The following is a 66,478-nucleotide window of genomic DNA, read 5'->3' as shown; positions in this document are numbered from 1 at the left end:
AGTCTCTCGGAAGACTTGCACGCCGGACAAAGGGGCAGTCCCCTTTTTATAGGGATTGGGGGGCAGAAGCAAGGTACAGAAGCAGAAGCATAGCAACAGGGTTCTAATTTGTTAGTTTAAATATGGCCAGGGTGAACTGGGGACAAGCCCCAAGTTTTCGGAAAGGGCGGCCTTGGCCCCTCCTTTGGGACAGGGTGTTGTTTTTGTCCTTGCCTCAGCATGTATGGCAAACTATTGTGTCTTTACCCCGGTCCAGGTGGTCAACCACAGATATCCTGTTTGGCAAGGACTGTGCTATTTCTTGGCTGACTCTTAGTTTAGTATTTTTCCATCCCTGTCTAATTTAAGCCTTGCACAAAATGGCGTTACTGCAGCTAAGGCGGACGAGGGGTCTTTCACTATCATATGGAACTTAGGGTTTTATTATAGCAAGTCAATTGTGATAATTACCTTGGTTTAAAAGAAATAACAGGACAGGTTAGGCTGGCAAGATGGTTCAGTGGGTAAAGGTTCTTGCTGTCAAATATAACCATCTAAATTCAATCTCTAGAATCTACATAGTGGAAGAAGAGAACTAACGCGTGCAAGTTGCCATCTGACCTCTAAATGTGTATGGTGGAATATACAACCCCTCACCTATAAATAAAATGTGGGAGTTGGGGGAGAGACTGCTAACTTCCCATGGCTGATTTTCATTATGTGTTCTAGGAACAAACTGACATATGTAGGAAGGCTTTTACTAAGATAATTTAGCATTGTTATGACACCACGGGCTTGGCAGAAACTCAGCATGCTAGGTCAGAGTGACCTAAATGACTGCTGTCTCATACCACATATTTTCACTTAATTTTCTGGATTCGTTCTTGAACATGTTGAATTCATTGACAAGAAGATACAATAAACAAGGAATCTCTGATGTCTACTATGCTGTAGCTAAACTTTCTAATGTTTATCCTGATTTTTTTAAAATTGAAAGTGTAAATAAAACTTTGTCATAATTTGAGTCCTTAGAGTAGTGAGTCTGTTTAGAACAAGGGTCCATATCTGTTAAATAATTAAAATCATGTACAAGAGAAGCCAGTAAAGGATCTGTTAGCCTCCATTCACCTTGTAAAAGAGGAATGACTAGTGAGAAGGAGATGAATGTCAGATGCTCAATATTTTTACTAGCTTATCCAAAGAGCTTAATGTAAGCAATTATACAGTTTTTCTTTGGAGGACTCTTTATGTCCACTAAACAATGCTGACCATTAGCTAGAGTGGTAGCCTATAATCCCAATATGATGCAGATGGGTCACTACTAGTTCAAGTCCAAGGTCTGTTTAGACTAACTAGTGAATTATAGAACAGCTTGGGATACAGAATAAAACTGTTTCAGAACAACACACACACACACACATGCTTATTGAATTTACATGTACAGAGTCATGTGACTGAATTATTTTTTCATATTTCAGGTTTTTCAGAATGGCTGCAGTTATTCTAGAAGTGTCCATGGTAAGACTCTACTAGGCTGGGGCTACAATTTAACTTAGTGGCAGAGTGTTGTCTGGCATGTACTACAGTTCTGGGTTATTTCTCATGTATTACCTCCAAATAAAACAGAACAAAAAAGCTTACCTTACTTACTGCCAGATATGGTGGAACATGCCTATAATCCACATCATTCAGGAGGCTTCAGAGGAAGGAGGGTGTCTAGAAATCTGAGGTCAGTCTAATCTATATAGTGAGTTATAGGACAGCCAGGGCTACAGGGTAAAACTGTGTCTTAAAAAAAAAAAAAAAAAAAAAAAAATCAAACCAAACCCAAACTGAAATGACAGCAAAAAGAGAATATGGGTTTCCATAGTACTTCAACATGTGATCAAAGCAAGGCTCATTCTATGACTAGTCATTGTGACTTGAGAGGACATCAAAGAGTCCTGGTCTGGCATGGCAGCAGAGGGAACAGCATGACATGATTCCTGACCCAGGAACAGAACCAGCAGGATGTGGGTTTCCTCAAGAATTGATGGCTGCTGTAGAGGTAAGGTTTGTTGTATAACCCTATCAGGATAAGCAAGAGGCATAGAGCCTAAGAGTTCCTGCTGAGATAGTACAAAGGGTATTTACTTAATCCTTTGCTGTTTTAGGATGAGGTGCTAAGTGCCAGAGACTTGCTGTTTCTGGCCTCAGAAGATCCCAGAAGGCAGGTCAGCTACTATGCTACTGTATAGATTTAGACTTAGATAGTAAACTTTTATTATATAGTAACCCTAAATATGTCTTAAGACTAAGTCTTACCCTCTGGGGACGCTCTCTCCCCTCTGATCCCTCAAGAAGAACCAACAAGGGGGGGCTGGCCCCCAGCAGTCTTCCCAATGGGAAATTGCTTTAGACATTTGGAGATTAACAAAGAAAATGCTCTTTAATAGTGCTTGTCTGGCCTAGTCTAGTGCTCAAAGAAGAGTTGATTCTGAATAGATGATTTTACATATCTGTATATATCATACACTTATGAATTTTACATATTTTGTCATCTTTAAATCTTTTTAGTTTCCAGCCCCAGGTTACATTTTAAACAATTTAAACACAGACAGGAGTCTTGCCACTTAGGTAAATGGGAAATTTATACATCAAATATATTGCCAGTATTGTTACCTGGGGCTATCTTGTTCATCTGGCAGAATTATTCCTTTCTTAAAAAGAGAACTGTGGGCTGGAGAGATGGCTAAGTGGTTAAGAGCACTGACTGTTCTTCCAGAGGTCCTGAGTTCAAATCCCAGCACTTGAAAGGAAATTAAATTCAAGGTCTAAAAAACTCATGTAAGTTGGGGCAAAAAAGGGTAGTCTGTAAGCTTAAAGGCCTAGGACTAAGAACATTGTAAAACAAGTCCAGGCATACCCAGCTAAACCCATTGTTAAAACATCCCTGAGGCTAGGTTAACTGACCTTAAAGATAAGATAGGAATGCAGAAGCTGGTCCAAGCTGTCTTTTACAACTGAGTCATCAATCAGATGAGCCCCCCCCCCCCAGTCTATTCAAAAGTAAATTAGATGTTAACCACTCCACCAGTCTCCTGAGTTCCTAACTGCCTGTAAACTATGGGTGTTGGGTGAACTTAGTACTTGAACTAATTCTTCCCAGCCCCCAACCCTCTCTCCCAACCCCCTCCCTATAAAAACCCCCAGCTTTCAAGTCTCCTGGTCATTACCTCTGTCTCCTGTTTGAGATACATATCGGCCTGGAGCTCAACCATTAAACTACCTCATGCTTTTGCAGCGAGAAGGTCTCTAGTGTTTCATTGGGTAACCCCATGTCCTGAGACTCTAGTGGGGGTCTCCGAAAGGGGGTCATACACAATCACATGGTGGCTCACAACCATCTATAATGGGAATCTGATGTCCTCTTCTGGTATGTCTAAAGACAGCGACAGTGTACCCACATACATAAAATGAGAGAGAGAGAGAGAGAGAGAGAGAGAGAGAGAGAGAGAGAGAGAGAAGAAAATGTGGGCTGTATGACAGTCCAGGTTGTGAGCCCATGATGCCCCTTGTTCTTCCAGTTAGTCATATTTTCTTTGAAAATGGACTTAATGTCTCATCAGTCCTGGTGGATATTTATATCCTAGCACTGAAATTTTGCTTATCTCTAACAGACCTGGTTCTCATACTACTTATTTTGGGGGTGTTTTGGAGGCAGTACTTCCTTAGCTCAATTCTATTTCTGTGATTTAATGTCTTCTAAGAAATTCTACTAATAAATCCTTTATAACATTAATTCTGTTACTTTGAGTTTCTTTTACATCCCTAATACTGTACTCCAGATTTAGTAAGTCTTGAAATCATGGTGTAAAACTCCTTCAACTTTATTTTCAGAATTATATTCATTATTCATAGTGTTTTGTACTTCTAGGCTTATGTTTTCCAATTTCCTTTTATGACTTTAACAGAAGTGAATAATATTTGCTCATGTAAACTATTGGTTTTCCCTGCCTTTAATGGTGTCATTTTTCTACCTCCCTGGTTGTTCTGGTATCTTCAAGCCTTCTCCCTTGCCATCTTCCCTGGTTGTATTATGTCCAGACTAAGAGGTCCCCTCACAACATCAGGGACTACCAGGAATCTGACTTGTATGCAAAAGCAAAGCATCTTTATTCAAGCCTAAGCTTGGACCCTCCAACCCCTCTAACACAGTGGATGGGTGTGGAAGGTCCTGAGATGGTGAATCCTTGCCTTTTTATCACAGTTACAGCAGGCTGGAGAACTTTCCAACATAGCAGTTTCATGATTGGTTAATATTTGAAAATTGTAGCTTGGCACATTCCTATTGGCTAGTAGTGATTTCAGCTTGTTATGAGCAATTGTGGTTAACTTGAGTAATCTATTTCAAAACATCTGGAACATTAAATACTTTCCTCATAGGAGCTGATTGGCTGTTACTAAGGGTGGAGTGACTATTGTTAGGAAAGTTGTGGCTATTGCTAGCATGTCTTGCTTCCTGGAACAAGTTGTGGTTTTCCATGGCTTTGTCATGTACTCAGCCCCAGACATAAAAAGAAAGCTTCAAAAATTAAAAGAGGTTTGAGGGTAGAAATAGGTTTCAGCTTTTAGAAATTGCTCAGAAAGATTATGACAAAAAAAAATTCAGCTGAAAACAGACAGGGAAACCCAAAAACAGATAAGAGAGAAAATAGGGAAAATGGGAGAAGAAAGGAAAGAAAGTGGAAAAGGAGCAATGGAGAAGGGCCACAGGAAGAAGGAATGCACCAGCTGAAAGAAAAAGGAGAGCTGTCACATTTTTCAGCTAATGGGAAATTGAAATTGAAATTGAAAAAGGAGCAGGGGAGTTATATGTACATAGTAATAACAGCAATACAACTTAGTCCCTGGGAACCCAGGATGACCATAAGAATGGGGAAAACCTGTTTACTTCCTGATAGACACTGGGTCAGCTCACTCTGTTTTGAAAGAACCCTTTAGACTCCCCACTTTCAAGAAAATAGTGGTCCAAAGAGCTCTAGGCCAAACACTCTATTTTCCATGGTAGACCTTCCAGACTATAGGAGACCGTAACTCACTCTCTTCTGATTATACCAGGTCGCCTATACCCATTGATTGGGAGGGATTTGTTACAAAACCTCAGAGCCACCATCTCTTTTGAGGAAAACTCAGCTAATCTAACTCTAGACTCAGGCCAAACCCCTGTGAGCATTTTGGTCACCTGTCCTCTATTCAAGGAATCTTTCTTATATGAGGACTCTGCCACAAGGAAGGAAGGGCTACCTACATAAGTCAAAGTACCTGCTGTTTGGGCAGAAGAAAACCCACTAGGCTTGATATCACACTGGTTCCAATTATAGTTCAGTTATTAAGTTCTGCAATGCTGGTATGGGTTAAACAACACTCCATAGGCCAGGAATTAAGAGATACATCAACTGACTGAGGTGGTCAGGAATTCTCATTTCCTGTCACTCTCTGTGGAACACTCCCTTGCTCCCCATACTGAAACATAATACTCAAGACTTTGAGGGAAGTAAATAAATGAATAGAAACCATCCATTCCATAGTACACTTATAACCCTGCCCCAGCCTGTTTCTTTCAGAAAGATCTATGTGATGATAGATATAAAGGATGCCTCCTTCTGCCTCCCAGTGGATCTAGCCAGCCAAACCATATTTGCTTTTTAACAGACAGATCCAGAGAGTACATATACCAGTCAACTAATATGGATTTGGTTGCTACCAGAGTTTAAAAACTCACTAACATTGTCTGAGGGAGCCTTGAGTACAGATCTGTTCCTATTTAGACAAAGTATGTAAAAAGTAGCCTGCTATAGTATGCAGATGGTCTCTTCATAGCTGTGACCACTAAGAAATGTAAACAGGCAACAGAAGGCCTATTAGAGACCCTCCAAATCCTGGATGTAGAGTCAGCTATGTGTCCTCAGCTGTGTGTCCCTCAGGTCATATACCTAACCTATAACCTATAGATAAAGGGAAACAGACACTTTCTCAACCTGTGTGTCAACAATCCTGCAAATTCTCACTTCCACGATGAAAAGACAAGCACTGGAAATTTCTGGAGGCAATTTGATACTGCTAGTTATAGATCACAGAACTTTCTGAGATAGTCAAGCAAATCTATGCTTGGGTTTGAAGTCCTTAGAATGGGTTGAGACTGACCAGAAGGCTTTCAAAGCCTTAAAAAGGGCTCTGGTGTCTTCCCTGGTTCTGGCCTCTAAGACATTACTAAGCCAGTCAGATGGGGCCAGGGGCATTGTCAAGGAGGTCCTAGGATCCTGGAAAAGGCCATTGACAAATCTATTGAAGAGATTTTACTGAGTCACAGCTGGATAGCCTAAATAGATAAGGGCCCTAGCTGCCACTGCCCTGGGAGTAAAGGAAGTTGACAAATTGGCTTTAGAGTAAGAAGTGTTCCTAACATCCCCCTACTCTATGGAAGCTGTCTTGATGAAGTACATATGAGAGGTGAATGTCTAATGCTTGGGTGATCCAATACCATGCCCTGCATCTGAATCAGCCTTGCATTCAGTTCTGTAAGACATCAGCCTTTAACCGTGACAGTCTCCTGCTAGAAGATGACCCTGGAGGACTCTTGTACAACTGCCTTCAGCTGACTGACCTGATCTGGTCCATTAGGCTTAATCTGACAGATGTCCCATTGGCAATACCAGAAAAGGTATTCTTCACAGACAAGAGTAGTTTTGTCCAAGACAGGATAAGGTATGCAGGCACAGCAGGCACAGCAGGCACAGCAGGCACGGACTATTTGGGCACAAGCCCTAAACAGAAGAATCTCAGCTCAGTCAGGTGAACTTTTTGCATTGACTCAAGCATTCTTCTAGGGAAAAGACAAGGTTATCACTACTGATAGCCAATATGCTTTTACCATGGCTCATGTCTATGAGGCTCTAGGGAGAAAGGTTTACCTAAGTAGGAAAAGAAATAAAAACCAGAAGAAATCTTAGCTTTATTGAAAGTTCTCTGGCTACCTAAAAGGGTCTGTTGCAAAGGTCATCAAAAAGGGCATTCTTCAGAAGCCAGAGGCAAAGAGAGCTGGCCTCCTGGAAAGTGGTCTTAGAACCAGTGGGGCCTCTCTAATTCTTGGTAGTCCTGGTTGAGCGCAGTTACTGCCCAGAATATGCTCCTGATTAGATTGACTGGACAAAACAGGAGCTGGCTACACAAGATGAACAAAGATGGTGGATGCTGCTAACAGCAGAGCCATCCTTTCTGCAAGTCCAGGAAAGTGAGTGGTTACAGCTTTCTGCCAGACTGCTTACTAAGAAACACAAAAACCATGGAGCATATCAGACAAAGGTATTGGGTTCCACTTTTTGGGGAGCCTGATTAAAGACACCACTCTATGTGTGGCACCTATGTTTAGGTAAATCCTAAAGAAGAAAAAAATTTGCACAAGGGATTTAGGCTTGAGAAAATGGTTCTGGGGAACACTGTGAATTGGACTTCACTGAATTCAGGCCTTCTGTTTCTAAGAACCTACTGGTATTTGTGGACATCACAGGATGGGACTACTCTTCCTTCTTGGAGACTGCCCCAGTAGTTACAAAGAAACTTTTTTAGGAGTTAATCCCAAGGTTTGGACTTGCCCTAGGTTTAGAGTCTGACAGTGGTAGGGGCCTGCAGCAGCAGTTGACAGGTTCCAGAGAGGAGGTAAAGAGAAAGTGAGGAAGAATTGAGTCAGGCACAGTGATGAGGAGAATCTTACAGCCTTGACTGACTAGCAGTCTGGGTGCTTCTTTATTTTTACAGAATTCATGTCCATATAGACTTATGTTTTTCTAAGAAATACAGATATCATTTCTGTCCCCATACACATTTACTTTTAATTTTCTCTTGTGTGTCTGGGATCATAAGGTTAGTCATTATTAATAAACCATGATAGAATAAAACTAGCTTTTACACTCATTTTCTCTCATCAACCCCAGTAAGAGTTTTAAGAATCCAGAGGCATATTTTGCCAAAGCAAGGTTGTATGCTAAATAACAGACCATTCTCAGGCTGGCAGCTCTTGCAGTTTCAAAGGTACTAGACAGAAAAAACAAAACAGAACAAAACAAACAAACAAAAAACAAACCAAAACAACAACAAAACCAACTCTGGGCTGAAGAGATGGCTCAGGGGTTAAGATCACTGACTGTTGTTCCAGAGGTCCTGAGTTTAATTCTGAGCAACCACATGGTGGCTCACAACCATCTGCAATAAGATCTGATGCCCTGTTCTGGTTTCTCTGAAGACAGTGTCCTCATATAAACAAAATAAATAAACTGATCTGAAAAAAAAAACCTCTAAGCTAGCCCAAGCAGATCACCATGTTCTGAGCAGTGTTAGTGATCAGAGTATCAGTTGTCAATAGGCCCAAGAAAAATCTTCAGGCTAAAGCTCCTGTAGTTCTTATTCAATTTCTGGCATAAAAATATTTATATTTTATATCTTATAGAATTTATATGTTTGATCTGGTATTTTTTCCCTTGGTTATATGACACCACAGTGGTCCTGTACAAGCTAACTTTTCTAGGGAAGAGAGGCCCTGATACCTCTTTTTTTTTTTTTTTACTTTTTTTTCATACCATTTTTGCCTATCAATATAATTCCCTGTGTATGGCAGAGGTAACTCCAGCCTATCTAAGTTTCTTACTGTGTTCTTCCCTCAAGGATTTACTAAATGTGATCCTTAACCTTACATGCCATGTAACTGCTAAGCATATAGTAGGAAGAGGCTTGTAACTTGATCTACTAGCAACTTTTTTAGCTCACCAAATCCTAATGTCCCTTTTAAGTTTATTTTTATCTGATTATCTTGTTCCTATATATGTACAGGAGCAGGTGTTTCAAGAATATCTTGGAACTAGAGTCCCATAAAGAGGTCCCTGGCATCTTAATGTGCATTACAACCTACAGGGCACAAGAAAGACTTCTGAGTAGGGTCAAATAAGGTCGTTCCCCTAAAAGTTGGAGAGTCAGTATGTAGCTATATATTTTGACTTTACTATTTTGAGCTCTAGGGTGGCTACATTTTTTCAGCCATCCACCCAGGCTTTCTTTGGATCAGTGGATAAAACACACACACACAAACACACACACACACACACACACACACACACACACACACTAGCTTATTTTTAACCTGTCTCACTGGCTCAGTGGCTGGGCTCCTCTAAGCCCTTCCCCTTACTCCTAGCTCAAAACCTCTAAATTTGTCCTCAGTTTAGTTGCCCAGCTACCTTTTGGAAAGCCCATTGTTCTTGTTGCCCAAGATGCTTTGGGGCTGCCATTTTCTGCCTACATTTCTGAAGATATCTCCCCTGCAGTTCTGAGTCTATTCAGTCTCTCCCAAGTACGTTGATAATTGGTTCTAATGCTTTGAATCTGTGTGTCTAGACTCTGAAGGTCCTTGTTCCCAACTGGTTTGGATTGATTTGAAGATGTCAGTAGCCAATGACTGAGCATGGGGAGGGACACTGAGAGTTGCACCATAGGATGCAGAGAAAATCAAGAGGAGTGGGAAAGAGGAAGAAGACAAAATAGTGACAGGAGATAAATCCAACCAGCCATGTGAGTTTTCAGGTAAGTGGCTACTGGCCACTTCCCCGATAGGGTCTGGGGTAGAAGGGGAAGGTTGAGGAGTGCCGAGCCTTTAAAGTAGTCAAGGCATTTTAAAATTAATTGACGAGTGTGTGTGTGTGTGTGTGTGTGTGTGTGTGTGTGTGTGTGTTTTCTATTTGTAGATCCAAGATTGCTCCTGGGTGGGCCACACTAACCTAAATTTTCTAGCTAACAACTGACAAGATACTCCCCTCTGTCTGTTCACTCCCGTTTTCCATCCCCTTGTATGAGAGATAGCCTAGACAAATCATATTCAGACAATAGGAAACATTATTTCTCTTAAAAGAGCAAATTCAGCATTACAGAGACTGCCAGATTGTGGAAGGTCTTAATTATTAAGGACTAAAGTATACTATGAAGAGAATACCAAAAACCAGCAATAAGATTATCAGGCCTTGAGATTATCAGACCTTGAATTTAATTTCCTTTCATATGCAAAACCAAAAGTGAAAGACAGCACAATAGCAATTGCAATTTGCAACTCAGCTGTGCTGGATCTTTGTCAAACAGTTGTGACTTTTGGTTTCAGGACTTTCACTGTACCCATCATATATGGCTGCACCAGACAGACAGACGCCTAGCTCTTACAGCCACAATATCTCAAGATCTGGCAAAGATATTAAATATTAATTGGAAGTTACATTATGCATATAGTCCCTACAGCCTGGTCAGGGAGAAAGGATGACTGGAATTTTAAAAGACACTCTGACTAAATTGGTCTTGGAAGTGAGAAAAATTTGGGCCAACCTCCTCTCCTTTGCCCTGCTCATGGCTTAATATATTCCTTACTAGAAGGAGGTTACTCCTTTTTAAATGATGTTTGGGATACCACATTCCCTCTTCCCCAAATTCCAAGATATTCATCCCCCCAGGCAGAAATGTCTAACTATTCCCTTTTCAAGTCTTTGCAGGAAGCCCGCCAGGACATAAACGAGACCACAAAGGAAAGTCTGCCATTTATTACCTCTAAACCTGCCAACGAGTTAGTTCCTACCAAAAAAGCTTGTTTGGATAAAAAGTATTCCTTCCCAGACCTTGGAACCTGTCTGGAAGAAACTCTACGTACTTATAGAGACCAACCCAACCTCTGTTAAATGATCTGGTTATCTTGGATTCACTACTCCCAACTGAAAGAGACCATGTTGAACAATGACTAATGGATGCACCACTACCAGAATCTCCAACTACCTAAAGATAATGTTGAATTTAACCCCTTAAATGTGGGTATCATATTTGTTTTTTTCTTCACCTTATAACCCCCATAGTTCAGACATTTGATTTTGAGAACTTAGAAAAACAAAAATTGGAAAGATTCTCTTTAATCTTCAATCTGACTTTAGATGATCAACCACTTTTCTGGTGGATCTTTGTGCCCTTATGACCCTGCCTCTTGTGGGGCTAGGACAAAAAGGGGATCTAAGAGGATGGGTTGGGATGATATTGCTATGGATAGGGACTTTAAGAACCTTAATACTATGCATGTCCTTCAAATAGCTCATCTTCCTGTCAAGAAAATGGTAATTATCACTGTGCTGCCCAGGGTGTAAAACAGAATATTCTTGGGACATAAAGGCACCTATATCCAGATAGGAAGGGGAAACTACTTCAGCCTGGACTAGGATAGGCACCACGATTAGGTTATAAGGAGAATGTGGGAAATCTGGCTTTATGCCAATAGAAATTACCCAGGGGATTCATTTACTATCTTTAAAAAACAGCTACCCAAGAGGGTGACTCTGATTGGGTCCAATTCTGGTATGTTCCTTCTAATCCCAATCCCCAAAGTGAACCAAAGCCCTAGAGATCCTACCCCACTTTCTATGCTTGACTTGACTACCAAAGAGCTTAGACTCACAATTCAGTCAGAGCCCATTCTTCCATGCTAGACATGTTATTAGAAGTCTATTACCATGTATTCATAATTTAATCTTACTTTCTTACCTTATAGTAAGATTTGTTCAAATGTTGAACAAATGAATGATGGACTAAAGGAATACATATACTTCAATAACCCTGAGTCTATCTGGCTTTCTTATACTATTGGTTTGGCTAAGTTTGCTTCCTCTAATTCATTGGAAAATCATATCTCACTCTCTCTATACTGGTCTGCTGGGCCCCAGATATGTTACCTTCCATTATAGACATTTTTCATCCATTTTGGACATATAGACATATAAGGGGAAAGAAAGAAGATTTTATATGGGCCTTGACTCAATTTTAATGAGGGTTAAAAAAGCCTCAATTCTGGTCCTTATCCTAGTAATGACAGGAATAGTCAATTCAACTACCCTAGGCACCTCAGCCTTGATTATTGGAAACTAAAACTTTAGGAAATTCAGTTCCAAAATGGATTTAGATCTAGGCCACTTGGAGAATTATATTTCCAAGTTAGATAGCCAACTCAACTCCCTCTCAGAGATAGACCATAAAAGGGGATAGACCTTTTTATAAAACAGGGAGACAATATAATCCTCCTTCCCAGAATGAGCCCATAATTTGTATGCCCATAGAAACAGTGGGGAATGTGACAAGGGCTGTAAATTGACTATGGTAATTCCATTTTGGTACCAAAGATGAGCTTTGTCTTACCCAATAAAGTCCCAGTAACTGAAATAGAAAACTTGAGAAAAACAATTTCAGGAAAAAAAAAAAAAAAAAAAACAGTGAAGGATATAGACTCTTTGCAAAAGTCATATTGACCTCACTATTTTTGCATATTTTTGGCAATTGTAATTATTTGCTTAACTTGTCATTGTAAGAAGAATACTGTAATAACTTTTCTTGGTTGTCAACTTGACTACATCTGGAATTAACCAAAACCCAAAAATGGAGGGCACTTCTGTGAAGTATTTCTGCTTAATTTAAAATGGAAAGATTCCCTTCTAAACTAGATCTTTGAGGTAGGGAGACAAGGCTTTAATATGAATCAACCTAGCTAGAAAAAGAAATGCTTTTAATCTGAATGTTGAGGTAGGAAGACACATCTTTAATTTAAATCACTTGAGCTAGGAATACCCATCTCTAACTGCTGGAGCCTGCCAGTCAGTCAACACAAAAACCATGACTGAGAGAGACACATCTTTAATTTAAATCACTTGAGCTAGGAATACCCATCTCTAACTGCTGGAGCCTGCCAGTCAGTCAACACAAAAACCATGACTGAGAGAGTGAGGATGATTATAATAAAGGCACAAAGAAGATGCAAGAGACAGATTTGGGAGGGCTCCTGATAAATACCATGCCAGCAGTGAGTGTATTTTCTCAATGACTTTTAAAGGCAAGCAACACAAAGCATGACTAATTCCAGGAAGTTAAACAATGACCACAAATGCTTACATGGCAAGTTTATGGAACACATTTTTATGTTTGACTGAGGCCATTTTATTCAGGCTTGGACAGTCTCTCAAGGACATATGTGTAAGCAGAAGAATTTGGCAGGATATAACACATACTTTAACTAAAAACAAAGAGAGACATCAGCAGACTCACTCATGATTAATCACAAGCAAAACGTTAGCCAAACTGACTTCAGATGTGCTTGCCTCTTCTAACCTGTGCTATACCTTCCACTGGAAGCCTAGTATATGGACATGGAACAAGGAAGCTTTTGCTCTTTGTCCAATTGTTCTTACTTTGCTAGAAAGTTCATTCCTTTACTTGCATTAGAAACTATTTCTTTAGGATCCTAGCATATAATGAAGACCACCTGAGCTATCCAGTTTCATGGACTAAACAATACTGGATTCTTGAACTTTCTGTTCACAGCCAACCACCATTAGTTTAGTTGAACTTCAGTCTGTAAGTCATTCAAATAAATCCACATTCTATATATTTATGTCGGTGTTCAGGAGTCATGAAGGATGCTGAGTTCCACTTTGAGCTTGAGAAAGGATCCTGAAGAAGGGGTGAATGCAAGCAGCAGAGGAAAGACTCAGTCTCAGTGATGCGTGCAAGCTGACAGCTCTATGATCTACTTGAGATAGCTTTCTCTTGCAGACCAAAGCCCAATCTTTTATTTGTATAAGATACTTCCTTAGAAATTACATATCAGTTTAATTATTTGCTCAAGGCTCCATTTTGATAATTTATGAATCAGCATTTTATGACCATAGCCCCTTGATTCTTAAAAAATAGAAACTGAAATACAGAATACATTCAAGGCAAATGAACCAGTCAGTGGGTACATTTTGTTTTTTTTAAACATAGCAAATCCTATGTGGTTCACTGGGCACACAGCTTGTGGTTGTCAGGTCTAGACATAGAGGCTATTTTTATATGCGAAAATTAGCTTGAAGTATAATATTTTTGCAATTTAGCCAGCTTTTGTTTGTGCCAATGTAAACAGTATTGAAGCTCATTTTTATAAATTTTAGCTACCTCAATATATTCTTTTAATCTTTGTAATTTTTTCTTTTTTTTTAATCTCAGTAGCTCCAAGGCTTATTTATTCAAAAGTATTAAGTGGAGTTGGGAAGATGGCTCAGCAGTTAAGACCAATGACTATTCTTCCAGAGGTCCTGAATTCAACTCCCAGAAACCACATGGTGTCTCACAACCATCTGTAATAGGATATGATGTCCTCTTCTGGTGTGGTTGAAGACGACAGTGTACTCATATAAAAATGAATAAGATAAATAAATCTTTTTTTTTAAGTATTAAGGGATCCCATTTTTTTTCTTGATAACAGACTTTTTGTCTGTCCCCAACCTCTTTTTGTATTGCACATATAACTACCTCCTTTAGGAAGTAGAATATCTGAATCAAATTTGTCGCTGGTGGCTTCCATGGATATCACCACCATTTCACCTCTAATATTATATAACCATCTATCTGAGCCTTGTTTTCTTAAACCATTTCTTCCTTTTTTATGATCCAGGTTTTTTCCTCTATTGACCAAATCATGTCTCCTTCTTTAATATCTTTCTGACTTACCTGACTCATTAGTGCAGATTTCTCTGTTTTTTTCAGCTCTGTGAAGCCCCTTATATAATTCATATTGCATCCTTATATTTGCATTGAGAAAACCTGTAAAGAACAGCTCTTACACTGTTTCTGTATTTTTGAACTCATGTTCTCAGAGTTCTTTCCCACAGACTTAAGGAATGTGCTAAAGGCCATTGTGTCGCATGCCCGACGTCTCGCCAGCAAGAACAACTCGCGGCAACAGGATTCTTCTGCGAGCCATGTTTATTGTACAGTTCTCTTGAGCAGGGGACCCCGAGGAAGAAAAGTGCACTGCTTATATATGCTCAGGAGACTCGTGTCGCTACCTGATTGGTGCGCCCTCCAGTACCTCATTAGCATGCCCCAAGATCGGGCTGTGACATGCGTGGTACATGCGCACTACGTCCCTCAGGTTGGACAACAGCTCTGTTTGCTGAATCATCGGCAGGAAGCCGGCGCTATCTTTGGGTGCGGCACAAACAGCTACTAACACCATTGCATCACCATTTTGCTGAGGATCACCAGAAAAATTCTTGTTTCCTGAAATATTTCTGATTATCATGAAGTCATTAACCTTGGCAGGAAGAACATTCCCCCATAATCTTGATAAAGAGAAGATTCACCAAAAGAGGAACATGAAGGAAAATATGTGTACCATTATACAAAGAAGCCTTACCATCAGCACTGTAGGAGACCCACATTTGGCTGGCTCTGCTCTAAGGGTAGAAACCATGTTACACTGTTTCTTCTGTCGCCATTCCAGAACCAGCAGCCAGACATTTGTCTTAGAATTTTCATTGCTGGGAAAAGACAACATGACCCTGGCAACTCTTATTAAAAAGCAAACAAACATTTAATTGCAGCTGGCTTAGAGTTCAGAGATTTATTTAATTATCATCATGGTGGGGCTAAATGGTGCCATGCAGGCAGACATAATGCTGTATGAACCGAGAGTCCTACATCTTGATCCAAAAGCAAAAGAAAGGGATTGGATTCCACATTGGGTGGAGATTGAGCATAGGAGACCTCAAAACCCACCTCTGAAGTGACACACTTTCTCCATCAAGGCCACATCTACTTCAACAAGGCCATACCTCCTAATAAGGCCACTCCCTATGAGCCAAGCATTCAAACATATGAGTCTATAGGGGCCATACCTATTCAAATCACCACAAACATCTAAGAAAGAGGGCTATTCATGGATAAATTAAGGCCTACTAGCAGAAGGGAGATCCAACCTCTGTGGACTGAATCTTGAACAGTTGTAAAAAGGCATATTATTGTTACACAGAAGTTGTTTTTTGAGTAAAACAAGTTTCTTATACCACAGCCCCTAATCTAATCTATATATTTTGTAAAGGAAAATATCACACCTCTGGGACTATAGTCCTTATACTGAATGAGTTGAAGTGCCCAATAATGCAAGATGCTCCAGGTATGCCAGGATTGTTTTGTGATTAAAGTCATGTCAAGGTTATAAAGTTTGCTGAAGTTTACAACTCTATAAATTGTTATGCTCAAGTTAGAAGATCCCCAGAGACCACCAAGAATCTAACTTGTATGCAAAAGCAAAGAGTCTTTATTCAAGGAACTGAATAAGGGAGCTCAAGTGATCTGCGGTCCTGATGGAAGCTACCGAGGAGAAGACAACTCGAAGTTTGACCTGCTTCAGGGATATGGGCTTTGAGTTGACCTGTGACCAGTTAGAGGCACTAAGAAAGGACGTCAAGAAAGACCCTTCCCGTAACCCGAGGATTCGGGGGTTCTTTGGTCTCACAATGAGAGCAGAACAGAAGAGGGAGTTGTCCGAGCCCCGCTCTGGGCTGTGTTCGAGTGCTTCTGCCGGAAGGGATGTGTCAAAGTGTGATCCTGAAAAGTTCCCCAAGGGCTTCGGGTCACCCTTCCAGATGCCCGAGGAGCGGCGCCCAAAGATTTGGAAACCCTGAGGAATCTCATGCTGTCTTCTGGGTACCAAAGCAGGGGTGGCAGGTCACCGGATTTCTGCCCCCCCCCCCCGCTGTCCCTCCCCTCCCCCCTCCTGCACGTCCAGCATGTGTGCTTTCTTTTGATGTTTTTTTCAACTTCTGGGACAGAGGGCTGTTGGGTCTTATGTCTACAGATGGCACATTAATAATAAATCTGGCTGTTTCCAAGAAAAAAAAAAAAAAGAGTCTTTATTCAAGCTTGAGTTCAGACCCTTTAACCTCTTCAGTGCACTAGATGAGTGTGGTATTCCCTGAGCTAGTGAAGGCTTGCCTTTTTATCATAGTTACAGCAGGGTAAGGAGTTTTTCAATTTGGCAGTTACATGATTGGTTGACATTTGAAAATTGTAGCTTGGTACATTTCTATTGGCTAGTACTTTGGTATGAACAATAGTGGCTACTGTAAGCAATCTATTACAACACATCTGGAACATTAGGCTCTTTCCTCCTAAGAGCTAATTGGTTGTCACTAAGGGTGGAGTAGCTGCTGCTAGGAATATCTCAGTTACTGGAACAAGTTGCAGGTTTTTCCAGTAATTGAGTTTAATCTAAGGGCAAGATAAACATGAAATGTAGTCTAAAAGTAAAATGGAGTTTGTAATGTTAGGCAATGCCCTACATAAATCACAGAAAACAATCACTGTGTTTCATAATAATTTGTTGAAGCTCTATTATTTATCCTGGAAACCATAAAAACAATGGTTTCACCCTAATGTTTACTCTAGATGACTCTACAAGAATTCCACTACTTGTGTGTGTGTGTGTGTGTGTGTGTGTGTGGTGTGTGTGTGTGTGTGTGTGTGTGTGTGTGTGTGTGTTTGAGGTGTTTGAGTGTGTTCATTCTTTAAGTTATGTGACTCTAGAAAACACTGACTAATACAGAAAACTGCAGAGAATCCGGCTAGAATGTAGCTTTCTTGCTTAAATTTGGACTCTGAGAAAGGCTCAGCATTGCATGGGGGTCATGAATACCCAGTTGTAGTCATCAACTGGCTGGAATAAAGACTTTTTTTTTGTTATTTCAATTTTATTGATATTCTCTGTATTTACATTTCAGATGTTATACATCCCCTCCACCAAGTCCCCTCCCACCTCCTCTGGAATAAAGACTTTGAATTACCTCATAAAGTAGTTTTAATGCTCTTCTCTGGTAGGAACTCTACAGCACTTCTATTTGGCTGGCCAGACATTCCTGAATACCAAGGTGAGTAGATATACAGGACTGATTAGGGTGGTTTTTCCCAAAATTGACTTGTTCTGGACTTTTCCAGTTCTGGGAAACAGAAACTTAGGCCTAGTCTCCCAAACAGCCAGTCTGTAGCCTGTCATGGAGTCAGCCTGGCTCTGGCTAACTCAGTCCTCTCAGTTCTATTTCTCTTTGTTGTCAGTTTTTTTTTTTTCCTACCCTCACATGTGGATGGGTCAGGAATGATGGCATGCCCTCCAGGAGGTTAAGGCAGCCTGTGATACACTGGGGACAGAATGTTTGCTTCTAGGGGAGCATTGGTTATTTTTAGAAAACTCTTTCCTCTTGTAGAAGTGGGAATGAAATTCTAGACCTCATGTGCACTAAGTGTTCTGCCCTTAACTAACCCCTACTCCTGTTTGTTTTTAAATCCTAATGTTGTATATATAACTTTTATTTAAGAAGCACATTGAAAGTGTAAGGTAGTCAAGATTTTAATAGGATTATGCAGAAAATTCCCTGTAGATTCAGCTTCCATATTGCCACCAGTCTTGTAGGAAGCATCTACTTACCAGCTTTTTAAATGCAGTATCAAGGAGTATATATGGTTATCTAAAAATGCTAGTGCACTTTTTTTCTATGAATAAACACTATGTAAATGGAAGGCTGAGGCAGGAAGATTTCTGCTACTTCAAAAATAATCTGGATTAGGGAATAACATCCTGCCCCAATCAAAAGAAAAAGAAGAGGTGTATATGAAGTCAGATGGAGTCAGCCTGGATCTAGCTAACTCAGTTCTCTTATCCCCCCCCCCCCGATTTGTAACTGAATCAATTTATTGATTTGTTATTTCTTTTTCCCAAGGTTTGAGTCATTGGCCAAGGGGTCAATTGGGACCTAAGAATCATAAGTCAATGCTGAAATAGGAGCCTTTTTCATAGCCTGTAAGGACTAAGTCTGTAATGGACATTGTATTTTTCTTCTGTAACTCCTTCCTGCTAGCATTAGAACATTGTCAAAGAGGCCCAAAAAGGCTGAAATACGAGTCAAAGGCTGGGGAATGAGGCATTTATCAGAAGAATCTGATTAGATGATCCAGCTGAAAGGCAGGATCAATCAACTCATATTGATTGTGTTGGTTAATCATCAGCTTTCAGTAACTCAGCATTCAGCAGGTTGCCTCCTCAGGTGGTCCCTGGATATCAGCCAGGTGGAAATCTAAACAAATATAAACTAGGGTCAGAAGTTAAAATTTGTCTAGTAATTGGCAAAGGTAAGAAAAACCCTAAGACTAAGGGAAAAAATCCCACTTTCAAAAATAGGCAGACGCACCCATTTGAAGTTCATCTGGTTTGTTGTAAGTATATCAAAAACTTTATGACTTTATTCCCTAAAGTATATGTGATCTTTAGTTATAAGAAGATGTACATTAATATTTAACATTGCACTGAAAGCTGTATATTAGAAAAAGTAGATAACAGGTGTTTATAAGACAATAGGAATAGAGTCATGTCTTTGAGACCTAGAAAACACAATAGTTTAGATTTAAAAAACATAGAAAATTTTATCTTTTAGTGCAGAGAGTTAGATACAGAGAATGAACTGAAATTTTTTTTCTGTTTGTTTATTTTAGGTTTTTTTTTGTGAGAAGAACACTGTTAAGTCTACATTTAGAAGACAGACAGAGGGTATTTAAAACCTTAAGCTTGTGACTGAGATTTGTAAGCAGCCAGTGCTCCATTTGCTTATCAGAATTCCATTGATTAATGTAAAAATTTTGAATTTTTGAAATCTTAATACAATAATACTACAGATGAAGGAGAGAAATCTGAAACATTTTCCATTTTTAGATACTTTAAATCACTTTTTTATACCTCTACAATTGTATTTACACACTTTAAATAATTTTCAGACCCATAGAATTTACCTAAGCTTTTAAATCCTCAAACCTTTATATACCTTAGGACATTCAACACTTACATAGACTTTAAATCTTTTTCTTTCCATCTAATCATTTACCAGAGACAGGGGTAGATATTACTGAGGACAATTATTGCAAAGCATGTTTAAATAAAGGAACAGTATAAAGGTACATCTGAAACCTGTTTATACTTTAATTTGAAGCCTGTTAGTAAAGCAAACTGGTTTTCCTTTAAAAAAAAGATACCTAGGGGTTTTTTGTTTTTTAAAGTATATATATACTGTCTTCAAACACACCAGAAGAGGGGCATCAGATCTTATAACAGATGGTTATGAACCACCATGTGGTTCCTGGGATTTGAACTCAGGAGTTCTGTAAGAATAGTCAGTGCTCTTAACCACTGAGCTATCTCTCCAGTCCCCAGAAACCTAATGGTTAATAAGTTAACCAACACACTAACACAGTAGTGGATTACCCTGACTTAAGGATCTAGTTGTCTGTTGTCCAGCTGTTAAGCTACAAGTAGTCATCAATGTAATCAGAGAAGTTGAAAGATAAATTGTAATAAACTGGCTAAATATCAATTAAAAATGACAGATTTACCTATTACCCAGAGAGTCACCCCATCACAGTTCCTGTGATGCCGATGGCTCCATTGGGTACACGGGTCTCAATCAAGGTAGGATCAATCTATGACTCTCTGGTCTGACTAATCTGAGAGGCCTTCCTGAGGAGCAACTTGGGAAATATGACTTCACTTTGTCAGGCAATTCTCAGGATGTCCTTTGTTTGCCCATAGTTCAAACTATGCCCTGGCAATGGGTGGGTGGGGCATTGAAGCAGTTATGCCCAGTGGTTAAAATACCATAACCCCAGTAGTGTTCTTGGTTGTTGTGTCCTTTTCTTCTTGTAGGCTTTGGGGAGAAGGGAAAGGTCATTTTTAGGATTTGGGAGTCTCTGTTATAATAAGTTTAAACATAAACATAAAATAAGTTTTAAACATTAAATTCAGCAGTTCTTTGTTTGGTTTGAGGGCTGGTATCTACCTAGCATATCTGAGTTAAACAATCTTTGTCTGTTCTTAGTTTTCTGCTCTAAACTGTACCTTGCTGACCTGTTCAGCAGGTCAGGTTATTCAGGGTTCCGAAGAGGCCTTCATCCTGAAAGTCATGGGGGTGAGAGAGAGAGGAAGCCAAGCACGTAAAGAATGACACAGAGTCAGTCTGGATGGTGTCAAGGCTTCATTGAGGACAGAATGCTTACAGCTTATATAGGCTTAAACAGGAGGAAGGCAGGATGCAGTGGAATTTTACAAAATCTTCAGAACAGGGAAGAGGGTGGTGCTGCGGTCTAGCGCCAACGGTCTCATGCTTATTCTGGAACATCCTGTTTTGTCACCTGGCAATTATTCTTGTCAGGGCCCATTGTGGTGCTTCCCGGAAGGCTTGGGTGAAGGCTTGGGCGAAAGGTCAGGTTCCCACAGGTGGGGGTGCAGTACAGGAAAAGGTTAAAATGGCAGGGTGCTTGGGTGAGAGAATTCTTGTCTCTCTTTGGGCTGCTAAAGCCTTGTTAGAGCTCAGGCATACTGAAAGAAGGGGGTGGATTTTAAAAGTCAGTTTTTAAATTAAAAAGCCTCCTTAATATTGTAAACTGTGGTTAATTTTGGTATTATTACTGTAATATATTTGATCTAGGAAAAGAAAAAGACAAAAGCTTCTCTTTTGAATACTAGGCCATCTGGAATCCTTGGATGATTCTAGAGGCTGATATTGCTGTTTGAGAACCATCAACTGAACAGTGGAAGTCTGTTCTTGAACAAACCTGACTAAAGCATTATTTATACAGGGTCCACAAATCAGACCACTATCATAAGGATGAGTGGGCTAAACAAAGTTGAAGTAAAAGTGGTCAACAAAGGGGACAGGTTAAAAAGAAACTCATACCAACCAGCTCTGAAGCTGTTCTCTTTCCAATTTTCTGTCAATTAATCTTTCTTAAAGCTGAGCCATATTTTCTCTGACTAGTCCTGAATGATCAGCCCAAATGCAGCATTCTTCTCCTAGAGCTACATATAAGCCACTTTGCTGAGCAAATAATAAATCCGAGCCTCTTCTATTTTGTAAAGCTACTTCATCTAGAGAGGAAAGGGAGTCTTGTAGAGAATTAATAGATTTCTCCATTTCTCTTTTATCATTATCTATGGCAACATGTAAGGTCTTTGCAATATTATTGCTGAAGCCCCTGTTCCAGCTGCTCCAGCTGCTCCAACTGCTCCAGCTGCTCCAAGCTGCTCTAACTGTTCCAGCTGCTGCTATACTAAGCTATGATGGATAACATTACCGAAGTCATAGCAACACTTTCCACCCGGTAAGCTGGGAAGTCTAATTGATTGGAAATGTCTTCCCTTGTATAGTGGGTTATTTGGGTACCTAAGCTACATCAGGATAAAGAAATCAGACGATATATTTAGAACTAGAGTGTGAATGCAAGGGGTGAGTCCTGACACACAGCCAAACAAGCATCCTCTGGAGGCAAAAGGTACCCATTTTCTATATTGGCAGGTGTTACAGTGGGATTGCAGAGATATGTGTTCTGAGGGTATCTGATTTCCAATACAAAAGCCTTGTCCTTTTATTGACTGTAGGGTCAGCTTACCTCTTTCTGATTGCTGCTGTCTACACTGAGTACTACTATCTGTGGTCTGTGAATAGTTTCCAGGGACAGCTATTCCTTCATAATAGGGAAGTTGAACATTTAAGCATAACCAACAGTCCTATGTCAAATCTGGATGAGAGGAGTTAAGTACCTGCAATGAAGCTTTCAACAATTGCAGGAGTTCTAATCCAGGTGGTGAAATGGGGTTTTGTTGGAGCAGAAGGTCAGTGTGGTTGCCTCTTGGTGTAGAGGTGGGAATGGGAATAGATGTGGGCAAAGGGGATCTGGCCTTGCTAGGACCTTATTGGGTCCAATGGGGCCTGTCTAATAACTAGTTAGACAGTGAACAGAATTCCTCCATAAGAGCTCCCTAATCTTTTATAGTCTCTCAATCCTCAAACATAACTGGGATCCTATTCTGTGACCTGTTTTCCTCTTTATGTGAAAGCTAAGTGTCAGGGGTCACAAGGTGAATATGGATAAGGAAGAAAGGAGGTGTTCCATTTCTAACTAGCTTGATGAAATCAGATTTTAATGGGAGAAGGGGGTCCCCAATCAATGGAGCCTCTGCTTTCACAACCCCAGTGTATACAGTAGTAGTTGGAGGCTCCTATATAGCCCCTCTGGGGAGCCTGATGTTCTGGGCACACATAAAAATATTGTTCTTGGAGATATTTTCTCCCATAGGGGTCTAACTGGTAATATTTTGTGACAATTTGTAACAAATCTTTCAGATCAAAGTATAAGTCTGGGAACCAAGTCCCAAAACAAGCAGTGTGGCTGACCTGGTGGACAACTATATCTTGGTCAAGGTTAGTGATTACCCAAGTGAGGTTGAGGGGCTGATGGGGACTAGAGGTGACAATTGCAAGATGCAGGCATTGAGTGAGCAAAATTTAGAATGCTGAAGTCACAGCTTTAGTGAATTGGCTGGGTGTGGGATGACCTTCCATCGCTGTTGTGGCAAATGTCTGGAAGCTTTGTCTCTCTCCTGGCAGCCTTAACATGGGAGTGGTGTACCCATGTTCAGATCCTGTCCATTTTAATAGCTATTGGCAGGATTAGGATTACAGTGTGGAGACTCTTCTAGGAAGGTTTCAGAGTTTTGTGGCTATGCCTATTAACCTAGACATTATTACCTGGTTCAAAGCAATGGAGGTTATGGGAAGGGATAGACTTGAACCTCATGTATAGCAGGCCAGAGTTGCTTCTGGACTCTAAGGAGAGTCTCCAAGCATTTTAAGAATTTATGTTGGTCATATTCAACTAGAATGTAAGACTGAAGATTAAGCAGTACGGGAGGGGGTTTCTCATATATGATTTCAAAGGGGCTAAGACTGAGGGTATAAGGGGTATTCTTGGCCTTATATAAGGCATAAGGTAGGGGAGATGCCAAATCACTGCCAGTTTTAAGGGTTAACTTAATCAAGGCCTCCTTCAGGGTCCTATTTATCTTCTCTAACTGCCTGGAACCCTGGGGTCTATATATACAATGTCATTTCCAATTTGTGGGGAGCACATCTGGAGTCAACTTTGACTGACTTCTTGCTTGTGATTAATCATGAATGAGTTTGCTGACATCTCTCTTTGTTTTTAATTAAGGCATGTGTTATATCCTTCCAAGTTCCTCCATTTATGCATATGTCCTTGAGAAACTGTTCAAGCCTGAAGGAAATGACCTTGGTCAAACATAGATAAATGTACCATAAACTTGCCACATAAACATTTGTGGTCATTGTTTAACTTCTGGAATTGGTCATGCTTTGTGCTGCTTGCCTTTAAAAGACACTGAGAGAATAAACTCAAAGTGCAGTACTCAATGTTAGCCCTCCTGACTTCTAATCTCTCTGATTCTTCTTTCAAATCTTCAGTCCCCCAGTTGTGGTTTTTCCATTGACTGGATGGCAGGCTCCTGCATCAGTTGGTTCCCAGAACCTGTGCTAAAGATTGAATTACCTGAGAGATGAAGGTTGGTCAGACCCAAGTAGGATAGGCAAACCATACTAGGGTATAATGTCTTCCAGAAGCACTTTTGCCACCACACTGGCTTCTACCCATTATAAAAAGGTATTGTCTTAGTCAGGGTTTCTATTCCTGCATGAAACATCACGACCATGAAGCAAGTTGGGGAAGAAAAGGTTTATTCAGCTTACACTTCCACATTGCTATTCATTACCAAAGGAAGTCAGGACTGGAACTCAAGCAGGTCAGGAAGCAGAAGCTGATACAGAGGCCATGGAGGAATGTTAATTACTGGCTTTCCCTGGCCTGCTCTGCTTGTTTTCTTTTAGAACCTAAGACTCCCAGCATAGGGATGGTACCGCCCACAAGGGGCCCTCTGCCCTTGATCACTAATTGAGAAAATGCCTCACAGTTGGATCTCATAGAGGTATTTTCTCAAGGCAGGCTCATTCTCTGTGATACCTCCAGCTTGTGTTAAGTTGACACACAAAACCAGCCAGTACAGTATTTATAAAAACTAGAAAATATTTGTATTTATATATGCCTGGTTTTACCTTTCTGCAATCTATTTCCCAATTGGCTCCTGGCTGTTGGTTTCTGATTCTGGTTTCTGAAATTTTGATTGGTGCCAGAGGAGTTCATGGCCTGACAGGTAGAACAATTTGAGATTACCTAGTCTATTAATTGACCCATATTAAATATTTGGTATCACAACTCTTAGTGACCCAGGTGTGATGCTTGACGAATTTGATGAATGGGTTGCTTATTGAAATACTAGGTAAGATGGTGGAGACCTTTGCACTGTGTAGCTATATATTTCCCTTATAAATCCCCTGACATTTGGCCTGATTCTATTTGTCCTCTGTAGTATATTTAGGGATGGCTGAGAGTGCTGTAGAGTGTTGGTAGTGAATGCTTGCATGACCTCCCTCGATGCTTTATCAGCTTGTCTGCGTCCTTGGGCTATACTTTATCATGCCCAGAGCTATGGATTATGGCCATTTTGAAAGGAAGCCATAATGTCTCCAGCAGAGCAAATATTTCTTCCCTATTTTCGACGATCTTTCCTTTAGCAGTCAACAATTTTTTCTCTTGTTATATGGACCCGTCAAAGCCAGCTCAGCCAGTCAACAGGTTCTCCAGCCCAGGAGTGAGGATTAAAAAGACAAAAGACAATTAAACAACATTGTAGCACGACCCCAACCAGTTCTGAGGCTGAGGCAAATTTATTTTTTCCTAGTCTGCTTTTATACCATTTTAATTGCATGCAAGTAATAAGGTCAGTTCTAGGTTAAAGGAACAAACAAGACAATAAACACAAATAGTCAAGGAAAAAAGTCCCAGGATCATTGTTTCTAAGGGCTTATATGTCTGACTAAGATTCTTTGAGCCTACTTCCCTGACTTAGGCCAAAGTCATACACTTGCCAGAAGCCTACCTCTTTGTTCTAGCCTAAAATCAGATTCCTTTCTATGCTTACTTCCCTGCCCTAGACCAAGGTCAACATTCCTGCTTGAAGTAGCCTACTTCTTTGTCCTGGCCCAATGTCAAATTCTTGCCAAGTATCCTCAAAAGCTCTTCACATGGACCCATGCACATGAGCTGTGGCAAAGTGATATCTGTTGTCAGTTTAAATGCTGGTTATCATCACCTTTGCCAATTTCAAAGCCTAAGTTAAAGGTGTCAACTCAGCCTTGCAGGCTGATGTTTCTGGCGGCAGAGCAGTTGTCCAAACTACAGAGTCCCAGTCCACCACCACCACCCCTGCATACTTGGTTCTGTCCTTGATGAAGCTGCTCTCATCTGTGAAGTGGTTGCTGTTCTGTATCTGGCTTTGGTTTAAAAAAGCATGATTATTTTTTTCTCTGTCCAGAGATCTGAACACACTGATTGGAGGGAGATGTTTTGACATGATGAGAAGCACATTTTTGTCTATACCTAGAAGATAATCAAAGGAAATTTAAAATCCTGAGCTTTTGACTAAAAATAGTAGTTAGTGCTTTATCAGCTTAACAGAATTCCATTAATCAATATTAAAACTTCAAACCTTCAAAATAGCAGGGGTAAGAAATCTGAAACATTTTTCTTACCTTAGGTTGCTTTTGTAGGACCCCCTTTCAGGGACCCCTGCTCAAGTCTTGGGACATGGGGTTACCCAATGAAACGCGAGAGACCTTCTTGCTGCAAAAGCACAAGGTAGTTTAATGGCGGAGCTCCAGGCCGTATCTCACGCAGGAGACAGAGGTACTGATTACAAGACTCAAAAGCTGAGGGTTTTTATAGGGAGGGGGTTGGGAGGGGGGGCTGGGAAGAATTAGCTTGAGTACAAAGTTTACCCAACACCCATAGCTTACATGCAGTTAGGAAGTCTGGAGACTGGTAGAGCAGATGCTTTTGTAAGTCAGGATACAGGTGGTTAGCATCTAATTTACTTTTGAATAGACTCAGGAGGGGCTCTTTTGACTAATGACTCAGTTGTAAAGACATCCCGGGCCAGCTTCTGCATTTCTATCTTATCTTTAAGGTCAGTTAACCTAGCCTCAGGATTTAACAAAGGGCTTAGCTGGGCATGCCTGGACTTGTTTTACAATGTTCTTAGTCCTAGGCCTTTAAGTTTACAAACTACCCTTTTTCCCCCAACTTACAGGAGTTTTTAGTCCTTGAATTTAATTTCCTTTCACTTTCTTATACCTTTATAACTTGCATTTACATACCTTAAAACACCAACTTTCACATCATCGGACACTTTCTCAAATCCTCAGAACTTATTCAAGGTCACACATTTTCCATTTAACTATTTGCTAGAGACATGAGAGTTATTACTGAGGGCAGTCATTGCAAAGTAAATTCCTTTAAATCATTTTGTCTTGTTTTGCCCTTTCTTCTCTGTAATAGTCAGGTGGTCCCCCAAATATAGGACTGATTTTGGAGAAAACCTTTAGGCAAATATGTTTGAAGTTAGAGGAGAGGGGGTTATAACTCAACTCCAGAGCCAACTTCCAAATAAAGAGGAGCAGCATAAACCAACTTTAACATTATCCATACCGAAAAGACATTTGCATTCTTGCTAAACAGAATCCAGCAACCAGAAAGCCCTGAGAAAGATTCTGAGTCCTGGCCATCAAAGCAGCCACTGGCATTAATGGAAGTGACAAGTCCAGCAGCATCAGAGAAGGCAGAAACAAAACCAATAAACACAGAACCAAGAAAGCTCACACACCAGAAACAAAACATGTGATGGCTATCATTTATATATTCAACTGAGTCTGACCCATTTCCATCTCCAATTCCATGTTTGCCACAAGAAAACACCACTTTTGTTCAGAAAACAAGGACACACCAGAAAACACTGACCCACCAACACACAAAAAACAGACAGATAAAAAAATTCAAATAACCGGAACTATGTGGGTGGGGGACGCATCATTGTTTTGCTTTTGACAGGAGAAAAAGGGTTTTGTAGTTGGGTAAGAGGGAAATGACATTTGGCTATAGAGCACTTTTGGGTGCTCCATATTCAGGGATGTATTTGGGAAGCTGGCAAGGGAAACAGTATGTCAGATTGTGTGATTTGGAGAAGAAAGAGGAAGGGAATGGCTGGTTATCCTGAGGTCCAGCTGATGTGGAAAATGAAGAAAATAGAGACTCCTGCTTTGGCTAGGAGGTCCATTTCCAGAAAGAGGACAGGACAGGTTCATACTACTAGGAAGAAATAGGTAAGGGTGATACCCCTAAAGATACAAATTCGTGATAGTGTTTGGTGAGGTTGATAAGGCTGTTCTTACCATATGGCCTTACATACATCCTTATACAAGATAGGGGGGTAGGTCCATAAAACATCAGGACTTGTAGAAACAAAGTTTTTGAGATGTATAAACAAGATTCTAAAAATGTAAAAACAAAGTTTTAGTGGACAGGTCTGAATGACCAGGCTATGCTGACCAAGCTGAATTAAGACAAAACAAAAATAACTGCTTTCAGAATAACTCCCCCCTCCATGTACTGAATGCTGAGAAGAACCGCAAATTGTCAACAACTTTGCTGCCAAAGTTTCTTCTCCCCTTCCTGTCTCCTTTCTGACAAAAGAATTTAAAATTATACTGCTGCTTTGCTGACCAATCGTAAAATAGTAGTTCACCTCCTTCACATGTGGAGACCCCAAAAGTAAAATTGTTTCATTGCTATTTCATAACTGTAATTTTACTAATGTTTACTTGTAATATAAATATCTGATGTGCAGGATACCTTATATGTGACCTGTGAAAGGATCATTCAATCCTCAAAGCAATGGAGATCCACAGATTGAGAACCACTGTTCTGGAGATTGAACCCAGATTACTAGGTTTGACCAATGCCGTGGTTTGAATAAGAATGGCCTCCATATGTTGCAGTAAATATTAAAAATTAAAAAATTAGTTTATCTCTTTATCGGCCCTGAGGTCTCACTCCTCAGGCCCAACCCTGATACAAAGCCCCACGCACCTCTAGCACCTGGTCCGAGCCACCACCATGGCTCAACTTATCTGCACAACTCTCTTCCATAGCAGTTTTCTACTGCCTGTACTTTGTCTTTGTCTCGGGTGTTTCTCTAACCCAAATCCCACATAAATACAACCCTACATCCGATAGCTCAATAAATGTCTTGCTGTTGCATCGATCTATTGTCAAGTTGTGTTCTGTGGGACTGTGCACCTGGGGGGTCTTACAGACTGAGGAGGTAACCTTCCAGAAGGATAGAAGTGGGTTGCCCTGATACTGTTATGCCCTGATACTTAGGTCTCTCTGCCAGAGATAGTGATGGTTGGGCAAGGGAGCCCAGGTTCCCTTATTTAAACACAGCCATGCCTAAGAGGGCAGCTAGAGGGTAAAGTGGGCCTGGTATGCCCATGCTCTGAGGGGGATGGGGGCAGTCAATAGTCCAATGTCTCTTTTTGATGGCATTTTAAATATTATGGTGGTCTGAATAAAAGTAGCCTCCATAGACTCACAGAAGTAGCATTATTATAGCTGTAGCCTTGGAGCAGATATGACCTTGTTAGAGGAATTGTGTTACTGAAGGTTGATTCTGAGGTTTCAGATGTTCAAGCTAGTCCCACAATCATTCTCATCTCTTAGCTACATCTCTAGCACCATGCCTGCCTGCATGTTTCACACAATGATAATGTACTAAACTTCTCAACTATAAGCAGCCCCAATCACATATTTCTTCATAAAAGTTGTTATGGTCATGGTGTCTCTTCATAGCAAAAGACACCCTAAGTAAGAAAGACATAGTAGAGGTAGTTTTTAAAAGTAACTAGATATAATTGTTGTCCTGGAGGCTTACTGCTGAATAAGCACATCCTTTCTAGCTCTTTCTGAACTTTGGCTGACTAGTTAACTCAACTGTTCTGGCCCAGACTTTTCACCATGCTGACAGATTCAAACTGGCATCTGTCAGCTTCTGACTGAATTGCTCTGCTTGGCTTCAAACTAACTCTAGAAATCTGTTCTATTCTTCCGGCTCTAGCTCATTCTGTCTTCACCTGTGTCTAGCTTGTTCTCTCTGCAACTGGTCTCCATAAAACTGTTCTGGTAAAAACCGCTCTCCACAAACTGAACTGCCACCAACTCAACTCCATTGGACTACCTCTCAACTGAATTCCAACTGACTGACTTGATTGACAAATTGACTTCAATTCCATTGCTTCTCCCTGTACTCTCTTAAGTAGCCTCTCCTTCCTGTACAGTTCTTGTGAACGTTCAATGTATCTTATTCTGTCAAAGCTTTCTCTGACTTGTCACCTTATCTGTTTCTCACAACACTGTTTGGGATTGAAGATATGTAATAAGGGCAAGTCTGAATTCAAGGCAAAGGAATTAAAGGTGTGTGTCATGTCTGCATTCCAATCAGAGCACACAGATCTAGAAAGTCTTTGAATGTGATCAAAGAAGCCATGTTGTTGGATTAAATTTCCTCTACAGTGGTTTAAGAGGGCTCCGGCAGGCCTGGACCCAGTGACTGGGCCTGAAGTCCTCCAGCTTTGGGAGGTAAGAGAGCCTGTGTAGTTACTATAGCCAGTTGAAAGGCATTAGCCAACATCGGGTGTTTTTATTTGGGGCCTTTTATTCTCTCTTATGGTATACCTTGAAGGGCACCTCTAAGACTTCTTCTTTATTTAAGTTTGACTCTAATGTCAGGGAAACTCTGGAAGAAATAGGTCATGAGGAGTTGTTTTCCATCGGAGGTCTTGGGATCCAAATTGGTATTGTTGGGGTCCAAGAAATATCAGACAAACTACTCAGACACTGATGTCAGTTAAACAAGGATAGTTTATTGAATGTATACCCTGAACTGATTGGTCATGGACTGTCTTGGTTTGGGTTTCCATTGCTGTGAAGAGATACCATGACCAAGGCAACTTTTATAAAGGACAGCATTTAATTGGGGCTAACTTACAGGTTCGGAGGTTCAGTCCATTATCATCATGGTAAGATGCCTGGCATCATCCAGGTAGGCAGGGTGCTGGAGGAACTAAAAGTTCTACATCTTATTCCAAAGGCAAAGAGAAGTTTCACTTACAGGCAGCTAGGAGGAGGATCTCAATCCTACCCACACAGTGACACGGTTTCTCCAACAAGGCCACATCTACTACAAAAAGGTTACATCTACTAATAGTGCCTTTCAGTGGGCCAAGCATATTCAAACCATCACAGAGACACAGGTCAGAATCATGATCTGAAACTGCAACCCTAAGCCAGAATGCTATAAATTTTTAAACCTGAAATCCACAGACATCTGTGCCAAATTATTCTACCAACAAGGATTTAGGGATAGGAGACTTCCTTAGGAACATGTCTTTGTGGTTCACTTATCCTCTTCCCATTGGTTGGGTTGTTCAATTGTGGCAGGGCAACTTGCCTAGCATTCATGTCTCAACTTGCCAAACAGGGTATCAGTTTCCCAGGGAGGTCTTAAGGACTTAAAGTTTACTGTAATTGGTTCTAAAGTCAGGCAAGGATTTGGGGGAGTTTCCAAAATCACCAAAGCATAGAACATAGAATGTATAATCAACTCAGACAAGAGAAAGCTTTCTAGTAATAGTACATAAGAAAGTTTCCTTATAACAGTATAAGATGAATGGCTGTAGGCATAAAACCAAATCACTACAGTAAAATCAGATGGCAGCAGTTACCCAGGCCTTAACAGTAAATTAGAAAAGGGTCTTTATAAGGGGGCCTAGGATTTTTATCATTTGTCCTGGAGTACTTACTGTATTTTTCATAATTCACTGCTATAATTGTAGCCTTAGAGAGACCAGCCAAGTGGCAAGTTATACATTGATTCCTAACTAGAATACCCACACTACCTCCCAGAGTGTTGTAGGTCCTTCCAAGGTCCCAGCTGCAGACTTAGGGAGTGTTTTTGATGCCTTGATCAGGATTCTGCACGTGAACACTGAAAGTCCTGTTCCCCATTGGTTCTTGATCAATCAATAAAGATAATGAAAGACCCCCACAGAGGGGAGACCCTCACTCAAGTCTCAGGATAACACAAGCCCCCAAGAACTCATGAGAGATTGTCCTTGCTGCAATTACACGAGTAATTTTTAATGAACCAGTGCACTGGGGTCGAGACTTATATCCCATGCAGGGGTAGAGTAGTCTGACCCTGAATGGCTGGGAGAGAGGGGTTTTTTTAATGAAAAAACCACAACCAAGGGGGGAAGGAGTACGTCATTGGAGAATACCAAAAACACCAGTGAAGAATCGTAAGGGAAATACCTGCTTTCTCAAGATTGCCTATAAGGTGAAAATTACCAGTGAAGAATCTCAAAGGGAACATCTGGTATCTCACGATTGTTTATGATGTGTTATTTAACTTTTATGTTTTTATGGTCAGTCAGTTTCTGAAACAGAGTCACCCTGACCTTAGGGCCATAAATTCTTTTATGGTCAGCCAGTTCCTGGAATAGAGGGATAGTATTGCAGAACTGGCTAGCTTACATTTTTGGCTTTACTCTACCTGCTAGGGGTCTTCTATTTTACCTGTTAGGGGGTCAGGCTTTATCCTGGTCTTTCAATATTAGCCAATGAGCAGGGGAGAATAGGCAGGACTTCCAGTTTTCCCATAGGCAGGCTAGCAGACACAGGGAAGAAGAAAAAAAATATTTGCCATGCTTCAGAGGAAAATAAAAGCCATCAGCCATGTGAGATATATGGTAGAGTGGCCATTGGCTGATTCCACAGTCCTGGGTTGTGAACATAACTAAAGCTGAGAGCAGATTTAGGGTGTTGAGTTGGGAGTGAAAAGAAGGTGTGATAGCCAAGGAAGGCTTAGAAGAACCTGCCCATTGAGCTAAAACATATAAATATAAGCTAATGTGTGTGTATGTGTGTGTGTGTGTGTGTGTGTTTGACTTTCATCCATGGATCTGAGGGAACCTGAGTGGGGCTGGTAGCGAGGTCCACCTGGAGTTTAAACTGGGGTAGTAAAAACTACATACTACAGGGCACTGTTTGAGCCCTGTTGGGGTGAACAGCAGTAGTTTGGTGGATTTCATTTGCATATGCCTTAGGCTGGTACCAGACTTGCCTGTGTTCCTAGGGGAGAAAGTGGCTGGTGAGAATCTTTTAAATGTCATGGAAAATGAGGTTGTAAGAGTGGATGATATATTGGAACTCTTTAATGAAGGTGGGTGGATTAGCAGTGTGAGATCCCAACCTCTCTTCTGTTTTTTTTTTCTATGAGAATGAGAGATAGAGCCAGAAAGAGACAGAGGCACAGAGGGAGACAGAGAGAGAGATTAGTAAGAAAGTGCCTGTCCCAGCAACCTCCTACAGCTGGGTTAGGGTGAAAAGAAATTAAATTCAAGGTCTGATAATCCTGTTGCTGGTTTTGGTATTTTCTTCATAGTATATTTTAGTCTTTAATAATTAAGACCTTCTACAATCTGACAGTCTCTGCAATGCTGAATTCTCTCTTTAAGGAGAAATAATGTTTCCTATACTTCCCTTAGTTTTAGTTTTCTGAATATGATTTGTTTAGGCTGTCTCTTATACAAGGGGATGGAATGAAGGGTGAGCACACAGAGGGAGGTATCTTGTCAGTTGTTATCTAGGAGATTTAGGGCTTAACTGATTTCTCCGGACATCTGGGCATCATGGATTGTGGAACTCCGGAATTCACAGTCATTAGCAAAGCTGTAACTTATCTTGTATAAACACTAAGTGCCTGGGACTGAGGAACCTCAGAGTGTAGTTAATTCTTGTGTAGATACCAGGGCCCTAGGAAGAGTCCATGCTTTCACATAGTGGGGAATGGGGTGAGGAGGTCATGTGTGGGGCTCAGGCTCCTGACTTCCTGACTGAACGTAAGCTGTGAGTGTTGGGTAAGCTTTGTACTCATGCTAATTCTTCCCAGCCCCCGACCCTCTCTCAGTAAAAACCCCCAGCTTTTGAGTCTCAGGGTTGATACGTCTGTATCCTGCGTGAGATACATATCGGCCTGGAGCACTGCCATTAAACTACCTCGTGCTTTTGCAAGCAAGGTCTCTCACATTTCATTGGGTAACCGCGTGTCCCGAAACTCGAGTGGGGGTCCCAGAAAGGGGGTCCTACAAGGTCAGGTGGAGGGAGGCTGAGGAGACTTCATGGTGGAGCAGGAGCAAGTAGCAGGAGGACTGAAGCCTGTCAGTGGGCTAAAAGTGTGTGCCAGAGAGCGATGATTAGGGTGGCCTGTCTCTGGACAGGGAGGAGGGGCTGGATAGAGAGAAGGAGCTGAGAGTGGAGGCCAATAAGGGTGAGACTTATAGGCTTGACAGGAAGCAGTTTGTGTTTCCTAGATGTTAGGTAGAGAACAGAGAAGAAGGCTTGAAGTAGAGATCAGAAAATGCTGGAATGTGGTGGTATGCACCTTTAATCTGGGCTGCACCTTCTGCTGGAGACCTACATAAGGATGTTGGAAGAGGGAAAATACCCTCTTCTTCGCCTGCTTACCTGGTTGGACTGAGAAACTGCTAGATCTTTGGACTTCCATTCACAGCTGCTGCTGACCATTGTTAGTGACTTGGACTACAGACTGTAAGTCATCAACAAATTCCCTTACTATGTAGAGACTAGCCATAAATTCTGTGACTCTAGAGAATCCTGACTAAGACAATAGGGAAACTCTTTCTATTTCCCTAATATGAATAATAATGGGATCTTGGGTGCAGTTAGGTGGCCATTTAATTGGTTATCTAATGAATATTTAGGCCAAATATGATTGCAAAAGTAAATAGTTGGGTGCCAGGTGGAGGTTTTCAAAGAGGTATCCCAAAGGGTAATGAGAGGATATGGATTGTTGTAACCCACCATTGGAGCCTGGCCTTATTTTCCCTTCCCCCGCTTGTTTTGCTAAGAACTCCTTCCTTGTACCAATTGTGGTTTTAAATCACGCCCCAGAACATTCTGTCCGACCCTGAAAACATCTGGTTTTGTACACTCTTAACTGCACCTGGCCTCCCCAGACTTTCTTGTTCACTCCTTATAAAACAGTCCCGATTAAAGCCTGGGTGACATTCACCCATTACTGAATGACCCACGTGTGTGTTTCTTCTTTAATCCCCCAGGCCTCTGTCCTAGGCTCGATGACAGTGGTGATGCGGGTGCCGTCAATGGATGATACAATTCCCATGGCTGGGGGTAGTGTCGAAGCAGCTCTAGTGACCTCAGGGAAGTCCATGCTATTTTGTGGGTTGTTATAGCACTCAACTGGATCAGGTCTAAGAGCCTGAGGAGACTCATACCTGGTACCAGGGCTTTTGATGGGGCCCAAAGGCTCTCCAGAAGGCAATGAAAAACTGAACTCAGGAATGAGATCTTATCCATGGGAAATTAACTGGAAACAGGGTCTCATAGTATTATGAAAGCTATGAAGGCATAGAGAAGCTATGGGATTACAAGCAGTTCTTGATGGAGAGGCAGAAGAGGTGGATCATGAAAGGCTCACAATAACCCAGTCAGATCTAAGGAACCTGTAGAATTGCATCTCTGAGATTGTGTGTGTGTGTGTGTGTGTGTGTGTGTGTGTGTGTTGGGGAGAGTGTCGGTGAAGAAGGCCAGTGGTAGCTATAAAGACCTTTGCTGGGGGTATCCTTACTTCCAAGTGTATCAGAGGGGTGCCAGACACTCAATGGTTATCTCCTCTGTCTTAGGGAAACTTACTGAATGACCCTTGGTGGATGAGGTATGGAGCGATAGATGAGCCAAAAGATAAGTCTTGTGTGTGGTCTGAAGATGAGGGATAGGATCCCAGTATTGCTCAAACCCTGAGAGTGAGCACAGGCACCAGGAATGCCGTTGACACCAATTTAAGGGCTTTTCTGGATCAAGGGCATCTTGGCAGTCCAAAGGCAATGAATACCACAAATTCATCCCATGGAACAAACCTCACACAGATTTATTGGGGGAGAAAAACAGCATAGTTACTGCTTCTGAACAGGAAGAGAAACAGCAGAGGGTCAGACTGAGGGGAAGGCTTTTATATGGTTTGTGAAGCATGCGCAGAAAGTATCTTAAGATAGAAACATTGGCTGTTAAGGAGTCACAGGGGATTAGGGATTTCCAAGTCTCTGAGCTTGGGGTAAAACTAGGAGCTGGTGGTTTTTTCTTTGGCTTACTTTTTGGGCTTGGGGTCAAGTCAGGGTTAAAATGTCCTTTCCCTGTCTTTTACCTTACAGTTATATCTCCAGCTAGTAGGCTACACTGTAGCAGCTGTTCCAAAAGAGGTATATGTGTTCAATTCATTTGATTAACTCATAACCTTGTAGAGTTAAAGAGACAAAAAGCAGCCAACAAGCCACTTCCCCTCACACCCCACCCTATCCCCACCTCCCCACCTCCATGAAAGCCTCAGTGTTGAGAAATCAGAAAATTAATGTCCTTGAAGTGATAAGACCCCCCACCCTTAAGCTATGAGAAAAAGACAACCAAGCATTCCCTGCGTCAAAAAGTCATAACAGCTGTGGCCAGCTTGTAACTGAAAGAGTTAAAATTTTCAAGTTGGCCCCACTGACCCTGCTTTGAGGACAAGTATGCTTCAAGGCTAAAAACTTGTTTAAAGAAATGGCCCAAACCCAGACCGGCTAGACTTGATAAGGTCTAGGCTGGCCTTGCAGTCCTGAGAAAAACTAGTATGAAGGTCAGTGTGCCCCAAAACAGAGTGGTCTAGAGTTGAATCATATTCAAAAGCAGACAGAGTGCCAATTTGAATAAACCAATAAAATTATTATGTGCTTGTTGCTAACTGCTTATGTAATTTTTTCTATAAATATGTCCCCCTAATTGAGTTCAGGGTCGATGCCTCTGTCTCCTGCGTGAGATATGTATCGGCCCAGAGCTCCGTCATTAAACTACCTTGTGCTTTTGCAGCAAGAAGGTCTCTCGAGTTTCACTGGGTAACCCCGTTTCCTGAGACTTGAGTGGGGGTCCCCGAAAGGGGGTCCTACAGTAACAACAGGACAGAATGCACTGGTCACTGATAACAGGATGAGTTACTTCTTCCCAGGTCAAAGAGGTTCTTTTCCAGATGTATGATCCCTCCTTGCAGACTGAACAAACGTTATCAGTTTGAAGGATAGCATTTCTTAACCCCTTTACCTAATCATGTAACTTCTAGGTTTGAAAGCCTCAGCTTTTTGATTTTGATAGCTGAACCTTGGTGGTTAGCCTCAGGAATAAGTCAGACATGAGGAAGTGGCCAAATAAGGAGTCTAGTGGTTTAGCAAAAGAGTAGGGGAAAGGGCAGGACCCATGCCATGTTTGGGTCTGACAGAACGCTTCAGCATTTTCTATTGTTTTTTTCTGTTTGTTTGTTTTGTTTTGTTTGTTTCTTTGGTTGAGATGGGGTTGAAAGACCCCCAAAGGGAGACCCTCACTCAAATCTCAGGAGAGGCGTGCACCCAGCGAGGTACCGAGACCAGACTTGCTGCAATCGCACGAGGAACTTTATTGAAAGTAAAATGGAGCGAGATCTCAGGCCAGCATGCTGGGGTTGAAACTCATACATTACACAGGGGTAGAGGAGTTCGACCCAGGCCTGAACTTGTGGCGGGCTTATAAAGGCAAAAACCACAAAAGAGGGGGAGGATGTGGAGAATGAGGAAATTCAAAGGGGAAGAGTCATACATTATTCATAAGTTAAACCATGTGTCACATGAATCATACACCTGGGGCCCACCTTGGGCGTTGAAACATTCTACAGAGGTCATCGGGACTTTCTGTGGATATTCTGGGAACTGTTTTTCTCAAGAAAGTTCCGGGTGCAATTACCTGCAGAGGAGAGGGCCCTAGGGCAAGGAATCAGTGTCCTTTGACAACTTTTTACTCTTCAGGGTCTGTCTGTATAACCCTATCTATGTAGGCCAGGATGGACTGACTCATCCACTCACAGAGATCTGCCTGCTTCTCCTTCCCAGATGCTGGATGAAAAGTGTGTGCCACTAAAAAACCCAGCAGAGGGTGAATTTCTTTCCTGTACTTTGTAAAAGACGTTGCCATCTCATTTGCAGATCATTTATAATGAGGTCATCAACAGCCTTTGTTTGTTGAAGCCTGCCCCCACTAGCTGCAGCCATTTTGTTCCATGTCTACCAGCTATTTCATAGTGTTGCTATAACATGCCTGCCAGTCATCGACACGGGGAGGTGACTTGGCTTAGAGTAGGGATGTGCTGGCTATGTGCCTTGTTTTGTTCTGTATGTTTTGAATCTTCTCTATGAGGTTTCCTAATCTGAAGAAATTCCACAAAGCTTTACATAGGACCTATCAAATCAAAGGTCAATATGAACTGTTATGTCTCAAATGGCTTGTTAGAGATCATCACCGAGCAGCCCTTCACGCATCTGGGTATGAGCTCGCTGTGGTTTTATTTTATTTTTTTATTTTTATTTTTATTTTTTTTGTGGCTGACATTGAAGAATGTTACTAATATTCCAGAAAGTTGTGATTATAATACACATGCTCTGTTATCTCAATGTTGACCCCTGTTCACCACCTATGTACCAGCCTCCATACCTTACTTGGGACCAATCAGCTTAAAGGGTAGCTGATGATACTTTGCCTAGTAAGCCTGCTGCTCCCCTTCTTGCCCTTTAAACTTTCGAACCTGATTTTTTTTTTTCCTATAAAAAGCCTATCCTGAGAACAGACTAGGACTACAATTATGTTTCCGAGTTCTTTTTGCAGTCCTGAACGTTCATTAATAGGGTATACATTCAGTACACTTTTTTTTTTTCCAGTAAGCTATTTTTGCTTAACTGAGATCAGTGTTCATATAGTTTTGTTAGGGTCTATCAATCGCTGATGAATGATACCCCAAACTCATAGTATGCAAAAGCAAAGAGCATTTATTGAACTAATTCCTGCATGTAGGGGCCCAATTCTATCAGGTCAATTCACTCCTTTCAGTTTGTGTGGTGATTCCTTAGCCTAACAGTCTATTTCCACTGGCCCTTAGCGTTTCACTCCAGAAGCACTCAGGTGATTCTCACATAAAAATCCCAGATTCAGGGTTAAGCTTCCTTTTCCCCTCAGTCTGCAGAAGACGCACCTGCCCGGCACTAGGACCACGGTCCTGGCGTAAGCGCACGGGGGCGGAGCGCGGAGCCAGTAGGACCCGCCCCGACGGAGGCCGTCACTAAACCCCTGCGCGCTCTGCGCTCGGCGGAGGCCTCGTTCGGTGCTATTGACGAGCAAGCACCCGCCGGGCGGCAGGTCTGCTTCGGATCGGGCTTTTGTTCTGTGCTCTGGGTTCGGGGCTGGGTTTCAAGCCACTTCTGCCCCGGCGGAGGGGCGCAGCCCGTGACCTCGCTGCACCGCCGGATCGCTGTGCGCCGGGCGGGCGCGGTCTGAGGTTGTTGGCTCGAGGTAGCAGGCGGGCTTGTTGCAGCTTCAAGTTCCTTCCGGTTTCGGAAGGAGAAGCAGAGCTTTGTTTTGCTTTTCGGTTTCTTTCTCTATCGGTCTTCCGCGCCCAAGCCCCTTGCGACCGAGCGGAATTGCCTTGCGCTCCGCCCTCCAGAGCCCAGGCCTGAGTGAGTGCTGGGGCCCGCAGCATCTCGGAAGCTGATTGCATTAAGAGTGCCTTCCTAGAAAAATGAAAAAAACAGGTAAAGTGGGTGAGCTGGCGTGCATTTCAGTAGGCCAGCTACAGAACTTCATGGGGATTTAAATTGTCTGCTAAATAAATGTGTTACGTTTAAGGGGAAACTTGTTACCATGCAGATATGCTAAGGTCCTAGTTACTGCTCCACTCAGCCATAATCAGGTTCTCCTTTGTCGATCCACTAAAATTACTAAAGAAGTGCTTTTGCTTTGGGTTATAGGACAATAGTGGGTTTGGAGAGGCCTGCTTGAATTCTAAGGGCAGGAAATATTTTGAGAGTAGCCTAGTTCAGTAGTTTTGTGCTTAGCACACCTGATACCAACCAATTCAGTAAACTTAGTATGCTCTCAGGACCACTTTAAGGGAAATGACTAGACTTTAACTCTTAATGTTTCTTGCCCACCCCAAAAAATGTTTCTTGCTTTTCTTAGGATTAGAGGTGTGAATACACTCCTTGTGGAACAGACTAAACGGTAAAAATTGTATTTACAGGTAAGTTTGCCTTTTATAAAAGCCTATCTTCCTTCTACCAGATGAGTGTTTACACCATGGAGTAACTTATTTTGGAATAAAGAATATCATTGAATCAACACTGGTTAAACCTACAGAACTTGGCCTGGCATGTGCTTGCCTTTAATTTCCACTTTTGGGAGGCTAAGGCAGGCAGATCTCAGGCTAGGCTTGTCTAAATTCCAGTTTAGCAAGGACTGCATAGTGAAAGACTCAAACTGTCACCAAATAAAACCTTCACAAAACCAGTGGGACACAGTGGATTTGATGGCAAAGCTTAAGGAAAAAAAATGTTGATATGGTACTTAACAGTTTGTTTGTTTGTTTGTTTGTTTTTGGCCTTATGAGATAGGGGAGAGATTTACTTTTAAGTTGCTTTATTTTATGGGCATAAGTGTTTTGCCCACATGTTTGTGTGCTTGGTGTGTGGAGCCCAGAAGAAGGTCTGGAGTTACAGGCAATTACAGCCACATGTTGGTGTTGGGACCCTCATCTTAGGTCCTCTTTTAGGGCCACAAATGCTCTTGACTATTGAGTCATGTCTTTAAGCACTTGCACTCAATAATCTCTGTGGTTCTAGTCCATGACCATAAAGCTTGTTAGAAAGCCTCTTCTGCTAATGGGGGTTATGGTTCCTATAGTTATGTTACTTGGGTTCAGGTCTTCCTTGAAACCTCTAATTTTGCTCTACCACTCACTGTAAAATCTCAGAAGAATTTGACTTTCCAGCTCAGCTTCCTTAACTGTAAAATGGAATAACAGTAGTACCTACATTATGGAACTGTGGTAAGTTACATGGGGGAAGCGGAGGCTGGCCACCCAGCAGTCAACCCATCACTTAGAACAAACATTACTTAAATAGTTCCTGGAATGTAGTACTTGCTTGATAGAGTTTAGGTTAAAGGAAGTACATTTTTTCTTTTTTGGCCTTAAGCATTTTAAAGCTAGGCTGGCCTTGAACTTGTTTTAGCAAGGATGACTTTCAACTCCTAATTCTACTGCTCTTCCTCCTGAATGCTGGGATTAGATTTGCACTGCCAAACCATCCTCTGAGGTCAAAACCAGGATGTGTTGGCTATATTAATCTGGCCCTAGGTCCGTCACCCCCCCCCCCATTTGATTAGTTCTAATATCTTTTGTGACATCAGTGCTTTCTTTGACTTTAGGAATTTAGCCCTTTAGGGAATTGTACTCATGCTAAAGTTTATTATAATTAAGGTGAACTTCAAGAATTTTTTGTATAGCGGCCATTTCTTCCCAGTTCTTTAGAAACATCCTTGCCAAACAAAAGTAGGAAGCATTCAGGTTGGGGTAAAGGTAGAGTTTGTATGCACCTTGGCTATAGAAATGCAAACTAAGTGCAAAGGAAAACAACCTTAAGACCCTGAATTCTGGCTTTTTTTTTTTTTTTTTTGGTTTTTGTTTTTGGTGGCAGGTATTCAGTATTTAAAATTCTTGGTATGCTAAATTAACTAGTAAATTCAGGGTGTAGTTAGAGCTGGCCCAGTGAGATTGCCAGCTATTCTGGAGAAGTAAAAGTTATCTTTGAGCTGTACTATTTTCTGCCTTGGGTTCTTAGTCTTAGAGGAGGCTGAGATTTTTATTTTCATACAAGCAAAAAATGTATAAATTGAGAGACTCTGATCCCGTTAGAAATGAAACAGGCTGCTTTATAGAAAATAATTTTTTAAAAAAGAGGAACAATGACTTAAAAATCACTTGATTAGAACAATTTTGATTTGCCTTTCGAGTTATTTAGAATTAATGGATATTGGTGCAGGCAGACTGTTTATACACTTAGGTCAGTGTGATTGGTTGTTTCAGTTTTTAGTAATCTAATAAGGCTTTAAAAAGTGTGTAAGCAAGGGTATGTGCATGTGAGGGCAGGTGCCCTTGGAGTTCGGAGAAAGCTATCATCTCTGGGGCTGGAATTAAAGGTGGAGAATGATTGTATTAGTCAGGGTTCTCTAGGGTCACAGAACTTAATGGATTGTCTCTATATATTAAAGGAATTTATTGCAATAACTTAGAACCTGCGGTCCAACTAACCCAACAATGGGCATCTGTGGATGGAAAGTCCAAGAATCTAGTAGTTGCTCAGTCCCATGAGGTTAGTTGTTCCAGCTGGTAGAAGTAGGTTCCAACAGAAGTGCCTCTTCCTTCTTCCAGTGTTCTTATGTAGGCCTCCAGCACCCGCAGATGGTGTGGCCCCGATTAAAGATGTGAACCACCACTCCAGGATCTGAGACTTCCAGCCTTGAGGTCCAGATCACAGGTATGCCCTCCTATTCAAGATTGTAGTTCATTCCAGATAATAGTCAAGTTGATGGTCAGGAATAGCCACCATAACAACATACACTCCATTTTAGGCTTGACTTCAAAATGAAAGTCATCAATCCCAATAACTGACCATAACATACCCCCTCAGACCCCTAAGTCATCTGTCCTAGGAACTAGGTCATAGTCACCAGCTCCAGGAACAGACTATAGTTTCCAGAAACAAGGCCATAAAATTTCCAAAGAACCTGGAGAAAACCACAAGAATGGGGAGATATTTTAGGGTGGGTCATCTGTGCTGGGCAGCTTTAAATGGTTTGAATATTTTATCCTATGGTTAAATGTTTATGACACAGAATTGCAGTCCACTGACCACCTGAACACAAGCTACTCAAAAATCGGCCCATGTAATATCCTCAGCACCCACCAATAAAGTTAAATTTCTTAATCCTAACCCTAAAATTCCCCTAGTTCCCTATGAAAAGGCCTGCACAACTTTGTCTGGGTGTCACTATTTTTGTAAGCGACTGACCCTTGCATGCAGGCTTCTTGATTTCTCAAAAGTAAAAATATTCTTGCACATGTTAGTGGTGGTCTCCATGTCCTGCTTGGAGTTGTAACAGTTGCTTAATATGTGTGCTGGGAACTTGGGTCTTCTGCAAGATTTTGGTTTTTATTTTCTTTCTTTTGGTTTGTTGAGATAGTCTCTCTGCCTGTCCTAATGAAAAACTCGGAGAGTCTTTGTATCCCGGAGATCCCCTCTCAGAGACACGAGCATGCAAAAGCAGGAGGCTCATTGATCCAGCACCGGGGCTGTCCTACACCCTGAGGAGAGATGACCCTGAAAGGCTGTTACAAGCAATTTTTATACTATTTAGGGGTACAGGTTACATCAGCAAGGTTACAGTTTAAGTTTATTGGCTAAGTGTATTGGCCTTTGAATCTATTGGCTAGCAAGCATGTGATAGGCATTCTAACTATCTGGGATCAGAGGGTCAGGTGACTATCAGTCAGTACAAACTGGTTTTTCTGAGAATTATTTACTCAAGGATGTTTCTTGGGGTGGGCCGCTAGGCCATAGTTCTCTTTATCTCCATTTTTCAGGCATGGGTGGTGTGAAGAATTGGAATTTAGGGAATTTGGAGGTTGGAGGTGTCAGGGGTAGGACATTTTCCACTTCGACTTCTCTTCACTAGCGCTCACTGTGTAGACCAGGCTGGCCTCTAACCTGCTTCCTGAGTGCTGGTATGCCACCCACCATTCTTGGTTCCTTAAAGTTGTCTTTGATGTTACTATACATGGAATAACTTTCTTAGTTTCTGACTTAATTATGTAGAAACATATTTGCTTTTTCTTTTAATTTTCTTTTTCTCTTCACCGAGTGTCTTGCTGTAAGCCCACTATCCTCAAGATAACTTAGTGATTTTTTTTTCTTTATAGTGGTGTGAATACAGAAATACAAGTAAACCATACCTGGCTTACTTATCTACTTTTGAAACATGATGTCACGTCACCAAGGCAGGCCTTAAACTTACTATATAGTAGAGAATGATCTTACTGCCTCTACATCCCTGATGGTAGAATTACAGACATGTGCTCTCTTGCTTGCCTTCAGACTTAGTTTTTAACTCAGTTTATATAGAGGATGCTGTTTTCTACAAATACACAACTTTTCTGGATGTCTTAATTATTTGTAATTGCAATGTCCTGAACACCTAGTAAGTACTGAGTAGAATTGGCAAGACTGGGAAAAGGTCACTCTTAGAGCATTAAATATGGCAAGGGTTGTGGGTATTTCATTTTTTGCAGTTTTGTAACCTTCAGCAGTTCTCACATAGATTTTTGATTGCAGTAACAAGGGGTTTAAGTACCAGTGTTTTTGAATCCTTGTCCTCTTTACACAGGACAATCATACAGTGATATTACTAATGAATATTTTCAATCAGGGGATATCAGTGTGTACACCCAATGAGTTCCATCTCCTTTCTGGCAAATACTAAGTGCTAAGGAGGAGGAATTTTTTTTTTTTTTGTACAACAATCTGTAATGTTTTATTAGAATTCGCTAGTAAAGACATTGCACCTTTCAAGTCTGTGGCTGAATTTAATGATGTTCAACAATGGTTTTATTATGCTAATATTTGATAATATTTAATAGTGAATTCAATTACTTCACATTAATGTTTGCCAGTACATTATTAACAATTCTTAAATACTTTGAATCAACCAACCTAGATGTACACAAGGCTTGCTCTCAACTCCTGTGAGGGAACATGAAGACTGAAAGAAACCTAGGCCCTGAGACCAAGAGTCTAACAACTACATCATCACTGGTGAACTCATAGGCACTTTCAGGTTGAGAGGCACAGGGCCCTGGAGGAGGACTTCTTAAAACCCCTTCCTGAGAATGAGTGTTGATGGTATATTATCCTTAAGATCACTACTTCAGTTGATGGCAGACCCTTTCTCTATCACCCTTCTTCCCTGGTGCCTTTCTCTTATGCCCAAGTTGGAAATTTTAAATACTCTTGCTTTATATCATCCGATTTTAATTCTTCTTGAATATTATTGATTCTTCATTAGTTTGGGATGTTGAGCTATCCTTGAATTACTGGAATACATTTCAGGCATAGAATTTTAATATGCACTGAATTTCCTTGCACTAATAATTCTATTTCTTGAGGTGGGTTTATGTCTGTATTTTGAGAGATTGTCTTCCTTTTGTAAAGGATAGCATTGGCTTCAAAGAATTCAATTGGGTGGTTTTTTCTTGTCTTGTAACAACATTCTGTTTAGAGCTGGTTTTAAACCTTTCAAGGTTTAATGTGAGAACTAAATTCATTTGAGCACAAACATTTGTGGATTTTTTTTGGCTAATTGTTATGGGTTGAATGAAAAATGTTGTTCTCCTATGTGATTGTGTATGCCTCTAATCTCAGCACTTGGGAGGAGAGTTAGGTAGACCTGAGTTTGAGGACAATCATACAGTGATATTACTAATGAAACATTTTTATTCTTTTGACCCAGGGAGTTTTCTTGAGCAGCATGGTATCAATGCACACACACACACACACACACACTGAGGTTTTTGTTTTTGTTTTTGTTTCAGCTGACCATGTTTGCATGAGCCGGTAATACCAGGACTCTTACACTGAGACAGCCTCTTCTGTGTAATGAGTTCTAAACCACTTTGTGCTAGGCATCATGACTGAAATTTACTGTCCATTATGCCACTAAAGACTAACTGATATACATCCTGATAAGTCTGTATTTTAAATTCTATGTGACTGTCATGCCATTCTTCAGTGGCAGGTTTCTGAGAGAGGGAGGATGAGGGGATAAAGTAAAAAGGGCAGGAAAGCTAAGGTTTGGAAGTTTATGCTAAGCAAGTTTATTAAGAATAGCTAGCATCTTAGTATTTACAGGGGGAAATGGGACTGAGTCAGCAGAAAGCTGTCATACAATGGGATGAAGTTATCATTGTAACTGGAATCTGATTAAGCAGTGGTGCACAAAGAGATACAGGATCTCTCAAATGCATCACAGACTGAGCAGTCAACATCCTTGTGACTGATAGCTTCAGTCGTCTTCATTGGGAAAAGCCATGTTCCCAGGAACTGAAATCTTAACTCCATTGAGCTCTGTCACTATGGACCAGACATCTGGGTGAGTGGTCCATGCTTCTCAATAGAATTTGTATTGTAGTTGGATTGGTTTAAAAGAAAAAAGGTAAAATAACAGTTGCCATAATGATTTACTCTTATTAATGATCAACCCAGTTTAGGTCACTTCTTGCATACTTGAGGGATCTGTGGAGGTACTGAACTCACTTAGAACCACAAGAATCAGACTTACACAGCCACATATTATTCTTCTGCCTCCCTTGTTCCTGTTGACAGGACCATACAACTTTTTCCTTTATCCAAGTGTAAGAATGGCCACTTCCAAGCTTTTCGGTAGCCCGTGTTTTGACTGATTAATATAATCCTTACCTCCTTTTCTGTACTATTAGGGAACCATGCCTTCTGTGTTCTGCAGTTGAGCCCCATTCTCAGCTCTGGGTCTAAAACTCCTTGAGGTACCAGAACCCGAGGATGCTTACATTTGTATTTTGTAAGTTCGGCTTATTCTCCTGTGTATATTATATTATCTGTAGGTTATTTAAAATGCTAAATACAAAGTAAGTGCTATGTAGACTTGCTGTGCAGTAGTGTTTAGGGATTAGAAACATGACAGAATCAGTACCAACACAATTTGCCTTGTTTTTAGTCTTTGATTAAATTTGAAGTTTCTATATTGTATTTTGTTGTTTGATTATGACCAAGTTAATGCAGATAAATTAAGTGCCACTGCTTGTGCAGGAGGGAATGGCATGCCTTTGTTAATATGTTAAGAAGGTAATGTAGTTAAAGGGTTCAGAACAATTATTTCTTGTTCTTTGTTCATCTATTTTTCTTGACAGGATCTTGCTGCATAAGAAAAGCTGGCCTCAAAGCTGTGACCCTCTTTCTTCGGCCTCTGCTGCTGGGATTACAGGTGTTCACTGCTTTGACAACCTGTAGTTGTTGGCACATGTGCATTTCTGAAAGGTTAACTTATTTATTATAGACTAGAGTTGTATTATGATGTAAAGTTCAGGAAAATTGATTATATAAAACCTATCAGACTAGGAAGCCTATTTAGAGTGACCTTTTCCCCCTGTGGTTCAGGATATAGAAGGCTGGGGATACTAAATCATACTTTTGGAATTCTTGAAAAGTAGCATTACCTTGAATTGTTGGCATTTGTAATTTTGCAGATTTTTAATGAAAGGTCTAAGAATTTTTAAAAAATATTTATTTAATGTATATGAGTACACTGTAGTCTTCAGACACACCAGAAGAGGGCATCAGATTTTATTACAGATGGTTGTGAGCCACCATGTGGTTGCTGGGAATTCAACTCAGGATCTCTGGAAGAGCAGTCAGTGCTCTTAACCACTGAGCCATCTCTCCAGCCCAAGTTTTTTTGTTTTTTTGTTTTTTTTTTGTTTTTTTGTTTTGGTGCTTTTATTGCGGATTAGAAATGCTGGCTTTCACTTTAATCACATCAGTGTACTGTTTGTACAAACTTTATTTTGTAATGTGAAAGCTTGTTAACAAACAGGCTGGCAAGTGAAAAAAAAAATGTACAGGAAGAGCTTAATATCCTGGGGTAGGAGTTAAGGCAGCATATGTGGCAGGAATTCAGGATTTGTCCTAAGGCAGACAGCAGGAACATGTAGACCCAGACAAGGAAAGAAAATCCCTCACAATGTGAGGTATACTCACAATGTGAGATAATACTATGGTGTGTTAACTAGTTCTTTACTGTCAGCTTTACTGGGGACTCAGGACCTAAAGCTTCTAAATGTATGGCTCCTTTGTCAGTGGAGTCCTTTGAAGAAAAGGACCTGTGATGTAAGTCTCTCTCTGCTCTTCTCATCCTCCTGTCTTTAAACCCCTCTTCATGAAGCCAGCCACAGAATGTGGAAAGGCTATTCTGCTCTCTACCCTCTGCTTCTTTGTAAGAACTGGTTATAAGAGTTCTCTGATCTGTCTGTTAGGACAGTAGATTGCCAGCCTCACTCACAGAGGTTCTTGCCCCAAACCTAGAGGAAAGAGTACCACAAGGAGGCCAAAAAAAAAAAAAAGAAAAAAAAAAAGTTAGCCAGACAGACAAACGTGGCTGAATTTTGCATATGTCCATTAGATTTTACCTTTTTATCTCATCATTTTTTAAATTAAATTAATTTACTCTATGTAGATGGATGATTTGTCCACATGTATGTTTTTACCATTTAAGGCCAGAAAAGTACATTGGATCTCTTGGGACTGTTATAACAGATGATTGTGAGCTACCATATGGTTGCTGGGAATTAAACTTGGGTCCTCTGGAAGACCACCTAGTTCTTAACTGCTTGAACTGTCTCTCCAGCAATCTCTCTAATCACATGTCTATATAACTGTTAATTCTTTAAATCTAAACATGAAGATGAATACTTTCCATTAATCTTCATTCTTCACTGAGTCTTTGTGAAGTTTCCTGTCACATAAAATGCTGGTTACATTTATTATTATTACTATTATTTAAGAAAAACAAGTTTTTTTGAGTTCAGAGATTTTCGATAATATTTACTCAGCAGACTTTGATTGGGCATTCTTTCACCCTCCTTCAACTCAGCTTGATATTTATAGCTTTATATACATTTTTGATAGGCATATTCTCAGGGTTCTTATAGGAGATAATGACAGTAGTAATAACCTATGAAATTAAATCCCCTGAAAAACTAAATGGCATACTTTGTCTATTTCTACGTAGTAGACGCTACCTAAACACTTCTAGAAGTAGGTATTTCTGGACCTTGATGTATAGTTTGGGCTCTCTAAGATGGACCCTTTATGTGTTTCATATGACTGTTAATAGCTCCTGTCCCAGTTTCCTTCCTGTTGCTGTGTAACCCTAAAACACCAAATACTTAGACTCAATTCAGATTTAGATGAAATGAATTTATTCTTACTGCTAGCAGAAGGACAACAGCCTTATTGCTGAGCAGCATGCCATGCAGAAGGTGGGTTAAGGGTGGACATCAGAAAGGTGGGTGTAGCAACAGCCCATGAATTTGCAGCTGGGCAGGAAAATTGTTTTACTGCCCTCAGTTATTTCTTACTTTCCCACTATAGAGTAATAAAAAGCCCATTTCATCCCTTTCCCACAGCAATTAAGCAGGTTTTATAGAAACGTAGGCAGCGGTTAATATCTCAGAGCCCATTACCCTATCTCCCCTGCAGGCCACTAGGACCTCCCAGGCATTCCAGAGAAAAAAGGTGAGTGACCCTTAAGGGATGGCTGTCTGGCTCCATATTAAGTTCCTTTATGCTTTATCACAGAGATAAATTATTACTGAGGTCTGGGCACTCTAATGACTGTCCCAGTCATTAGAGTTCATTTCTGGGCAGGCAGAAGCACAGTGCCATCAGGTTAGGGTTGGGTGTCATGTCTCCACCATAACAAAAGGTATTTTAAGGGAGAGAGCGCTTATAAGGCATACAATTCTAGGTTACACTCTATCCTTGTTGGGAAGTTGAAGCAGGAATTTGAAGCACCTGGTTCCATCCACAGTTAAGAATAAGAAAGAGAGCCTGTAAGCTAGTGTTCAGTTTGCTTTCTTAGGAAGTCTGGGACTCAGAACCACCTCAATTAACATAATCAAGATGCCCATAGGTGAGTTTAATCTAGGTAATTAAAAAAGCCTCATTTGGCTTTTTTTAGGCTGTGAATTCTAGATTATATCAAGTTTATTGCTAAAACTAACCATCACAGAATTTTAGATCTTCATACAACTTTTGAGTGAAGACTCTTTACCTAGTCATCTCCATCCTCTCCACCCTCCTTCAAGTCAGCTTTATTAACTTCCTATACTTTTAAAAAATAAGCGTCTTCTCAGGTTTCTGGTAGGAAATAGGAAGAGTAGTAATACTATGTAAGAACAAATCTCCAAAACTAAATGGTACACTTTGCTTCTAGGTAGTAAGTTTTGTTACTTTGCAGTAAGCTGCCTGAGTACTGGGATTTAAGTGGTTTTCTTTCCTTAGCCTTCCAACTCCAAGAGCACAGTATCATACCTGGTTATTTTAAGGGTCTGAAAATCACTGAAGGAAGACTGGAGACTCAGATAGTATGCAGAGGCAAAGAACATTTATTCCACAGAAACATCTAGCTTGCAAGGGTTACCATTGTTTCCAAAAGGTACACCCTAACCCCCTAACATTCGAGTTCCTTTTCTAACAGGACTGCTTAATTGCTTCTGAGATAACAGCAGACTTCTAGTACTTAGGGCATATTCCAAGGGGTCACAGAAACCATTAGCTGAAGGTCATAAAGGTGACCCCAGGTGCAAAAACAGGAGATAAGATATTGACTGAGTTTGTCTAAAACTTCAAAGATGGCTTAGGTACAGTTTCTTCCCATGACCCTCCAAGCCAGTAACAAATGGTGAAAGTTAAGCCAGATAATTGCTCCTAGTATAAGTGCGTGTAGGTAGGCATTCTCGGTTATAACCTCTTATTCAATTTATGACTGAATTTATATTCAGATTCGTGAGCTTCTTTACCATGTGAACACATGCCATGAGAGTCGTACAAGTACTGAGAACAAAGGGCAGAAATAAGTCCTCCTCCCCCTTTCTTCTGATACCCCAATTTAGAACCTCACAGTTCCCACAGGCTGCTTTCCCTAGTCTTCTGCTGTGTCACTTTGAGGTGCTAAGTCGGGCCACAACAGCCAGCCTTAAAGGGACTTAGGTAGATCAGCTGCAGAAGCAGAGTACCTTTCACCCAGGATAGACAGCACATGCTCCATGGCCTAGTTTCTGAATGGAAATACAATAGAATATGAAAAATGAACTCCATTATGTTTTTTTGTTTTTTGTTTTTTGTTTTTTTTTTTTTGTTTGTTTGTTTTGGAGACAGGATACTATGCTTCCAAGGCTGGCGTCAAACCTCACAAATACATCTCATAAGGGAAGTGGGATTATCTGTTCATGCCACTATGCTGGGCTTTACATAGGAACCAGCCTTTGCATTTCCTATGGCAACCACTTTGACAGTTGCCATAATTTCTTCCATGTTGCTGTGATACTCTGGCAAAAAGGGGGGAGAAATCATGATTTGGTTAGTGATTCCAGGTTATAGTCTGTTATTGCAAGATATTAAGGCAAGAACTTCTGAGGAATTTCCTATGAAGTAGACAGAATGTATGCATGCATGCTAATTACTTTTATATTGTCCAGGGCCCAAACCCATGGAATGGTGCTGCAAACAGACTGGTCACTGTAACAGTTAACATAATGAAAACAGTCTTCCACTGACATGTCCACTGGGCATCCTAATCTAGGCAATTCTTCATTGAGACAAGTTGACAGGTACAGCTAACCTCTAGCTCTTGTTTTTCTATTTTCTTTTTCTTTTTCTTTTTTTTTTTTTTTTTTTTTGAGATGGGGTGTTACTTTGTAGCTCACATTGGCCTGGAATTTATGATACACTTGCTTTAGCCTTCATTCTATGTGCTACAAATTCAAGCAGCTCCATTATGCTCAGCTTATTCTGATTTGGGCATATCATAGTAGGGTCACTTTAAGTAGAACAGTATTTGATAAATGCAAGCTTTTAGAAATTTTTTTTATTTGTGTTAAAAATAACACAAAGTCTCACATGATTAAAATTTAAACAGGTAGAAGGGCTTACTGCCTCATTTAACCTTTAACCATTGTGCATTGAGAATATGTATTAAATTATACTATGCCCCTGAACATGTAAAATATGTTTCAGTTGATAAATATTAAGAAAATTCTATGTTTTGAGTCAACAAAACCAAAAAAAACCCTTAGGCTCTTAGTACTTTTCTATTGCTGTCTAGATGCCATGACTAAGAGAGTTTGAGCAGTAGCTGAGAGCTTCGATCTTGGGCCATCAACATGAGGCAACATGAGGCAATGAGAGCTAACTGGGAAGGGTGTGGCTTCAAAAGCCACCTCTATTAACAATACGCTCATTTTTAAAACCTCCAAATTCTCCCCCACCCCCAGTTAACATCACCAAATCTACATACTCCTGTGAAATAACTAAAATATATAGGGTATAAGAGTGTTTACCATTTAACCACGTGGCCTGAATTAAATCTCAAGCACCCAGGTAAGAAACAGGAATGGGCGTTTCACATAGGCTGGCTGGCCAAAGAATTCCCAGATCCAATAGTTTCCAGTCTCCATCATGGGCTTACTAGGATGTATAGCTGTTTTTAGTTGGTCATGGTTGAACATGCTTTGTAATTATATAGCACTTGAGAAGTAGAGAGGCAGCAGGATCACCTCAAATTAATAGATAAGGCAAAATAGTGAGGCCCAGTCTCAAATCTGTTGGTATTTGGGGAGCTTTGTCTAGAACTGGGACAGTGGTAAAGTACTGATAACATTTTGTACTAATACACACACACACACACACATGAGACATAGCAAAATGTAACAGATGCTCATCCAACAGTCTCTGCAGTCTGTAAGTCCAGAATTTTTGTGTATTTTCTCTCAAAGTTTGTCTTTAGGGTATGTTCCTTGCAAGGTCCTTTGGTTTTTCCAGCAACTCTAGGGTATATCTTCCCATAACCCATATTGTTTTAATGCTGTAGTCTCATACTCCATGTAACACATGTGACAACAGGGAATTTTCTCCCTGCCAGGTTATTCTCTAGTTTGTTTTGTTTTGTTTTGTTTTGTTTTGTTTTGTTTTTTTTTTGTGTATACCTTTTGGGTATCCTGCCCTTTCATCCAATTCTGTGTCATCAGAGTTTACCATTTAAGTGGCTCAGTTCTACAAGACAGTCCCAAATGCCATTCCTGGGAATCTTGCACTTCTGATGACTATTGTAAAATTAAGGGGTTCTTGTGACAATCTTTTCTTTGCTATACTCAATAAAACTGAAGGATGAGGTGGATGTGGCAAGCTTTTCCCCTCTCCCCTCTTTTAAGGGGTAGGTGGGGTTCTCATTTCTAGTCAGAGCACACTACCCTCTTAATACTACCTTGTATGACATCTCACTCAGTAGTGGTGTTTGCAGAGTTAAACTCTGGTTCTTCCTGCTCTCTAAAGCTATGGGTGAGGTTGAACGTTCTGTCCTGTTGGTGCTGAGTGCCTCCTGGGTTCTTCTCTTATCTCAGTGTAAATTCAAATGTCAGCAAAAGAAACTCTTGACAGAAGACAGGAAGATGCTTTTGTCACCCAGAGCATTGCAGGTGATGTAGTTTTGTACTAGGCACAAAGATCAAATATATTTTTCTTCTTTGTTGTTATGGCTAGCCTGGGCAACACAGGGTCCTGGAAAGGAGGACAGTGGTAGACAGACACTGGATAATGACTCTGGCTTCACTTCAGAATGATTAAGTTTTTGTTTTTCCACAGCTGTTCCTACAGCAGTTTAGCTATCTACTAAAAATAGAATTGAATGCAAATCTTCTTTGTCCCATTCTTTAAATTCCTCCTTTACACCTCTCTGGTCTTGTGGTCTTGTTTGTGTTAGAATACATTTCTACTTAGACATTATCTCATTCCTGCAGCTTTCTGAAGTCATGTAGCCACACCTCAGGATCTATACTTCAAAAAGGAATTACTTTGAGATGGGGGTTTCACTGAGTTGCCCAGGTAGGCTTTTTTAAACTTGCTGTCTTTCTGCTTCAGCTTCTTGCTGATAGACATGGACAACCAGTCCTGGCTCAAGTAAATTTTTTGGTATGTGAGGATTAATGTAGCTGTAAGTAGAATGCTATCTACATAGATACATGCTTAATGACGTAAAATAGCCTGCCTGTGTATGATAATGAAACACAAAAAGTAGATTGTGTTTGGTATGATTCCGTTTTTCAGATAGAGTCTCTCCACATTGTCCAGACATTATCACAATTCCTTTAGCTTCTTGAGTAGCTGAGAAGTAGGGTAGTAAGCTTTATTAACTTTTGTTTATGCTTAGAAATTTTATGAAAAGACAATATTGTGTATACCCCAAACTGTGGGGATGTTCAGTAAGAATTTTTTATGTAAGCTAGCATGGATTGTATAGAATAAAAAAAATTATCAAAATAAGTGGAAAAGGGTAACATATAGTTAGTGGTAGAATGGATGCTTAGCATGCCTGAGACTGTAGTCCATCACCTACATCTCAAAAGTAATAAAACCAGAAAAGTACCACTGCCACACCAACCCCAGTGGAATCCGTGTGGCAAGTTCCTAAGACTGAGGCGAAAACTTCAAAAGAAGGAGGCCTCAGTGAACTGGTTGTGGAACTTTTGTCTAGAACAAAATATTGAGCAGCAGTTCTCATGGCAATTTATCTGTTTTATCTTCTTCCCTTTCCATATTATAACATATTCTTGATAGCCTAGATAGAGATTTTGAGCTAGAAAAATGGCTAAGAAACCATCCCTTGAGATGGGGTTACTAGTCATGACCTTACCTCTGGGAAAACCAGTACCTAGGAATCATTTACAAAATTACAAAATAGTATTATGAAAAAAAAAGTTTCCCAACAATAAAATTTCATATGGCTGTACTTATGCCATTGGAAGTGGGCTTAGGTAAAGAAAGCCTTAAATAAAAAAGAATTAAAATAGTTTAAATTTACACCCTGAAGTGTCATAAAAATTTGGTGCTAGATGTTAAATGATAACTGACCATAAAAATTACTTAACCTGTTCTTGGAAATATGCCATTAGCCTTGGATGATTTTGTGATTTACTGTGCTAAATGACGATGTTATCTATCTTATCCATTATTGCTTCACTAAACACATCTAAGAATTTTAATGCCTGTTTCATTATGTATAAAAATCCTTGCTTGAGAGCTACAAAATACACTCAGATTCAAACTCCTCTGTGTTTCTGTTTGTCACCGAATCCTTACCCACCTAGCTTTTGAGGACCCCTTGTCCCAGGAATCCCCATATTCTATTGGAGTGATACGTGGCATGCCACTTAAATGTAACAGGTGAATCTTCACCATTGATTACTAATTCTCTTTCCAGATTGAGGGTACACCTTATTCATTTGAGGTCCTTCTTTAGTTACCATAGATATGGTTTGCTTCTTTAAAAAAAAACTTTTGTCTAGGTGGTATGATTTCCATAAGTTTGAAGCCAATCTGGTCTACAGAAGTTCTAGGTCAGAAAGACTGTCTCAAGTAAATAAATAAATAAATAAATAAATAAATAAATAAATAAATAAATATTTAAGGGATGGTCTCATTTTTAATAAAAGATCTTTATTTGTGTTTCCTGTCAGAAAGACTGTCTCAAATAAATAAATAAATAAATATTTAAGGGATGGTCTCATTTTTAATAAAAGATCTTTATTTGTGTTTCCTGCAGATTTATGACATTCGAAATCACAGACTTTACAATACTTCTAAGTCAGATCAGCTATGAATTGGAATACAAGACCAGAGAATGCTACCAAACCCTCACAATTTTCTAAAACTCAGTCATCTATATTACAGCAGTTTTTATTGACTTCTACAAATTCTCAGAGTTCTTTCGGCTATCCTGCCCATAACCAAGAAGCATGCATGTATTCCAGTAATTCAAACTCCGATTCACAGCCACTTCCGAGTGGCAGAAATTATGTAACTCCTCAGACTCAGATCCCTGTTTCTAATATGCCTAGCAGGACAGTTGTGGCCTCACAGTCTTCAGTGGAAAGAGTTGTATGTACAAATGTTAAAGGACCCCAACAACCAAACCACAATTTGCAAACAGTGTCTTCAGGCGTTTTGCGAAATGTCTGGTTGGGCTCATCAGTAAATTTAATGCCTTCCCTTACGGAAGCAACCATATCCCATAATCCTGGTGGAGGGACTAATACACCTTATATGCATCCACCACAGAGTCAGCTTGTCACATCAGATACCTATTCTATGCATCTACAAATGGTTCCTTTAGATTCTGGAAAAATTCGTATAACGTATCAAGGAAATCAGGGACTTAATCACTTCATGCCAGATCAGCTGACTGACTGGACACAGTATACCTCCAATGAACTTAGTTATTCAGAACACAGGCCACCTCTAAAGCAATACACCCGCATACTGCCAGCTACTACACCATTACAAGTTAAAAATAATCAGCTTCCAACTTACACACAGGCCTTACAGACAAAGCATTCTGCATCTTTGTCATCACATCAGTATGCTGCAGAAACCAGCAAAAGACTTTCCTCCCTTCCTTACAGCTGTAGATATGGAAACCAACATGTACAAAATGCTCAGCCTATTTCCAAACCCTTGCCTATGGAAGTTCCTCAGAGTTCAGAATTGCACTCATCTGAAAATAAGAAAGATTACAGAGGCTTTAAGCAGCAGTGGCAAAACACTAATGAAATTGTCAATCTTGGAAAATTCTGTGAGTTGAAAATAAATAACAAGCAGTCTTACGGTGAATCCGTTAGATCTTCTGGGGATGGTGTTCAGGCACTTGTTCAAAATAATCAAGAGAAAAGAAAATATTTCTACAATCCAAGTACAAATCAAGAAATAGACACAAATGCCACAAAAGAAAAGCTGGCAAGGGATATTAAATCACTAGTAGAAATCAAAAGAAAATTTTCAGAACTCGCAAGAAAGATTAAAATTAATAAAAGTCTTTTGATGGCAGCTGGTTGTAGTAAAACAGCCAATACTTCTTATACTGAGCCAATTCAGCATTCTGAATTATCAGCAAAAGAAATGTCTGCTAAGAATGGCAATGATTGCTCCATGGAATTGCTAGCAACATGTCTTTCTCTTTGGAAAAACCAACCTCCAAAAACCACAGAAGAAAATGTTCCAAACCCTTTAGAAGAAAAACAGTGCAACACAGCAAGAGTCAGTACAACAGTAGTTGGCAGTTCAAATCCCATGAATGAAGTTAATGTTACGAGTTTTTGTTCTGGTGTTGGAAATTCTCAGAAAATGATGAACTCATCACAAACAGTATTGTCAGTTCTCACACCAAGTGGTGAGTCTTCGGGTGTAGCTGTTGGAAAAGGAACCGAGCTTCAGATTGCTGTGGTGTCACCTTTAGTTCTTTCAGATACTAATACCTTACCTGGAAAAGAGTTAGTGCCTGAAGTTTTACCTGAAACAGTGTACCCAGTTGTTAAGGAAGGTAGTGTTTGTAGCTTACAAAACCAACAGGCAGAAACTGTTGCTTTACCTCTTGATATTATAGGCGCAGTAGCAGGTAGTAACCTATCAGCAGAGGTTTCTCTGCCTATTCATAAAGACAACCAGCAGAAGCCAACACAGGGTAATTCAGACATAGCTGATAACAGCTTAGGAAAACACTCTCCCCTGAGCAATGAAGCTCTGCCTAACCCTATGGACAGTGCCATTGAGAGTGGACCCATGTTACAAATCGAAAGCATCTGTTCTCTTGCAGAAGGGGATGTATCTTACAATTCCCAGATAGCCGAAATATTCAACTCTGTACAAAATGAGCCCCAGAAATCTTCACCTAACCAATCAACTAACAGTCAACAAGAACAAGTAGATAACACCACTGAAAATAAAGACTTAAGCTTTCAAAAAAATAAGTGTGTACAGAGTACCGATGTTCCTCATAAGGTCACCGAGCAGCCAGAGCCTCTGCAACCTGAAGAGCCAACATCTTGTGATTATGTGGAAGCAAACACAGCAACAATAGAAGGCAGCAGTGGGGAATGCACTGGTGGAAAGGAAAACACACCTAAGGACAAGTGTTTACCGGCTGCTTTTCAGCAGGATCCTCACTCTCTGGAAACTAATATGGTTAGCAAAAAGTCATCCTACAGTCTTCCTGCAGTAAACGAGATTAATGATGAAAGTGAATCTATCTCATACCTACAGGATCAGCTGTCAGAACTTTTAAAAGAGTTCCCGTATGGCATTGAAACCGCTAACAGACATGAAGTGTTTGTGGGCCAGCAAAAAACACATAAAATCTTAGAAAATGAAACTGGTGTTAAAACTAGTAAAGTGTCTGCGGATAGTACAGACCAAATAAAAATTACAGTATTAAACTCTGAACAAATCAAAGAACTATTTCCTGAAGAGGAACAGCTCTGTGACTTAGACAAGTTGGCAGAACCTGAGAATAAAAAAGTTGCAGAAGTGAAGAGCCCATGTGAGTCACAGGTCCCCAGAGAAGAAAGTCATGACATTGGAATGTTGGGCCCAGAGGAAGACAAAATCCATTGCTGTGCCTTGGGTTGGCTCTCAATGGTTTATGAGGGTGTGCCACAGTGTCAGTGTGGTTCCACAGAAGAGAAGGGGAAAGACCAGTGTGTGGATACCAACGGCTGCAAACAAGGAGAGCAGCCCTGTAATAATGGAGTCACTATTTTTGAAATTAATCCTGTTTCTAATAACCCAAATACTCCTCAGACCCAAGCAGCTAAGAAAGGACATTTTTCTGAAATGCATGATGAAAAGACCAAAACATCTAAAGCAAAAGACAGCAGGGAGGAACAGGAATTAACCTGTCATTTTTCAGCTAAATGTTACAAAATTGATAAAAAAGGTAGTTTTAAAATAAGGCATGGTAGTTCACTGAAAATGGAACAAAATCTAAAAAATATTTCATCTAAAAGTGACAGATCAAATCCCTTAAAAAGAAGTAAAATAGCAAACCCTGACATACTTCATGTAGTGACTTCCAATTCTGATAAAAGAATGACATTTTTTAAACAGGCTTCTCAGGAAGACCTACAGAAAAATAACACATCCCAAGACTCAAATCCAGCAAAAGCACCTGTAGAATGTAATACAGATTCATGCAGGGAAAATGCCTCTTCAGTACAGTCAGTGTCATCAGAAAAGAAAAAACTAAAATTCAAAGCAGGTAGCTCCAGACTGAAATACTTTGAAAAAAGAAAGACAGACCACATAAGTATCCCAGATGTGAAAATAAAAAAGAAGAGATATGAAAAGCAAGAGCAGAACAAAAATGCTGGAGATATACTCAAGTCATACAGTACTCTAACAGAATCAAATGAAAGAGCCATTGTTCAAGAGAAGACTGTCCCAAGTCCTGAATCTTCAGACTCAAAAGGTAGCTCCTCTAAGAGTACTAGAGTTATAACTGTGCAGGAATATTTACAACGGCAGAAAGACAAACATGTAAATATTTCCAAAAACATCTGTGTAGAAAATGCTCAGTGTGACTCTGAACACATAAAGACTGCCAAGCAATCTGTAGCAGGAAGCCTGGGAAAGTTAACTGAGGGGCAGGATATCAATGCAGAGACCTCCAAAGAACCAGAACATAATTCTACCAGCCATGGTAAAGATTTCAAGATCCACCATTCTGAAGTGTCTAGATCACATACTATGTCAAATAATAGTAACGGGAAGCAGTTTGACAAAACCTCTAATAATAAGACCAGTATGAGTAATGAGTACAGACAAATGACTCTCCAGGTAAAGGAACAAAGGAAACAGTACTTGAATCGAGTTGCATTTAAATGCACAGAACGGGAAAGCATATGTCTCACCAAATTGGATAGTGCATCCAAGAAGCTTAGTGCAGAGAAAAAGAGTGGGGCATATACACCCAAGCCAAAGGATGTAGAGAAACCTAGTATGCTGGAGTTTAAATTATGTCCAGATGTACTATTGAAGAATACAAGCTCCGTTGACAAGCAGGATGATCCTGAGCCTGAGAAAGAGCAAGCACCTAGGCAAGGTCCAGTATAGTTTTCTTTCTCTTTTTTCTTTGTGGGGAGGGGAGAGTTCCAAATAATTAAGGTTGGTGTTAAACCACCATGTTATCAAGATTGGTTTTAATTCAGATCCCTTTGTCTTCATCTCCTAAGTGGTAGAAAAGTAGGCCACAAGGCCCAACTATTGGTTTTATGTAGAGATGTAATCCTAGTAGTGGGTGAATAGGGCAGCATTTATTTGTTTTGTTTGTTGCTTTTTATTTCAAATTATAGTAAATTAGTGCTGACAAGATTTTCAACTTTAACATATACTGAGTGCAAATATTTAGCCCCTGAGAAACTACACTGTGAAAAGCATTTCTTATAAAAGTTTTTAAAGTATCAAATATGCATTTATTTCAAGAAATTTTGTTGTATTGGTGGTCAAACCACCAGTATTGGTATTAGACACCCTCAACCTGGTTTCCTTTTGTACATGTAATTTCAAAGAGGTTCTTATGTGAAACTTTGTTTCAAATATTGGGAGGTACTATACTTGTTAATTGTGGGTCAGTTTGTTACATTTATTACTTTGACACTGACGGTGAAGATGCTATCCCCAAAGTTAAATGGTAGCATCTCTGACCTATTAAATAGAAGGCCTGTAGGAGCTGTGTGATTGCTTGAAACAAATTAATCTCAAATTAGTCACAAAAGTCTAAATGGTGAGTGGGCAGAGTGGTACATGTGTAAAGCTAGTGGCAGAAGAATCTAGGGGGTCCAGCCTTGGCTATAAGACTGTTTCAATATACTTAATTACCTGGCAGGGGTGATGCCATCCATGATCATGAAGGTGGTTTTTTTTAGGGCGAGGCTTATCCGTTGCACTCCTGATGTGTACTGACCCCTGCAATTTTCCCAAATGTGGGAAGCTTGACTGCATGATTTGTGGTAGTGGGGGAGTTGTGTTTCCATGCTCCAAAAGAAAAAAGACAGTTTCAGAAACAAAAAACTATAAAGCCAAAATAGCAGTCATGAGTTACAGGTAGCATCTCTGTGAAGTGCAGAATTAAAGGAGAATATGGATGAATAGTTGTGGTCTTAAAAGAAGGTATAAAGTTGTAGGTATTATACCTAATACATTGTTCAGTGAAACTCAGGTTGGAAAAATACAGGATTTTAGTTGAATTTTTAATTTGGGATTTTCCCCCTTTTTTGGTTATGTCAGTTGGGATGAATAAAATTATAGCATAAATGGTATTTCTTTGTGGAAGGTCATAGATATAGAATACAAAAATAATTTTGTTTAAAATAGCTGATTTCAAGGCCAGGCATGATGGCTCATGCCAGCACTTGGGAGGCAGAGACAGGAAGATCTCTGTATTTGAGACCAGCTTGGTTTTACATAGCTTCAGGCTGTCCAGAATTACATAAGGAGTTCCTGTCAGCAAATAAAACTGAAACCAAAAAGGGTGATTTCAATAGGCATTTTGTATTAGGTTTTTAGAATCTGAGAAGTTGGATGTAAGTAGAAATTTGGAATTTAGAAGAGAAAGTAACTTCATCTCTCATACCTGTGAATGCCCTGAGAAACGTTGGTGATTCAGCCAAGGTGAGAAAATGTTTTCTTAATGTGACAATTAAAAACTATATATATATATATATATATATATATATATATATATATATATATATATTTTTTTTTTTTTTTGGTAAAATACTCACAAGAGGAAATGATTTTTTTCAAGTCCTTAAAGAAGGTTGTATTAACTCTGGAATATAGGTATAGCATATCATCAGTATTCTATACATTGAGGTGAGGTTTTGGTTTTTATTATGCTAACATGGAGGAGTAAACAAGTATTTAAACAGTTTCAGGAATAAAAAGTACAAAAGAAGACTGGTTAAAATGTATCCCTTCAAGGACAAAGATGACTGAATCAAGTCAAGAAGCAGGTAAGCCATCATCTGTTTCCTTTTTTTTGTTTTTGTTTTTGTTTTGTTTTGAAGTTGCCAGTTTATGTATGAGTAACAGGGATGTAATTACAATATTATCACAGTGCACAGTTTTATTTGTAGTCACTTGGTGTTTGTTTCTGAAGGTTTGTTTCTCTTCCAGGATGGTGTGGGAAGCCAGAATCTAGTTCCTTTTAACAGGAAAATAATACTATCACATTGAATTTAGTAAGAAAGTTTTTAATCTTTTCCCTAGGTAGGGCTAGAGATAACGATTTTCTGATTCTGAGCTGACCTCAATTATGACATTGTGTCAAGTGATATGTAAATAAGAATATTATGTAATGGTGATAAAACTCTTCACTAAGATCTGTGATAGGCTGGATTGGCCTCAATAATGCCTTTCAGCCTCCATATAATTTTTTGCAGGCTCATTCATTCAGTTCCCTAAACAAGGTAGGCAAATGCATTCTCATTTGTCATCTTGCTTACTACATTGCTGATAGGGACTTGGACTGGTGTCCTTCTTCAAAGTTTATTGAGGATAATGGTATGAATATTTAAAGAACAGAAAGTTAGTTATCATGGTAGCTTTTATTCCTTTGTTGCAGGATGGGCTCCACAATTATCTGGTAGGCTAGCCTTGTATTCACCATGAACTTCTGATTCTCTTTCCTTTACCTCCCACACGCCAAAGGTTTGTGTGCTGCAGAATCCAGGGTTCTATGCCTGCTAAACAAGAGCTGTATTAGCTGAATCCCCATTGTCTGTTTAACTAAAAGCGCAATGAGTGTACTATCTTGGTTTGTGCATTGAGAGTTAGAAGGTAGAGCTGAAGAGTTGTTAAAGAGTTTCAGAGTCTTGATATTGGAAACAATTTTACTAGGAATAATGATCGATTTCGATTTTTAAAAGATACTTAAATTTAAAAGATTTTTTAATGAGTGTGTCTATGGGTTTGTGCATATGAGTGCCATTAAGGCGTAAGGTCCCTTGGAGCTGGATGTATAACTGTTTTGAGCCACCAACATGGCGTAGATCTTGTGTCCACTCCAAGACAGGTATGCATTCTTAATCACTGAGTCATCTCTGTCTTGCTCCAAATTTAACAAAGATGAGAATGGAGATTCAAATGTGTATAAGCAAGAGTGTACAGATTGAGTCATAGAAATACCAAGATAATGCTTATATGAAAGAGCATAGCTAGCCATGCTATTTGATGCTTATAAACCCTGTACTGGAGAGGATGAGACAAGAGGATTATAAAGAGCTGGAGACTAAGTACTGTCTCAAAGAAGGAATAAAGGTGAGCTGGCGAGCTAAGAAAACATGAGTCATTCCCTTTAGATGTATGGTCCCTCCTCGTGGTTTGACCAGATGCCTGTGAACCAATCAACTTAAAAGTCAATATTTTTTTACCCTCTTACCCAATCATGTAACACCAAGGCATGGAAATCCCTGCTTGTGTTTTTTTTTTTTTTTTCCCCCTTTATAAACCTGTTCCCTTTCCTATCCTGTTGTATCAGGAAGGTTTGTGATCCCTGGTGGTCTCTTTGTGGGTCCTGCGACTGGGCATAACAGTGCCAGCCTGTGAGATGAATGACTAAAGTGGGATGGAAAGTGTAGGTGTAGTGAACAAGGGGAGGAGGCCCCTGAGGTGAGAGAGTTCCATCTCCATGCCTAGAAGGTAGAGAAGTGAAGCTAGAATATCAGTTACAGCCTTTCCATTTACTGTTTGGAAATGGCCACACTTTATTGCTTCATTTGTCTGCTTTTTTCTTAAAGATGGTGTCTTATATAGCCCAGGCTAGACGTGAACTTGTGTGTAGTTGCAACTAACCTTGCACTCTGATCATCTTATCTCCACCTTCTAAGTGCTGGGTTACTGTCATGTACCTTTCTATATCTTCATTTTTGTTTGGTTGTTTTTGAGACAGGGTTTCTCTCTGTAGAGCTGGCTGTCTTAGAACTTGCCTTGAACTCATCTACATCTGCCTCCCAAGTGCTGGGATTAAAGGTGTGTACCACCACTTCCCAGCTTGTTTTTATTTTTAATTATGTGTATATATTTCAGGGGAAAGGGGTTATGTGCTTGTGGGTGTTCTGTCCTTAGAGTCCAGAAGAGGACATTGGAACCCCTAGAGTTAATAGGCAGTCGTGTGTTCTTAAGATGTAGGTGCTAGAAACCAAAACCAAATCTCTTGTCATTTTTATTTTATTTTATTTTATTTTGAGACAAGGTTTCACTATGTTGTCTTAGCTAGCTTGGAACAAACTCAGATCTACCTGCCTCTGCTTCCCAAGTGCTGAGACTAAGGACAGCTAACACTAAACTAACTCCTTTGGTTTTTTTGAGGCAAGCTCTTGGCTGTGAAACTCAGACTGGCTCTGAGATTATGGCATGCACTGCCATTTCAGACGTCTGGCTGTTATTCTGTTCCCACGGGTACTGTGCACTTGGTTTCACTTCTGATTGTATATTCGTTGTACAGAACAGTAAGTATCCTTTTTGTTTTCTTTAGATAGTACTGACTCAAGACTTTCTAAGAGACGCTTCAGTGCAGATGAATTTGAAATGCTACAAAACCCAGTAAAAGGCTCAAGTGTCATGTTTCGGACCTACAAAAAGATGTACCTTGAGAAGAGGAGCAGAAGCCTTGGGAGTAGTCCAGTTAAATAGTCACAGGAAGGAGTGGTTTTTTGTTTTTACCACCAGAACATCCTTAGTCTTTTCAGATTCCCTTGCTGAAAATATCTCAGGATGGTAGCATTTGGATTTCTCAGCCAAGGAGTTCAGTTACAGCTCATCTTACGTGTTTCACTGATACTGCGTGACTAAAATGTTGGATTAGCTGCTGGTGAGCAGGCAGAAGAAAGATTGCATTTGTCTGGGAACTACAAAGTGTGTGATCTGCATTGTTGAACTATGTTTACTTTTTTTAAGTCTTGCTATCACAGTGGCACACACCTGTGACCCTAACATTTGACACATGGAAACAAGAGGATCAAGAATTCAAGGTCATTCTCAGCAGCACAGTGAGTCCAGTGACCTCTAACAGCAAAGCAACAGCAACCAAAAATAGGAAGGTGACTTATACTTTGAAATGCTGTCATCCAAGGTAACTACTTCATTTGCTGAGAACTTCTTGTTTCTAAGCACATCAGCAAGATTTATTTTTCAGAAAGTGCCCATTGTGAATGTCAAAGTATATTCCTAAGTATTTTGTACCTCATTGTAAAGGTTTTTTCAGATGTCTCGTTTTGTACTTTGGTTAAACTGAATGGAGTTTTTGGAAGTATTAACATTACTTTTCATACTTAAAATAAACATTTATTTTTGAAAAAACTACTGTTTAAGTCTTCATGGTTCTGTAAGGGTCAGTGATTCCTGAAAAATGATGCCCTAGATTCAAACAGTATGCCACAATAAAGAGCATTTATTCTGCAGAGAACCAGCATGGAGGGGACTACCATACATCAGGATGGAAGACAGATGAGGACTTTGCAGGGTCAATTTAAAGACCCTGTGTTAGGGTGGTAGGTTTTAGGATAGTAGTTGATTGATTGGCTCTACCTCCCGGGTATGGGTGCCTTTGTGATTGGTTAAGGCTCTGGGGGACTTGGGACTTTTGCTGATTAACTGTCTCCTCAGGTTAGATAGTGGGGCAGCTTCTGATAGCTCCTCATAGGCTGCCCGTGAAGGGTGGTTTTTCCCAAAATTGACTTGTTTTGGGAGATAGAAACTTAGGCCTAGTCTCCCAAACAGTCAGTTTGTCATGGAGTGAGCCTGGCTCTGGCTAAGTCAGTCCTTTCAGTTCCATTTCTCTTTGTTTTTTTAACCCTCACATGTGGATGAGTCAGGAATGATGGCATGCCCTCCAGGAGGCTAAGGCAGCCTGTGCTACACTGGGGACAGAATGTTTGCTTCTAGGAGAATATTGGTTATTTTTAGAAAACTCTTTCCTCTTATAGAAGTGGAAATGGAATGTTAAGAAGCACATTGAAAGTGGAAGTAGTCAAGATTTTAATGGGATTATGCAGAAAGTTTCCTGTAGATTCAGTTTTTATATTGCCACCAGTCTTGTAGGAAGCATCTACTTACCAGCTTTTTAAATGTAGTATTAAGGAATATATATGGTTATCTGAAAATGTTAGTGCACTTTTTTTTCTATAAATAAACTGAATGGAAGGCTGAGACAGAAATTTTTTTTTCTCATTTTTTTATTAGATACTCTGAATTTACATTTGAGATGTTATGTCTCCCCCCCACTCCTTCCCATCCCCCCCCCATTTGCTTTCACAAAGGTGCACTCCCTCCTAATCATCCTCTCCACCCCATTGCCTTGGCATTCCCTACATTGGGAAAATAGGTCCTCCCTGGACCAAAAGCCTCTTCTTACATTGATGCCAAACACTGCTATCTTAAGCTACATATGCAGTTAGATCAAAAGGTCTCTCAATGTGTGCTCAAAAGTTTTAGTCCATGGAAGTTTTGGAAAGTTAGGTTGGTTGATAGTGTTGTTCTTCCCATGAGATTGCAGCCCCTTTCAGCTCCTTCAGTGCTTTGTTTAGCACCTTCATTGGGGTCCCTGTCTTCAGTCCAATGGTTAGCTGCAAGCATGCTCAGCTGTATCTATATGACTCTGATATAGTCCCCGAGGAGGTTCCTGCCAGTATGTACTTCTTGGCATCAGCTATAGTGCTTGGTGGCTGCATGTGTGGTGGATCTCCAGGAGAGGGAGCTTCTGAATGATTTTTCTTAAATCCCTGTTCCTCTATTTGACCTTGCATTTCCTCCCATGAGAGTTTTGTTCTTTTTTTCTAAGAAAGACTGAGGCATCCCCATTTTGGCCTTCCTTCTTTTTGAACTTCATAATGTCTGTGCTTTATTTCTTGGGTATTCAGAGCTTTCTGGGGCTAGTATCAGCTTATCAGTGAGTGCATACCATGTGTGTTCTTTTGGGACTAGGTTACTCACTCAGGATGATAGTCTCTAGTTCATCCACTTGCCTACAAATTTCATGAAGTTATTCTTTCTAATAGCTGAATAGTATTCCATTGTGTAAATGTACCACACTTTCTGTATCCATTCCTCTGTTGAAGGACATCTGGGTTCTT

The 66,478-nt window shown here is 40.3% G+C and overlaps 1 protein-coding gene across 7 annotated transcripts; it reads left to right on the top strand.

Moving 5' to 3' along the window:
• The first annotated feature begins 39,073 nt into the window (after positions 1-39,073).
• Positions 39,074-64,641, top strand: RESF1 (retroelement silencing factor 1). Of its 7 annotated transcripts, none has more exons than XM_080914621.1 (6): positions 39,074-39,410; positions 39,838-39,898; positions 42,086-42,191; positions 55,120-59,448; positions 61,277-61,360; positions 63,883-64,641. In XM_080914621.1, exons 4-6 carry the CDS (start codon positions 55,173-55,175, stop codon positions 64,038-64,040), a joined length of 4,518 nt encoding a protein of 1,505 aa, XP_080770747.1. In that variant the 5' UTR covers positions 39,074-39,410; positions 39,838-39,898; positions 42,086-42,191; positions 55,120-55,172; the 3' UTR covers positions 64,041-64,641. The 7 variants fall into 7 exon arrangements, with proteins under 7 accessions (XP_080770747.1, XP_080770748.1, XP_080770750.1 ...); XM_080914624.1 differs by lacking the exons at positions 39,074-39,410; positions 39,838-39,898; positions 42,086-42,191 and adding exons at positions 46,684-46,728; positions 49,002-49,037; positions 51,002-51,133 and having other exon boundaries at positions 61,283-61,360; XM_080914618.1 differs by lacking the exons at positions 39,074-39,410; positions 39,838-39,898; positions 42,086-42,191 and adding exons at positions 46,684-46,728; positions 49,002-49,037; positions 51,002-51,133.
• Positions 64,642-66,478: the final 1,837 nt, after the last annotated feature.

Source organism: Micromys minutus (assembly GCF_963924665.1).
Source record: "Micromys minutus genome assembly, chromosome: 3".
Taxonomy (NCBI): Eukaryota; Metazoa; Chordata; class Mammalia; order Rodentia; family Muridae; genus Micromys; species Micromys minutus.
This window is presented reverse-complemented; position numbering and strand designations above follow the sequence as displayed.

What these genes read in the sequence shown, in the direction of transcription:
- RESF1 (XM_080914622.1), top strand. Translation starts at nt 55,173, where the DNA reads ATGAATTGGAATACAAGACCAGAGAATGCTACCAAACCCTCACAATTT. An exon ending in AGAGCAAGCACCTAGGCAAG is followed by an intron (nt 59,449 to 61,276) that starts GTCCAGTATAGT and finishes GTATTTAAACAG; the next exon opens with TTTCAGGAATAAAAAGTACA. An exon ending in TGAATCAAGTCAAGAAGCAG is followed by an intron (nt 61,361 to 63,882) that starts GTAAGCCATCAT and finishes TGTTTTCTTTAG; the next exon opens with ATAGTACTGACTCAAGACTT.